General features: G+C 53.0%; 1 protein-coding gene across 1 annotated transcript; it reads right to left on the bottom strand.

Annotated features, from left to right (window-relative positions):
• Window positions 1-3941: 3941 nt before the first annotated feature.
• Window positions 3942-31088, bottom strand: LOC137361331 (suppressor of tumorigenicity 14 protein homolog). The gene is made up of 7 exons (XM_068026231.1): window positions 30926-31088; window positions 24456-24533; window positions 21885-22050; window positions 20871-21025; window positions 10872-10942; window positions 9561-9739; window positions 3942-3985 (listed from the first exon to the last, which is right to left on the bottom strand). The coding sequence occupies exons 3-7, from the start codon at window positions 22045-22047 to the stop codon at window positions 3942-3944; spliced, it is 612 nt and encodes a 203-aa protein (XP_067882332.1). The 5' UTR covers window positions 22048-22050; window positions 24456-24533; window positions 30926-31088.
• Window positions 31089-61820: the final 30732 nt, after the last annotated feature.

Raw genomic sequence — 61820 nt, 5'->3', positions numbered from 1 at the left:
TTAAAGAGATAGAGGGAGAGACTGAAAGACTAAAGAGATAGAGGGGGAGACCGAGAGACTAAAGAGATAGAGGGGGAGACCGAGAGACTAAAGAGATAGAGGGAGAGACCGAGAAAATTAAGTGATAGAGGGAGAGACGGAGAGACTAAAGAGATAGAGGGAGAGACTGAAAGACTAAAGAGATAGAGGGAGAGACAGAGAGACTAAAGAGATAGAGGGAGAGATGGAGAGACTAAAGAGATAGAGGGGGAGACCGAGAAAATTAAGTGATAGAGGGAGAGACGGAGAGACTAAAGAGATAGAGGGGGAGACCGAGAGACTAAAGAGATAGAGGGGGAGACGGAGAGACTAAAGAGATAGAGGGAGAGACTGAAAGACTAAAGAGATAGAGGGGGAGACCGAGAGACTAAAGAGATAGAGGGGGAGACCGAGAGACAGAGAACGATAGAGGGAGAGACCGAGAAAATTAAGTGATAGAGGGAGAGACGGAGAGACTAAAGAGATAGAGGGAGAGACTGAAAGACTAAAGAGATAGAGGGGGAGACCGAGAGACTAAAGAGATAGAGGGAGAGACCGAGAGACTAAAGAGATAGAGGGGGAGACCGAGAGACTAAAGAGATAGAGGGAGAGACCGAGAAAATTAAGTGATAGAGGGAGAGACGGAGAGACTAAAGAGATAGAGGGAGAGATGGAGAGACTAAAGAGATAGAGGGGGAGACCGAGAGACTAAAGAGATAGAGGGGGAGACCGAGAAAATTAAGTGATAGAGGGAGAGACTAAAGAGATAGAGGGAGAGACAGAGAGACTAAAGAGATAGAGGGAGAGACTAAAGAGATAGAGGGAGAGACAGAGAGACTAAAGAGATAGAGGGAGAGACTAAAGAGATAGAGGGAGAGACAGAGAGACTAAAGAGATAGAGGGAGAGACCGAGAGACTAAAGAGATAGAGGGGGAGACTAAAGAGATAGAGGGAGAGACAGAGAGACTAAAGAGATAGAGGGAGAGACTAAAGAGATAGAGGGAGAGACAGAGAGACTAAAGAGATAGAGGGAGAGACTAAAGAGATAGAGGGAGAGACCGAGAGACTAAAGAGATAGAGGGAGAGACAGAGAGACTAAAGAGATAGAGGGAGCGACAGAGAGACTAAAGAGATAGAGGGAGAGACTAAAGAGATAGAGGGAGAGACAGAGAGACTAAAGAGATAGAGGGAGAGACAGAGAGACTAAAGAGATAGAGGGAGAGACAGAGAGACTAAAGAGATAGAGGGAGAGACTAAAGAGATAGAGGGAGAGACCGAGAGACTAAAGAGATAGAGGGAGAGACTAAAGAGATAGAGGGGGAGACAGAGAGACTAAAGAGATAGAGGGAGAGACAGAGAGACTAAAGAGATAGAGGGAGAGACTAAAGAGATAGAGGGAGAGACCGAGAGACTAAAGAGATAGAGGGAGAGACTAAAGAGATAGAGGGGGAGACAGAGAGACTAAAGAGATAGAGGGGGAGACCGAGAGACTAAAGAGATAGAGGGGGAGACCGAGAGACTAAAGAGATAGAGGGAGAGACCGAGAGACAGAGAACGATAGAGGGAGAGACCGAGAAAATTAAGTGATAGAGGGAGAGACGGAGAGACTAAAGAGATAGAGGGGGAGACCGAGAAAATTAAGTGATAGAGGGAGAGACTAAAGAGATAGAGGGAGAGACAGAGAGACTAAAGAGATAGAGGGAGAGACTAAAGAGATAGAGGGAGAGACAGAGAGACTAAAGAGATAGAGGGAGAGACAGAGAGACTAAAGAGATAGAGGGAGAGACAGAGAGACTAAAGAGATAGAGGGAGAGACTAAAGAGATAGAGGGAGAGACCGAGAGACTAAAGAGATAGAGGGGGAGACCGAGAGACTAAAGAGATAGAGGGAGAGACCGAGAGACAGAGAACGATAGAGGGAGAGACCGAGAAAATTAAGTGATAGAGGGAGAGACGGAGAGACTAAAGAGATAGAGGGAGAGACAGAGAGACTAAAGAGATAGAGGGGGAGACCGAGAGACTAAAGAGATAGAGGGAGAGACTAAAGAGATAGAGGGAGAGACAGAGAGACTAAAGAGATAGAGGGAGAGACAGAGAGACTAAAGAGATAGAGGGAGAGACAGAGAGACTAAAGAGATAGAGGGAGAGACTAAAGAGATAGAGGGAGAGACCGAGAGACTAAAGAGATAGAGGGGGAGACCGAGAGACTAAAGAGATAGAGGGAGAGACCGAGAGACAGAGAACGATAGAGGGAGAGACCGAGAAAATTAAGTGATAGAGGGAGAGACGGAGAGACTAAAGAGATAGAGGGAGAGACAGAGAGACTAAAGAGATAGAGGGAGAGACGGAGAGACTAAAGAGATAGAGGGGGAGACCGAGAAAATTAAGTGATAGAGGGAGAGACGGAGAGACTAAAGAGATAGAGGGGGAGACCGAGAGACTAAAGAGATAGAGGGGGAGACCGAGAAAATTAAGTGATAGAGGGAGAGACTAAAGAGATAGAGGGGGAGACCGAGAAAATTAAGTGATAGAGGGAGAGACTAAAGAGATAGAGGGGGAGACCGAGAAAATTAAGTGATAGAGGGAGAGACTAAAGAGATAGAGGGAGAGACAGAGACACTAAAGAGATAGAGGGAGAGACGGAGAGACTAAAGAGATAGAGGGGGAGACCGAGAAAATTAAGTGATACAGGGAGAGACGGAGAGACTAAAGAGATAGAGGGGGAGACCGAGAAAATTAACTGATAGAGGGAGAGACGGAGAGACTAAAGAGATAGAGGGGGAGACCGAGAAAATTAAGTGATAGAGGGAGAGACGGAGAGACTAAAGAGATAGAGGGGGAGACCGAGAAAATTAAGTGATAGAGGGAGAGACGGAGAGACTAAAGAGATAGAGGGGGAGACCGAGAGACTAAAGAGATAGAGGGGGAGACCGAGAGACTAAAGAGATAGAGGGGGAGACCGAGAAAATTAAGTGATAGAGGGAGAGACTAAAGAGATAGAGGGGGAGACCGAGAAAATTAAGTGATAGAGGGAGAGACGGAGAGACTAAAGAGATAGAGGGGGAGACCGAGAAAATTAAGTGATAGAGGGAGAGACTAAAGAGATAGAGGGAGAGACAGAGACACTAAAGAGATAGAGGGAGAGACGGAGAGACTAAAGAGATAGAGGGGGAGACCGAGAAAATTAAGTGATACAGGGAGAGACGGAGAGACTAAAGAGATAAAGGGAGAGACCGAGAGACTAAAGAGATAGAGGGAGAGACAGAGAACGATAGAGAGAGAGACCGAGAGACGAAAGAGATAGAGGGAGAGACCGAGAGACTAAAGAGATAGAGGGAGAGACAGAGAGACTAAAGAGATAGAGGGGGAGACCGAGAAAATTAACTGATAGAGGGAGAGACGGAGAGACTAAAGAGATAAAGGGAGAGACCGAGAGACTAAAGAGATAGAGGGAGAGACAGAGAACGATAGAGAGAGAGACCGAGAGACGAAAGAGATAGAGGGGGAGACCGAGAGACTAAAGAGATAGAGGGAGAGACCGAGAGACTAAAGAGATAGAGGGAGAGACCGAGAGACAGAGAACGATAGAGGGGGAGACCGAGAGACTAAAGAGATAGAGGGAGAGACCGAGAGACTAAAGAGATAGAGGGAGAGACCGAGAGACAGAGAACGATAGAGGGGGAGACCGAGAGACTAAAGAGATAGAGGGAGAGACCGAGAGACTAAAGAGATAGAGGGAGAGACCGAGAGACAGAGAACGATAGAGGGGGAGACCGAGAGACTAAAGAGATAGAGGGGGAGACCGAGAGACGAAAGAGATAGAGGGAGAGACCGAGAGACTAAAGAGATAAAGGGAGAGACCGAGAGACAGAGAACGATAGAGAGAGAGACTGAGAGGCGGAAACTCAGAGGGAGGAACAAATATCACTTACTCTCTTCAGGTGTCATTACGAGGTCAGGGTTAGCAACTGTGGGAGGAATTTGGGAAAGAGTCAGTGAAACTAAACACGGCACAGGGAAAGTTATCAAATAAATAGGACAACATTTCGGGTAATAGAACATAGAACATAGAACATACAGCACAGAACAGGCCCTTCGGCCCACAATGTTGTGCCGATCCTTTGTCCTCTGTCAAGGACAATTTAATCTATACCCCATCATTCTCCTTTATCCATATACCTATCCAAAAGCCTTTTGAAAGTCCCTAAAGTTTCTGACTCAACAACTTCCCCGGGCAAGGCATTCCATGCCTCGACCACTCTCTGGGTAAAGAACCTTCCCCTGACATCCCCCTTATATCTCCCACCCTTCACCTTAAATTTATGACCCCTTGTAACGCTTTGCTCCACCCGGGGAAAAAGTTTCTGACTGTCTACCCTATCTATTCCCCTGATCATCTTATAAACCTCTATCATGTCACCCCTCATCCTTCTCCTTTCTAATGAGAAGAGGCCTAGAATGTTCAGCCTTTCCTCGTAAGACTTATTCTCCATTCCAGGCAACATCCTGGTAAATCTCCTCTGCACCCTCTCCAAGGCTTCCACATCCTTCCTAAAATGAGGCGACCAGAACTGCACACAGTACTCCAAATGAGGCCTTACCAAGGTCCTGTACAGCTGCATCATCACCTCACAGCTCTTAAATTCAATCCCTCTGCTAATGAACGCTAACACCCAATATGCCTTCTTCACAGCCCTATCCACTTGAGTTGCAACTTTCAATGATCTATGCACATAGACCCCAAGGTCTCTCTGCTCCTCCACATGCCCAAGAACCCTACTTGGGAGAAACAACAACAGTGTCACATGGAGGTGCAGGGGAATATACACACCGCAGTGAGAGTCAGTGTGTGTGGGACCCGTACCCCAGTGAGAGTCAGTGTGTGTGGAACCTGTAGCCCAGTGAGAGTCAGTGTGTGTGGGACCCGTACCCCAGTGAGAGTCAGTGTGTGTGGGACCCGTACCCCAGTGAGAGTCAGTGTGTGTGGAACCCGTACCCCAGTGAGAGTCAGTGTGTGTGGGACCCGTATCCCAGTGAGAGTCAGTGTGTGTGGAACCCGTACCCCAGTGAGAGTCAGTGTGTGTGGAACCCGTACCCCAGTGAGAGTCAGTGTGTGTGGAACCCGTACCGCAGTGAGAGTCAGTGTGTGTGGGACCCATACCCCAGTGAGAGTCAGTGTGTGTGGGACCCGTACCCCAGTGAGAGTCAGTGTGTGTGGAAGCCGTACCCCAGTGAGAGTCAGTGTGTGTGGGACCCGTACCCCAGTGAGAGTCAGTGTGTGTGGAAGCCGTACCCCAGTGAGAGTCAGTGTGTGTGGGACCCATACCCCAGTGAGAGTCAGTGTGTGTGGGACCCGTACCCCAGTGAGAGTCAGTGTGTGTGGAACCCGTACCCCAGTGAGAGTCAGTGTGTGTGGGACCCGTACCCCAGTGAGAGTCAGTGTGTGTGGGACCCGTACCCCAGTGAGAGTCAGTGTGTGTGGGACCCGTACCCCAGTGAGAGTCAGTGTGTGTGGAACCCGTACCCCAGTGAGAGTCAGTGTGTGTGGGACCCGTACCCCAGTGAGAGTCAGTGTGTGTGGGACCCGTACCCCAGTGAGAGTCAGTGTGTGTGGAACCCGTACCCCAGTGAGAGTCAGTGTGTGTGGGACCCGTACCCCAGTGAGAGTCAGTGTGTGTGGAACCCGTACCCCAGTGAGAGTCAGTGTGTGTGGGACCCGTACCCCAGTGAGAGACAGTGTGTGTGGGACCCGTACCCCAGTGAGAGTCAGTGTGTGTGGGACCCGTACCCCAGTGAGAGTCAGTGTGTGTGAGACCCGTACCCCAGTGAGAGTCAGTGTGTGTGGGACCCGTACCCCAGTGAGAGTCAGTGTGTGTGGGACCCGTACCCCAGTGAGAGTCAGTGTGTGTGGGACACGTACCCCAGTGAGAGTCAGTGTGTGTGGGACCCGTACCCCAGTGAGAGTCAGTGTGTGTGGAACCCGTACCCCAGTGAGAGACAGTGTGTGTGGAACCCGTACCCCAGTGAGAGTCAGTGTGTGTGGGACCCGTACCCCAGTGAGAGTCAGTGTGTGTGGGACCCGTACCCCAGTGACAGTCAGTGTGTGTGGGACCCGTACCCCAGTGAGAGTCAGTGTGTGTGGGACCCGTACCCCAGTGAGAGTCAGTGTGTGTGGAAGCCGTACCCCAGTGAGAGTCAGTGTGTGTGGGACCCGTACCCCAGTGACAGTCAGTGTGTGTGGAACCAGTACCCCAGTGAGAGACAGTGTTTGTGGAACCCGTACCCCAGTGAGAGTCAGTGTGTGTGGAACCCATACCCCAGTGAGAGTCAGTGTGTGTGGGACCCGTACCCCAGTGAGAGTCAGTGTGTGTGAGACCCGTACCCCAGTGAGAGTCAGTGTGTGTGGGACCCGTACCCCAGTGAGAGTCAGTGTGTGTGGGACCCGTACCCCAGTGAGAGTCAGTGTGTGTGGGACCCGTTACCCAGTGAGAGTCAGTGTGTGTGGGACACGTACCCCAGTGAGAGTCAGTGTGTGTGGGACCCGTACCCCAGTGAGAGTCAGTGTGTGTGGGACCCGTTACCCAGTGAGAGTCAGTGTGTGTGAGACCCGTACCCCAGTGAGAGTCAGTGTGTGTGGGACCCGTACCCCAGTGAGAGTCAGTGTGTGTGGGACCCGTACCCCAGTGAGAGTCAGTGTGTGTGGAACCCGTATCCCAGTGAGAGTCAGTGTGTGTGGAACCCGTATCCCAGTGAGAGTCAGTGTGTGTGGGACCCGTACCCCAGTGAGAGTCAGTATGTGTGGGAACCATATCCCAGTGAGTGTCAGTGTGTGTGGGACCCGTACCCCAGTGAGAGACAGTGTTTGTGGAACCCGTACCCCAGTGAGAGTCAGTGTGTGTGGAACCCGTACCCCAGTGAGAGTCAGTGTGTGTGGAACCCGTACCCCAGTGAGAGACAGTGTGTGTGGGACCCGTACCCCAGTGAGAGTCAGTGTGTGTGGGACCCGTACCCCAGTGAGAGTCAGTGTGTGTGAGACCCGTACCCCAGTGAGAGTCAGTGTGTGTGGGACCCGTACCCCAGTGAGAGTCAGTGTGTGTGGAACCCATACCCCAGTGAGAGTCAGTGTGTGTGGGACCCGTAACCCAGTGAGAGTCAGTGTGTGTGGGACCCGTACCCCAGTGAGAGTCAGTGTGTGTGGGACCCGTTACCCAGTGAGAGTCAGTGTGTGTGGGACACGTACCCCAGTGAGAGTCAGTGTGTGTGGGACCCGTACCCCAGTGAGAGTCAGTGTGTGTGGAACCCATACCCCAGTGAGAGTCAGTGTGTGTGGGACCCGTAACCCAGTGAGAGTCAGTGTGTGTGGGACCCGTACCCCAGTGAGAGTCAGTGTGTGTGGGACCCGTTACCCAGTGAGAGTCAGTGTGTGTGGGACACGTACCCCAGTGAGAGTCAGTGTGTGTGGGACCCGTACCCCAGTGAGAGTCAGTGTGTGTGGAACCCATACCCCAGTGAGAGTCAGTGTGTGTGGGACCCGTAACCCAGTGAGAGTCAGTGTGTGTGGGACCCATACCCCAGTGAGAGTCAGTGTGTGTGGGACCCGTTACCCAGTGAGAGTCAGTGTGTGTGGGACACGTACCCCAGTGAGAGTCAGTGTGTGTGGGACCCGTACCCCAGTGAGAGTCAGTGTGTGTGGAACCCATAACCCAGTGAGAGTCAGTGTGTGTGGGACCCGTAACCCAGTGAGAGTCAGTGTGTGTGGGACCCGTACCCCAGTGAGAGTCAGTGTGTGTGGGACCCGTACCCCAGTGAGAGTCAGTGTGTGTGGGACCCGTACCCCAGTGAGAGTCAGTGTGTGTGGGGCCCGTACCCCAGTGAGAGTCAGTGTGTGTGGAAGCCGTACCCCAGTGAGAGTCAGTGTGTGTGGAAGCCGTACCCCAGTGAGAGTCAGTGTGTGTGGGACCCGTACCCCAGTGAGAGTCAGTGTGTGTGGAACCCGTACCCCAGTGAGAGACAGTGTTTGTGGAACCCGTACCCCAGTGAGAGTCAGTGTGTGTGGAACCCGTACCCCAGTGAGAGTCAGTGTGTGTGGGACCCGTACCCCAGTGAGAGTCAGTGTGTGTGGGACCCGTACCCCAGTGAGAGTCAGTGTGTGTGGGACCCGTACCCCAGTGAGAGTCAGTGTGTGTGGGACCCGTACCCCAGTGAGAGTCAGTGTGTGTGGGACCCGTTACCCAGTGAGAGTCAGTGTGTGTGGGACCCGTACCCCAGTGAGAGTCAGTGTGTGTGGGACCCGTACCCCAGTGAGAGTCAGTGTGTGTGGAACCCGTATCCCAGTGAGAGTCAGTGTGTGTGGAACCCGTATCCCAGTGAGAGTCAGTGTGTGTGGGACCCGTACCCCAGTGAGAGTCAGTATGTGTGGGAACCATATCCCAGTGAGTGTCAGTGTGTGTGGGACCCGTACCCCAGTGAGAGACAGTGTTTGTGGAACCCGTACCCCAGTGAGAGTCAGTGTGTGTGGAACCCGTACCCCAGTGAGAGTCAGTGTGTGTGGAACCCGTACCCCAGTGAGAGACAGTGTGTGTGGGACCCGTACCCCAGTGAGAGTCAGTGTGTGTGGGACCCGTACCCCAGTGAGAGTCAGTGTGTGTGAGACCCGTACCCCAGTGAGAGTCAGTGTGTGTGGGACCCGTACCCCAGTGAGAGTCAGTGTGTGTGGGACCCGTTACCCAGTGAGAGTCAGTGTGTGTGGGACACGTACCCCAGTGAGAGTCAGTGTGTGTGGGACCCGTACCCCAGTGAGAGTCAGTGTGTGTGGAACCCATACCCCAGTGAGAGTCAGTGTGTGTGGTACACGTACCCCAGTGAGAGTCAGTGTGTGTGGGACCCGTACCCCAGTGAGAGTCAGTGTGTGTGAGACCCGTACCCCAGTGAGAGTCAGTGTGTGTGGGACCCGTACCCCAGTGAGAGTCAGTGTGTGTGGGACCCGTACCCCAGTGAGAGTCAGTGTGTGTGGGACCCGTACCCCAGTGAGAGTCAGTGTGTGTGGGACCCGTACCCCAGTGAGAGTCAGTGTGTGTGGGACCCGTACCCCAGTGAGAGTCAGTGTGTGTGGGACCCGTACCCCAGTGAGAGTCAGTGTGTGTGGAACCCGTACCCCAGTGAGAGTCAGTGTGTGTGGGACCCGTACCCCAGTGAGAGTCAGTGTGTGTGGGACCCGTACCCCAGTGAGAGTCAGTGTGTGTGGGACCCGTTACCCAGTGAGAGTCAGTGTGTGTGGGACCCGTACCCCAGTGAGAGTCAGTGTGTGTGGGACCCGTACCCCAGTGAAAGTCAGTGTGTGGAACCCGTACCCCAGTGAGAGTCAGTGTGTGTGGAACCCGTACCCCAGTGAGAGTCAGTGTGTGTGGAACCCGTACCCCAGTGAGAGTCAGTGTGTGTGGGACCCGTACCCCAGTGAAAGTCAGTGTGTGGAACCCGTACCCCAGTGAGAGTCAGTGTGTGTGGGACCCGTTACCCAGTGAGAGTCAGTGTGTGTATACTCACGGGATGATGACACGGAGTTGACAGTGATCCCTTCAAGCCCGAATGATCGTCGCGTATTCCCGATGGATTCGCGTAAGGTGCCAGTCAGAGCGTCATCAGTGAATTTGGAGAGAGCATCCTTATCCTCAGGAGGAATTTCAAACTGAGCAAAGTAATAGGCCATAAAGTTGCGGCCTTCACTGTGGGAGGGACAGACACGGCATGATAAGAACTTGCATTTCTCTAGTGCCTTTCCCCACCTCAGGTCCTCCCAAAGCCCCTCACAGACAGTGAAGGACTTTATTTGAAATGTGTGCTCACTGCTGTAATGTACGAAACGCAGCAGCCAATTTGTGCACAGCAAGATCCCACATACAGCAATGTGATAATGACCCAGATCATCTGTTTTTTTTTAAGTGATGATGGTTGAGGGATAAATATTGTCCCCAGGACACCGGGGAGAACTCTCCCCCGCTGCTCTTCTTCCAAATAGTGGCCGCGGGATCTTTTATACCCACCTGAGAGGGCAGACGGGGGCCTCGGTTTAATGTCTCATCTGAAAGACGGCACCTCCGACAGTGCAGCACTCCCTCAGTACTGACCCTCCGACAGTGCGGCACTCCCTCAGTACTGACCCTCCGACAGTGCAGCACTCCCTCAGTACTGACCCTCCGACAGTGCAGCACTCCCTCAGTACTGACCCTCCGACAGTGTGGCACTCCCTCAGTACTGACCCTCCGACAGTGCAGCACTCCCTCAGTACTGACCCTCCGACAGTGCGGCACTCCCTCAGTACTGACCCTCCGACAGTGCGACACTCCCTCAGTACTGACCCTCTGACAGTGCAGCACTCCCTCAGTACTGACCCTCCGACAGTGCGGTGCTCCCTCAGTACTGACCCTCCGACTGTGCGGCACTCCCTCAGTACTGACCCTCCGACAGTGCAGCACTCCCTCAGTACTGACCCTCCGACAGTGCGGTGCTCCCTCAGTACTGACCCTCCGACAGTGCAGCACTCCCTCAGTACTGACCCTCCAACAGTGCGGCACTCCCTTAGTACTGACCCTCCGACGGTGCGGCACTCCCTCAGTACTGACCCTCCGACAGTGCAGCACTCCCTCAGTACTGACCCTCTGACAGTGCAGCACTCCCTCAGTACTGACCCCCTGACAGTGCAGCTCTCCCTCAGTACTGATCCTCTGACAGTGCAGCACTCCCTCAGTACTGACCCTGGGGATGTCGGCCTGGGTTTTGTGATCAAGTGTCTAGAGTATGGACCAGGAATTTGGGAGAGACCTGTGGACTGACACACTCCCAATAACAATTCCTTACCTGTAGTCAAACACACGTGATCTCTGGAAATACGAAGAGAGGTCAGGCGCTGTCTTACAAGAGGAGTCAATCTACAACAAGGAACAGAGCGGCTGTAAGTGCCATGACAATTATAAACGCAGCATTACAGTCCATTACTCAGCAGGGGCAGCATTACAGTCCATTACTCACTCAGAGGTAGCATTACAGTCCGTTACACACACAGAAGTAGCGTTACAATCCATTACATGCACAGTGGTAGCGTTATAGTCCATTACTCACACAGAAGTAGCGTTACAATCCATTACATGCACAGAGGTAGCGTTATAGTCCATTACACACGCAGAGGTAGCGTTACAGTTCATTACACGCACAGAGGCAGCGTTACAGTCCATTTTTCACACAGAGGCAGTGTTACAGTCCATTACATGCACAGAGGCATCGTTACAGTCCATTACACGCACAGAGGCAGCGTTACAGTCCATTACACGCACAGAGGCAGTGTTCCAGTCCATTACTCACACAGAGGCAGCGTTACATTCCATTACACACACAGAGGCAGCGTTACAGTCGATTACTCATACAGGGGCAGCGTTACAGTCCATTACATGCACAGAGGCATCGTTACAGTCCTTTATTCACACAGAGGCAGCATTACAGTCCGTTACACGCACAGAGGCAGCGTTGCAGTCCGTTACTCACACAGAGGCAGCGTTAGAGTTCATTACATGCACAGAGGCAGCGTTACAGTCCTTTACTCACACAGAGGCAACGTTACAGTCCATTACACACACAGAGGCAGCGTTACAGTCGATTACTCATACAGGGGCAGCGTTACAGTCCATTACATGCACAGAGGCATCGTTACAGTCCTTTATTCACACAGAGGCAGCATTACAGTCCGTTACACGCACAGAGGCAGCGTTGCAGTCCGTTAGTCACACAGAGGCAGCGTTAGAGTCCATTACATGCACAGAGGCAGCGTTACAGTCCTTTACTCACACAGAGGCAACGTTACAGTCCATTACACACACAGAGGCAGCGTTACAGTCCATTACAAACACAGAGGCAGAGTTACAGTCCATTACTCACACAGAGGCAGCATTATAGTCCATTACACCCACAGACGTAACGTTACAGTTCCGTACACACACAGACACAGTGTGACTGTCCATCACACACACACACACACACACACACACACACAGAGGAACAGTATTACAGTTCATTACACACACAGCAATACAGTGTGATAGTCCATTACACACACACCGGCGCAGTATAGCTGTCCATTACACACACACTCATGCAACGTTACAGTCCATTACACACACATTGAGGCAGTGTTACATTCCATCACACACACTGATGAAGCGTTACAGTCCATTACACACACAATGATGCAGTGTTAAAATCTATTACACACACACTGATGCAGCATTACAGTCCATCACACACACACTGATGCAGTGTTACAATCTAATACACACACACTGATGCAATGTTACAGTCCATTACTCACACACTGATGCAGCATTACAGTCCATCAGACACACACTGATGCAGCATTAGAGTCCATTACTCACACACTGATGCAGCATTACAGTCCATCACACACACACTGATGCAACATTAGAGTCCATCACACACACACTGATACAGCGTTACTGTCCATGACACACACACAGATGCAGCGTTACAGTCCATCACACACACATTGATGAAACGTTACAGTCCATTACTCACACACTGATCCAGCGTTACAGTCCATCACACACACACTGATGCAGCGCTACAGTCCATCACACACACTGATGCAACGTTACAGTCCATTACACACACACTGATGCAATGTTACAGTCCATTATACACACACTGATGCAATGTTTCAATCTAATACACACACACTGATGCAATGTTACAGTCCATTACTCACACACGGATGCAGCATTACAGTCCATCACACACACACTGATGCAGCGTTACAGTCCATCACACACACTGATGCAATGTTACAGTCCATTACACACACACTGATGCAGCGTTACAGTCAATCACACACACACTGATGTAGCATTACAGTCCATTACTCACACACTGATGCAGCATTACATTCCATTACACACACACTGATGCAACGTTACAGTCCATTACACACACACTGATGGAGTGTTACATTTTATTACACACACACTGATGCAACGTTCCCGTCCATTACACACACACTGATGCAACGTTACAGTCCATAACACACACACTGATGCAGCATTACAGTCCATTACACACACACTGATGCAACGTTACAGTCCATCACACATACACTGATGCAACGTTACAGGCCATTACACACACACTGATGCAGCGTTACAGTCCATTACTCACACACTGATGCAGCGTCACAGTCCATTACACACACACTGATGCAGCGTTACATTCCATTACACACACAGAGGCAGCATTATAGTCCATTACACACACATTGAGGCAATGTTACTGTCCATTACACACACACACTGATGCAGCGTTACCGTCCATCACGCACACATTGATGCAACATTACAGTCCATTACTGACACAGCGTTACAGTCCTTCACACACACACTGATGCAGCATTACAGTCCATCACACACACACTGATGCAGCATTACAGTCCATCACACACACACTCATGCAACGGTACAGTCCGTTACTCACACACTGATGCAGCGTTACCGTCCTTCACACACTCACTGATGCAACATTACAGTCCATTACACACACACTGATGCAGCATTACATTCCATTACTCACACACTGATGCAGCGTTACAGAACATTACTCACACACAGGCAGGATTATAGTCCATTATACACACAGTGATGCAGCGTTACAATCCATCACACACACACTGATGCAATGTTACAGTCCATCACACACACACTGATGCAATGTTACAGTCCATCACACACACACTGATGCAAAATTACAGTCCATTACACACACACTGATGCAGCATTACAGTCCATCACACACACACTGATGCAGTGTTTTAGTCCATCACACACACTGATGCAGCATTACAGTCCATCACACACACACTGATGCAGCGTTACAGTCCATTATACACTCACTGATGCAGTGTTACACTCTATTACACACAGACTGATGCAACGTTACAGTCCATTACTCACACACTGATGCAGTGTTATAGTCCATCACACACACACTGATGCAGCATTACAGTCCATCACACACACACTGATGCAGCATTACACTCCATTACTCACACACTGATGCAGTCTTATAGTCCATCATACTCACACTGATGCAGCATTACAGTCCATCACACACACACTGATGCAGCGTAATGGTCCATTACAAACACTGATGCAGTGTTACAATCTATGACACACACACTCATGCAAGGGTACATTCCATTACTCACACACTGATGCATCGTTACAGTCCATCACACACACACTGATGCAGCATTATAGTCCATTACACACACACAGATGCAGCGTTACAGTCCATCACACACACACTGATGCAGTGTTTCAATCTATTACACACACACACTGATGCAGCATTACAGTCCATTACACACACATTGATGCAGCGTTACTGTCCATGACACACACACTGATGCAGCATTACAGTCAATACTCACACACTGATGCAGCATTACAGTCCATTACACACAGAGGCAGCATTACTGTCCATTACACACACATTGATGCAACGTTACTGTCCATTACACACACACACTGATGCAGCATTACCGTCCATCACACACACATTGATGCAACATTACAGTCCCTAACTGACACACGGATGCAGCGTGACAGTCATTCACACACACACTGATGCAGCATTACAGTCCATCACACACACACTCATGCAACGGTACAGTCCGTTACTCTCACACTGATGCAGCGTTACAGTCCTTCACACACACACTGATGCAATGTTACAGTCCATGACACACACACTGATGCAGCATTACGGTCCATCACACACACACTGATGCAGCGTTACAATCCATTATACACTCACTGATGCAGTGTTACAATCTATTACACACACACTGATGCAATGTTACAGTCCATTACTCACACACTGATGCAGCGTTACAGTCCTTCACACACACACTGATGCAACATTACAGTCCATTACTCACACACTGATGCAGCATTACATTCCATTACTCAAACACTGATGCAGCGTTACAGAACATTACACACACACAGGCAGCATTATAGTCCATTATACACTCACTGATGCCATGTTACAATCTATTACACACACACTGATGCAATGTTACAGTCCATTACACACACACAGATGCAATGTTACAGTCCATTTCTCACACACTGATGCAGTGTTACAATCTATGACACACACACTCATGCAATGTTACAGTCCATTACTCACACACTGATGCAGCGTTACAGTCCATCACACACACACTGCTGCAACGGTACAGTCCATTACTCACACACTGATGCAACATTACAGTCCATCACACGCACACTGATGCAACGTTACAGTCCACTACTCACACACTGATGCAACGTTACAGTCCATCACACACACACTAATGCAACATTACAGTCCATCACACACACACTGATGCAGCATTACAGTCCATCACACGCACACTGATGCAACATTACAGTCCATCACACACACACTCATGCAACGGTACAGTCCGTTACTCACACACTGATGCAGCGTTACAGTCCTTCACACACACACTGATGCAACATTACAGTCAATTACTCACACACTGATGCAGCATTAGATTCCATTACTCAAACACTGAAGCAACGTTACAGTCCATTATACACTCACTGATGCAGTGTTACAATCTATTACACACACACTGATGCAATGTTACAGTCCATTACTCAAAAACTGATGCAGCATTACAGTCCATTACTCAAAAACAGATGCAGCATTACAGTCCATTGCACACACACTGATGCAGCATTACAGTCCATTACTCAAAAACAGATGCAGCATTACAGTCCATTGCACACACACTGATGCAGCATTACAGTCCATCACACACACACTGATGCAATGTGTCAGTCCATTACACACATACACACACACAGCGTGACAGTCCATTACACACACTCACTCACACACACACAGCATGACAGTCCATTACACACACACACACACACACACACAGCATGACAGTCCATTACACACACTCACACACACACACGACAGTCCATTACATACACACACACACACACAGCGTGACAGTCCATTGCACACACACACACACAGCGTGACAGTCCATTACACGCACACACACACACAGCATGACAGTCCATTACACGCACACACACACACAGCATGACAGTCCATTACACACACACACACACACACACAGCATGACAGTCCATTACACACACACACACACGACAGTCCATTACATACACACACACACATACACAGCGTGACAGTCCATTACACACACACACACACACACAACGTGACAGTCCATTACACACAAGGGAGAAACTCTCTCTGTTCACTGATGTTCCATGTAAATTTCTGCAAAAAGCCTGGTGAAAATGAATCCATGGAATGACTTTATCCTTGGGCTCGGAAATTGGTTGCAGTGGAAGGGATGGAAAGTAGAGATCGCGAGAACATTCTCAGATTGGCAAGTGGTGTTCACCAGTACAGGGGCCTCAACCTTTCACAATGTCTATTAATGATTTTAGTGAAGGAATAGGGAGTTTATATCTAAGTTTGCAGCTGATACTAAGTTGGGAGGAAGGATAAGTAATACAGAGTGGAGCAGGTAGTTGTAAAAGAACAAAGAACAATACAGCACAGGAACAGGCCATTCGGCCCTCCAAGCCTGCGCTGATCTTGATACCAGCCTAAACTAAAACCTTCTGCACTTCCGGGTACCGTATCCCTCTATTCCCTTCCTATTCATGTATTTGTCAAGATGTCTCTTAAACGTCACTATCGTACCTGCTTCCACCACTTCCCCCGGCAGCAAGATCCAGGCACTCACCACCCTCTGTGTAAAGAACTTGCCTCGCACATCCCCTCTAAACTTTGCCCCTCACACCTTAAACCTATGTCCCCTAGTAACTGACTCTTCCACCCTGAGAAAAAGCTTCTGACTATCCACTCTGTCCATGCCACTCATAACTTTGTAAACCTCTATCATGTCGCCCCTCCACCTCCGTCGTTCCAGTGAAAACAATCCAAATTTATCCAACCTCTCCTCATAGCTAATGCCCTCCAGACCAGGCAACATCCTGGTAAACCTCTTCTGTACCCTCTCCAAAGCCTCCACGTCCTTCTGGTAGTGTGGCGACCAGAATTGCACGCAATATTCTAAGTGTGGCCTAACTAAAGTTCTGTACAGCTGCAACATGACTTGCCAATGTTTATACTCTATGCCCCGACCGATGAAGGCAAGCATGCCGTATGCCTTCTTGACTACCTTATCCACCTGCGTTGCCACTTTCAGTGACCTGTGGACCTGTACACCCAGATCTCTCTGCCTGTCAATACTCCTAAGGGTTCTGCCATTTACTGTATACCTTCCACCTGCATTAGACCTTCCAAAATGCATTACCTCACATTTGTCCGGATTAAACACCATCTGCCATTTCTCCGCCCAAGTCTCCAACCAATCTATATCCTGCTGTATCCTCTGACAATCCTCAACTCTATCCGCAACTCCACCAACCTTTGTGTCGTCCGCAAACTTACTAATCAGACCAGCTATATTTTCCTCCAAATCATTTATATATACTACAAACAGCAAAGGTCCCAGCACTGATCCCTGCGGAACACCACTAGTCACATCCCTCCATTCAGAAAAACACCCTTCCACTGATACCCTCTGTCTTCTATGACCGAGCCAGTTCTGTATCCATCTTGCCAGTTCACCTCTGATCCCATGTGACTTCATCTTTTGTACCAGTCTGCCATGAGGGACCTTGTCAAAGGCTTTACTGAAGTCCAAATAGATAACATCTACTGCCCTTCCCTCATCAATCATCTTCGTCACTTCCTCAAAAAACTCAATCAAATTAGTGAGACACGACCTCCCCTTCACAAAACCATGCTGCCTCTCGCTAATAAGCTAAATTGTTTCCAAATGGGAATAAATCCTGTCCCGAAGAATCCTCTCTAATAATTTCCTTACCACTGACGTAAGGCCTGTAATTTCCTGGATTATCCTTGCTACCCTTCTTAAACAAAGGAACAACATTGGCTATTCTCCAGTCCTCTGGGACCTCACCTGTCACCAATGAAAATACAGAGATTTCTGTCAAGGCCCCAGCAATTTCCTCCCTTGCCTCCCTCAGTATTCTGGGGTAGATCCCATCAGGCCCTGGAGACTTATCTAACTTAATGCTTTGCAAGACACCCAACACCTCCTCCTTTTTGATAATGAGATGACTGAGACTATCTGCACTCCCTTCCCGAGGCTCATCATCCACCAAGTCCTTCTCCTTGGTGAATACTGATGCAAAGTACTCATTTAGTACCTCGCCCATTTCCTCTGGCTCCACACATAGATTCCCATCTCTGTCCTTGAGTGGGTCAACCCTTTCCCTGGTTACCCTCTTAATAATCTTAATATACGTATAAAAAGCCTTGGGATTCTCCTTAATCCTGTTTGCCAATGACTTTTCATAACCCCTTTTAGCCCTCCTGACTCCTTGCTTAAGTTCCTTCCTACTGTCTTTAAATTCCTCAAGGGCTTCGTCTGTTCCTAACCTTCCAGCCCTTACAAATGCTTCCTTTTTCTTTTTGACTCGGCTCACAATATCCCGTGTTATCCAAGCTTCCCGAAACTTGCCAAACTTATCCTTCTTCCTCACAGGAACATGCTGGTCCTGGATTCTAATCAACTGACGTTTGAAAGACTCCCACATGTCAGATGTTGATTTACCCTCAAACAGCCGCCCCCAATCTAAATTCTTCAGTTCCTGCCTAATATTGTTATAAATAGCCTTCCCCCAATTTAGCACCTTCACCCGAGGACTACTCTTATCCTTATCCACAAGTACCTTAAAACTTATGGAATTATGGTCTCTGTTCCCGAAATGCTCCCCTACTGAGACTTCGACCACCTGGCTGGGCTCATTCCCCAATACCAGGTCCAGTATGGCCCCATCCCAAGTTGGACTATCTACATATTAGAACAAAGAACAAAGAAAATTACAGCACAGGAACAGGCCTTCGGCCCTCCAAGCCTGCGCCGATCCAGATCTTCTATCTAAACCTGTCGCCTATTTTCTAAGGGTCTGTATCTCTTTACTTCCTGCCCATTCATGTATCTGTCTAGATACATCTTAAAAGACGCCATCGTGCCCGCGTCTACCACCTCCGCAGGCAACGCGTTCCAGGCACCCACCACCCTCTGCGTAAAGAACTTTCCACGCATATCCCCCCTAAACTTTTCCCCTTTCACTTTGAACTCGTGACCCCTAGTAATTGAATCCCCCACTCTGGGAAAAAGCTTCTTGCTATCCACCCTGTCTATACCTCTCATGATTTTGTACACCTCAATCAGGTCCCCCCTCAACCTCCGTCTTTCTAATGAAAATAATCCTAATCTACTCAACCTCTCTTCATAGCTAGTGCCCTCCATACCAGGCAACATCCTGGTGAACCTCCTCTGCACCTTCTCCAAAGCATCCACATCCTTTTGGTAATGTGGCGACCAGAACTGCACGCAGTATTCCAAATGTGGCCGAACCAAAGTCCTATACAGCTGTAACATGACCTGCCAACTCTTGTACTCAATACCCAGTCCGATGAAGGAAAGCATGCCGTATGCCTTCTTGACCACTCTATTTACCTGCGTTGCCACCTTCAGGGAACAGTGGACCTGAACACCCAAATCTCTCTGGACATCAATTTTCCCCAGGACTTTTCCATTTACTGTATACTTCACTCTTGAATTGGATCTTCCAAAATGCATCACCTCGCATTTGCCCTGATTGAACTCCATCTGCCATTTCTCTGCCCAACTCTCCAGTCTATCTATATTCTGCTGTATTCTCTGACAGTCCCCTTCACTATCTGCTACTCCACCAATCTTAGTGTCGTCTTAGTGTTTCAAGAAGCCCTCCTGGATGCTCCTTACAAATTCTGCCCCATCCAAGCCCTTAGCACTAAGTGAGTCCCAGTCAATATATGTGAAGTTAAAATCACCCACCACTACAACCCTGTTACCTTTACATCTTTCCAAAATCTGTCTGCATATCTGCTCCTCTACCTCCCGCTGGCTGTTGGGAGGCCTGTAGTAAACCCCCAACATCGTGACTGCACCCTTCCTATTCCTGAGCTCCACCCATATTGCCTCGCTGCACGACCCCTCCGAGGTGTCCTCCCGCAGTACAGCTGTGATATTCTCCTTAACCAGTAATGCAACTCCCCCACCCCTTTTACATCCCCCTCTATCCCGCCTGAAGCTTCTAAATCCTGGAACATTTAGCTGCCAATCCTGTCCTTCCCTCAACCAAGTCTCTGTAATAGCAACAACATCATAGTTCCAAGTACTAATCCAAGCTCTAAGTTCATCTGCCTTACCTGTTATACTTCTCGCATTGTAACAAATGCACTTCAGACCACCAGTCCCGCTGTGCTCAGCAACATCTCCCTGCCTGCTCTTCCTCTTAGTCTTACTGGCCTTATTTACTAGTTCCCCCTCATTTATTTCACCTGCTGACCTACTGCTCGGGTTCCCACCCCCCTGCCACACTAGTTTAAACCCTCCCGAGTGATGCTAGCAAACCTCGCAGCCAGGATATTTGTGCCCCTCCAGTTTAGATGCAACCCGTCCAGTAAAGGGACATTGATAGATTAAGTGAGTGGGCAAGACAGTGGCAGATGCTGTTTAATGTGGGGAAGTGTAAGGAAATCCACATTGGACATGAGAACAATTGATAAGAGTATTTTCTATGTTGCTCAGGAAGTGAATAATTAACAAGGAAGGAGAAAGGAGAGTAGATAAGTCTGCGGAGGAACATAACTCACAACTTTTTCTAGTTTCTCTGCAAGCTGCTTGAACTCTGCGGACTCGGGATCCTCATACTTGCTGGTGTATGGGATGTTTGAGAGCGAGAAGTGGCCACTGTAAATTCGGACTGTCTTCTCAGACTGGAGCTCTGCACTCTTTGCATTGGACGAGTCTAGGGAAGTGGGAGCAGGAGGAGAGAGTGAGATCACAGGCACATCATTTCACAGAATCTTATAGCACAGGAGGAGTCCATTCGGCCCATCGTCCCTGTGCTAGCTCTTTGAAAGAACTATCCAATTAGTCCCCACTCTCCCCCCTGCTGCTCTTTACCCCATCGTCCTGCAAATTTTTCCCCTTCCAGTATTTCCCCAATTCCCCCCTTTTGAAAGTTCCTATTGAATCTGCTTCCACCGCCCTTTCAGGCAGCGCGTTCCAGATCACAACAACTCACTGCGTCAAAAACATTCTCCTCCTCTCTCCCCCCCCCGCCTCTGGTTCTTTTACCGATTATCCTCAATCTGTGTCCCTCTGGTTACCGACCCTCCCGCCACTGGGAACAGTTTCTCCTCATTTACTCCATCAAAACCCCCTCATGATTTTGAACGCCTCGATTAAATCTCCCCCTTAACCTTCTCTGCTCTAAGGAGAACAATCCCAGCTTCTCCCAGTCTCTCCGCATTCACTGAAGTCCCTCATCCCTGGGACCATTCCGGTAAATCTCCCTCCGCACCCTCTCCGAGGACTCGACACCCGTCCTGAAGTGTGTGGCGAGCAGAATCGGACACAATTCTCCAGCTGGGGACTATCCGGGATTCATAAAGGGTTTACCGCAACTTCCTGGTTTTTCTTCTCAATGTCGCGGTTTATAAATCCCAGGATCCCATATGTCATATGAACAGCATTCTCAACTTGTCCTGTCGCCTTCAGAGATTGATGGGTCTCTGTTTCATTACCCTCATTATATCACTTCCTATTTTTCCCACAAACTGCCTGATCTTTAATCTGTAAATCAGAAAAGAGGAACATTGTACCTGTAAAATACCAGTACAGAATTCCAGCTAAAGCACCCAGTATCGCCAGGCAAACAACCACAGCTGTCACGATCACAGCCACACGTGGACCCTTCCGGAGTCTTTTTGCAGGTCGAGGACCCGGAGCAGGAAGAAAGGATTCTTGAACTCGGCCATCATTCATTGCCTGTAGGGAACAGAGACTGTGAGTGAGGGAGGTTAGGGTCATGTCAGGAGAGATAGCGGGAAGCGAAAGTCTCAAACCCGTACCCCAGTGAGAGTCAGTGTGTGTGGAACCCGTACCCCAGTGAGAGTCAGTGTGTGTGGAACCCGTACCCCAGCGAGAGTCAGTGTTTGTGGGACCAGTACCCCAGTGAGAGTCAGTGTGTGTGGGACCCGTACCCCAGTGAGAGTCAGTGTGTGTGGGACCCGTACCCCAGTGAGAGTCAGTGTGTGTGGAACCCGTACCCCAGCGAGAGTCAGTGTGTGTGGGACCCGTACCCCAGTGAGAGTCAGTGTGTGTGGGACCCGTACCCCAGTGAGAGTCAGTGTGTGTGGGACCCGTACTCCAGTGTGAGGCAGTGTGTGTGGGACCCATACCCCAGTGAGTGTCAGTGTGTGTGGGACCCGTACCCCAGTGAGAGTCAGTGTGTGTGGGACCTGTACCCCAGTGAGAGTCAGTGTGTGTGGGACCCGTACCCCAGTGAGAGTCAGTGTGTGTGGAACCCGTACCCCAGTGAGAGTCAGTGTGTGTGGGACCCGTACCCCAGTGAGAGTCAGTGTGTGTGGAACCCGTACCCCAGTGAGAGTCAGTGTGTGTGGAACCCGTACCCCAGTGAGAGTCAGTGTGTGTGGAACCCGTACCCCAGTGAGAGTCAGTGTGTGTGGAACCCGTACCCCAGTGAGAGTCAGAGTGTGTGGAACCCGTACCCCAGTGAGAGTCAGTGTGTGTGGAACCCGTACCCCAGTGAGAGTCAGTGTGTGTGGGACCCGTACCCCAGTGAGAGTCAGTGTGTGTGGAACCCGTACCCCAGTGAGAGTCAGTGTGTGTGGGACCCGTACCCCAGTGAGAGTCAGTGTGTGTGGAACCCGTACCCCAGTGAGAGTCAGAGTGTGTGGAACCCGTACCCCAGTGAGAGTCAGTGTGTGTGGAACCCGTAACTCAGTGAGAGTCAGTGTGTGTGTGGGACCCGTACCCCAGTGAGTCTCAGTGTGTGTGGGACCCGTACCCCAGTGAGAGTCAGTGTGTGTGAGACCCGTACCCCAGTGAGAGTCAGTGTGTGTGGAACCCGTACCCCAGTGAGAGTCAGTGTGTGTGGGACCCGTACCCCAGTGAGAGTCAGTGTGTGTGGAACCCGTACCCCAGTGAGAGTCAGTGTGTGTGGGACCCGTACCCCAGTGAGAGTCAGTGTGTGTGGAACCCGTACCCCAGTGAGAGTCAGTGTGTGTGGGACCCGTACCCCAGTGAGAGTCAGTGTGTGTGGGACCCGTACCCCAGTGAGAGTCAGTGTGTGTGGAACCCGTACCCCAGTGAGAGTCAGTGTGTGTGGGACCCGTACCCCAGTGAGAGTCAGTGTGTGTGGAACCCGTACCCCAGTGAGAGTCAGTGTGTGTGAGACCCGTACCCCAGTGAGAGTCAGTGTGTGTGGAACCCGTACCCCAGTGAGAGTCAGTGTGTGTGGGACCCGTACCCCAGTGAGAGTCAGTGTGTGTGGAACCCGTACCCCAGTGAGAGTCAGTGTGTGTGGAACCCGTACCCCAGTGAGAGTCAGTGTGTGTGGGACCCGTACCCCAGTGAGAGTCAGTGTGTGTGGAACCCGTACCCCAGTGAGAGTCAGTGTGTGTGGAACCCGTACCCCAGTGAGAGTCAGTGTGTGTGGAACCCGTACCCCAGTGAGAGTCAGTGTGTGTGGAACCCGTACCCCAGTGAGAGTCAGTGTGTGTGAGACCCGTACCCCAGTGAGAGTCAGTGTGTGTGGGACCCGTACCCCAGTGAGAGTCAGTGTGTGTGGGACCCGTACCCCAGTGAGAGTCAGTGTGTGTGGGACCCGTACCCCAGTGAGAGTCAGTGTGTGTGAGACCCGTACCCCAGTGAGAGTCAGTGTGTGTGAGACCCGTACCCCAGTGAGAGTCAGTGTGTGTGGGACCCGTACCCCAGTGAGAGTCAGTGTGTGTGAGACCCGTACCCCAGTGAGAGTCAGTGTGTGTGAGACCCGTACCCCAGTGAGAGTCAGTGTGTGTGGGACCCGTACCCCAGTGAGAGTCAGTGTGTGTGGGACCCGTACCCCAGTGAGAGTCAGTGTGTGTGGGACCCGTACCCCAGTGAGAGTCAGTGCTCTGTGGTGAGGCCTTTACCAACCTCTCAGTCTCAAAGTTCATGAACATTCTCCTGCTTCCACCTCTCAATATCTGTGACTGACAGACAGACAGACAGAGACAGACAGATTGATTGACAGAGACAGACAGACAGATTGACAAAGACAGACTGATAGATAGAGACAGACAGACCCAGACAGACAGACTGGGACAGACAGATCGACACAGACAGATAGACAAAGACAGACAGACAGGGACAGACAGACACAGACATACCCCTTTTTGTTATAAGGCGGGGATGTTTTCCTTTGTGGAGCTGACTGTGGACCTCGGTTCCTGCTTTTCCTTCACATTCTGCTCCACCCACGTTCAGGCAGTGGTGAGGCACCCAGACCGGAAAAACAGGAAGGGCTTGTCAGAGGCAGCAGGAAAGATATACAGCCTGTCAGAACAGGGCGTGGCTCACCTTGGGCACAGGCAGTGCAAATATCTTAGGCCGAGGGTATGCCATTGAGCCCAGGCCCAGGCACAGCCCAGCTCCACGCAACATCCCAGGCCTCACGCTCAGCCACAGAGACCAGGCCGGCGCCCAAGGTCCAGCAGCCAAGGACCTGGGCCCAGCTCCCACCACAGTCCCAGGGTCTGACGCCCAGCTCCCTCCAGCAGCCAAGGACCGAGACCCAGCTCCCACCACAGTCCCAGGGTCTGAGGCACATCTCCCTCCAGCAGCCAAGGACCGGGACCCAGCTCCCACCACAGTCCAGGGTCTGAGGCCCATCTCCCTCCAGCAGCCAAGGACCAGTGCCCAGCTCCCTCAAAATGCTAGAGCCCAGGGTCCAAAGGCCAGCTCACTCCACAGGCCAGGGCCCAGGGTACGAGGCCCAGCTCCCTCCACAGGCCAAGGACTGGGACCCAGCTACATCCACAGGCCAAGGCCCAAGGTCTGAGGCCCACCTCCCTCCAGCAGCCAAGGACCAGGGCCCAGCTCCCGCCACAGCTCAAGGCCCAGGGTACAAGGCTCAGCTCCCTCCAGCAGCCAAGGACCAGGGCCCAGCTCCCTCCACAGACCAAGGCCCAGGGTACGGGGCTCAGCTCCCTCCAGCAGCCAAGGACCAGGACCCAGCTCCCTCCACAGGCCAAGATTCAGGATCCGAGGACCATCACCCTCCACAGTCCAAGGCCCAGGTTCAGAGGCCCAGCTCCCTCCACAAACAAGGCCCAGGTTCTGAGGCCCAGCTTCCTCCACAGTCCAAATCCCAGGGTCCGAGGCCCAGCTCCCTCCATAGTCCAAGGCCCGGGTTCTGATGCCCATCTCCCTCCACAGGCCAGGGTCCAGGGTCCAGTGTCTGAGGCCCAGCTCCCTCCACAGGCCAAGGCCCAGGGTCCGAGGCCCAGCTCCCTCCACAGTCTAAGGCCCAGGTTCTGAGACCCAGCTCCCACCACAGGCCAAGGCCCAGGTTCTGAGGCCCAGCTCCCTCCACAGGCCAAGGCCGAGGTTCTGAGGCCCAGCTACCTCCACAGGCCAAGGCCCAGGTTCTGAGGCCCAGCATCCTCCATAGGCCAAGGCCCAGGTTCTGAAGCCCAGCTCCCTCCACAGGCCAAGGCCCAGGTTCTGAGGACCAGCTCCCTCCACAGGCCAAGGCCCAAGTTCTGAAGACCAGCTCCCTCCACAGCCCAGGGCCTAGGTTCTGAGGACCAGCTCCCTCCACAGGCCAAGGCCCAGGTTCTGAAGACCAGCTCCCTCCACAGCCCAGGGCCTAGGTTCTGAGGACCAGCTCCCTCCACAGGCCAAGGCCCAGGTTCTGAAGCCCAGCTCCCTCCACAGGCCAAGGCCCAGGTTCTGAGGACCAGCTCCCTCCACAGGCCAAGGCCCAGGTTCTGAAGACCAGCTCCCTCCACAGCCCAGGGCCTAGGTTCTGAGGACCAGCTCCCTCCACAGGCCAAGGCCCAGGTTCTGAAGACCAGCTCCCTCCACAGCCCAGGGCCTAGGTTCTGAGGACCAGCTCCCTCCACAGGCCAAGGCCCAGGTTCTGAAGCCCAGCTCCCTCCACAGGCCATGGCCCAGGTTCTGAAGACCAGCTCCCTCCACAGCCCAGGGCCCAGGTTCTGAAGCCCAGCTCCCTCCACAGGCCAAGGCCCAGGTTCTGAAGACCAGCTCCCTTCACAGCCCAGGGCCCAGGGTCTGAGGCCCAGCTCGCACCACATAATTGCTCATAGCCTCATCACAACCCCCAAACTGCATCTCCAGGGGAGGATCTAAATCTGCAACAGGCAAGGCCGAGTCGTTAAGGAAAAGTTGCCAACAGGATAGACGTAAACAAGCTTGTAGTCAGCAAAGAAACACACAGAGGCTCCAAGCAGAGAGGGACAGAAAGGAATTTCATTTTCTAGTGCCTTTCATCAACTTAGGACATCCCAACCAATGGTCCATTTTGTTGAAGTGTGCTCATTGTTGTAATGTAGGAAACACAGCAGCCAAATTACGCAGAGCAAGATCCCACAAACAGCAATGTGATAATGACCCGGATCGGCTGTTTTTTTTAGTGATGTTGGTTGAGGGATAAATATAGTCCCCAGGACACCGGGGAGAACTTCCGCCCTGTTCTTCTTCCAAATAGTGGCCGTGGGATCTTTTACACCCACCTGAGGGGGCAGACGGGGGCCTCGGTTTAATGTCTCATCTGATAGACGGCACCTCCGACAGTGCAGCACTCCCTCAATACTTACCCTCCGACAGTGCAGCACTCCCTCAATACTGACCCTCCGACAGTGCAAGAACTCCCTCAGTACTTACCCTCCGACAGAGCGGCACTCCCTCAATACTTACCCTCCGACAGTGCGGCGCTCCCTCAGTACTTACCCTCCGACAGTGCAGAACTCCCTCAATACTTACCCTCCGACAGTGCGGCGCTCCCTCAGTACTTACCCTCCGACAGTGCGGCACTCCCTCAGTACTGACCCTCTGACAGTGCAGCACTCCCTCAGTACTGACCCTCTGACAGTGCAGCACTCCCTCAGTACTGACCCTCCGACAGTGCAGCACTCCCTCAGTACTGACCCTCCGACAGTGCAGCACTCCCTCAGTACTAACCCTCCGACAGTGCAGCACTCCCTCAGTACTCACCCTCCGACAGTGTAGCACTCCCTCAGTACTCACCCTCCGACAGTGCGGCACTCCCTCAGTACTGACCCTCCGACAGTGCGGCACTCCCTCAGTACTGACCCTCCGACAGTGCAGCACTCCCTCAGTACTGACCCTCCGACAGTGCAGCACTCCCTCAGTACTCACCCTCCGACAGTGCAGCATTCCCTCAGTACTCACCCTCTGACAGTGCGGCACTCCCACAGTACTCACCCTCCGACAGTGCAGCACTCCCTCAGTACTGACCCTCCGACAGTGCAGCACTCCCTCAGTACTGACGCTCCGACAGTGCAGCACTCCCTCAGTACTGACCCTCTAACAGTGCAGCACTCCCTCAGTACTGACCCTCCGACAGTGCGGCACTCCCTCAATACTGACCCTCCGACAGTGCGGCACTCCCTCAGTACTGACCCTCCGACAGTGCAGCATTCCCTCAGTACTGAACCTCCGACAGTGCAGCACTCCCTCAGTATTGACCCTCTGACAGTGCAGCACTCCCTCAGTACTGACCCTCCGACAGAGCGGCACTCCCTCAGTACTGACCCTCCGACAGTGCAGCACTCCCTCAGTACTGACCCTCCGACAGTGCAGCACTCCCTCAGTACTGACCCTCCGACAGTGCGGCACTCCCTCAGTATTGACCCTCCGACAGTGCAGCATTCCCTCAGTACTGAACCTCCGACAGTGCAGCACTCCCTCAGTACTGAGACCCTCCAACAGTGCAGCCCTCCCTCAGTACTGACCCTCCGACAGTGCAGCAATCCCTCAGTATTGACCCTCCGACAGTGCGGCACTCCCTCAGTACTGACCCTCCGACAGTGCAGCATTCCCTCAGTACAGAACCTCTGACAGTGCAGCCCTCCCTCAGTACTGACCCTCCGACAGTTCGGCACTTCCTCAGTACTGACCCTCCGACAGTGCAGCACTCCCTCAGAACTGACCCTCCCACAGTACAGCACTCTCTCAGTGCTGACCCTCCAACAGTTCAGCACTCCTTCAGTACAGACCCTCCGACAGTGCGGCACTCCCTCAGTACTGACCCTCTAACAGTGCAGCACTCCCTCAGTACTGACCCTCCGAAAGTGCGGCACTCCCTCAGTACTGACCCTCCGAAAGTGCAGCACTCCCTCAGTACTGAACCTCCAACAGTTCAGCACTCCTTCAGTACTGACCCTCCGACAGTGTGGCACTCCCTCAGTCCTGACCCTCCGACAGTGCGGCACTCCCTCAGTACTGAGTATCTGACAATTCGGCACTCCCTCAGTCCTGACCCTCAGACAGTGCAGCGCTCCCTCAGTACTGACCCTCCGACAGTGCTGCCCTCCCTCAGTACTGACCCTCCAACAGTGCAGCACTCCCTCAGTACTGACCCTCCGACAGTGCAGCGCTCCCTCAGCATTGACCCTCCGACAGTGCAGTGTACCCTCATTACTGACCCTCCGAAGGTGCGGCACTCCCTCAGTACTGACCCTCAGACAGTGCGGCACTCCCTCAGTACTGACCCACCAGCAGTGCGGCACTCCCTCAGTACTGACCCTCCGACAGTGCTGCACTCCCTCAGAACTGACCCTCCGACAGTGCAGCGCTCCCTCAGCACTGACCCTCCGACAGTGCAGTGTACCCTCATTACTGACCCTACGAAGGTGCGGCACTCCCTCAGTACTGACCCTCAGACAGTGCAGCACTCCCTCAGTACTGACCCTCATACAGTGCAGCACTTCTTCAGCACTGACCCTCCGACTGTTCAGTGTTCCCTCAGTACTGACCCTCCGACAATGCAGCACTCCCTCAGTACTGACCCTCCGAAAGTGCGGCACTCCCTCAGAACTGACCCTCCGACTGTGCGGCACTACCTCAGTACTGACCCTCCAACAGTGCAGCGCTACCTCAGTACTGACCCTCCGACAGTGCAGCGCTCCCTCAGTACTTACCCTCTGACAGTGCAGCACTCCCTCAGTACTGACCCTCCGACAGTGCAGCACTCCCTCAGTACTGAACCTCCGATAGTGCAGCACTCCCTCAGTACTGACCCTCCAACAGTGCAGCGCTACCTCAGTACTGACCCTCCGACAGTGCAGCACTCCCTAAGTACTGACCCTCCGACAGTGCGGCACTCCCTCAGTACTGACCTTCCGACAGTGCGGCACTCCCTCAGTACTGACCCTCCGACAGTGCAGTTTTCCTTGAATACTGACCCTCCAACAGTGCAGCACTCCCTCAGTACTGACCCTCCGACAGTGCAGCACTCCCTCGGTACTGACCCTCTGACAGTGCAGCACTCCCTCAGTACTGACCCTCCGACAGTGCGGCACTCCCTCAGTACTGACCCTCCGACAGTGCAGCACTCCCTCAGTACTGACCCTCCGACAGTGTGGCACTCCCTCAGTACTGACCCTCCGACAGTGCAGCACTCCCGCGGTACTGACCCTCTGACAGTGCAGCACTCCCTCAGTACTGACCCTCCGACAGTGCGGCACTCCCTCAGTACTGACCCTCCGACAGTGCAGCACTCCCTCAGTACTGACCCTCCGACAGTGCGGCACTCCCTCAGTACTGACCCTCCGACAGTGCGGCACTACCTCAGTACTGACCCTCCAAAAGTGCAGCGCTACCTCAGTACTGACCCTCTGACAGTGCAGCACTCCCTCAGTACTGACCCTCCCACAGTGCAGCACTCCCTCAGTACTGACCCTCCCACAGTGCAGCGCTACCTCAGTACTGACCCTCTGACAGTGCAGCACTCCCTCAGTACTGACCCTCCGACAGTGCAGCACTCCCTCAGTACTGACCCTCCGACAGTGCAGCACTCCTGCGGTACTGACCCTCCGACAGTGCAGCACTCCCTCAGTGCTGACCCTCTGACAGTGCAGCACTCCCTCAGTACTGACCCTCTGACAGTGCAGCACTCCCTCAGTACTGACCCTCCGACAGTGCAGCACTCCCTCAGTACTGACCCTCCGACAGTGCAGCACTCCCTCAGTACTGACCCTCCGACAGTGCAGCACTCCCTCAGTACTGACCCTCCGACAGTGCAGCACTCCCTCAGTACTGACCCTCCGACAGTGCAGCACTCCCTCAGTACTGACCCTCCGACAGTGCAGCACTCCCTCAGTACTGACCCTCCGACAGTGCAGCACTCCCTCAGTACTGACCCTCCGACAGTGCGGCACTCCCTCACTACTGATACTGGGAGTGCTGGCCGATATTTTCGGCTGAACTCTGAGTATCTCCCACAAATGCCTTACTCAGGATGGAGTGATTAGAGTGAGTCACAGCTGATAGAGTGAGTGTCAGATACGATGTTGGGGAAGCTGGGAAACAATCAGTTTCCCTTCCCTGTGGAGATATGATGGGCCCCACCTCCACACATCCTGCTGGGTTATTTAAACCCCTAGATCGAAAGGCAATCTCTGAATTCACTAGCGCCTTTCACCACCTCAGCATGCCTCAAAGTTCCTAACCGTCAGCGAATTACTTTTGAAAGTTTAGTCAATTATGTCATGCTGGAAAGACAGACGCACACCTCGCAATCTTGGTTCTTGACCTCTCCAGCTCAGGTGGAAGTTTGACAACTCTCTGTGGACTTAGTCCCAGCTCTGCATACCTTAAACTCCAAACAGGACTCTCCCGAACCCGGTCCAACACAACGATTCTTCAACACAAAGGCACAAAAGGCTGCGATCTATCTCTCTCCCTCTCTCAGGTGTGGCTTCACTGAAACTCCAGTCTTGAATCTCGGTTTTACCTTCATCAGTGCACTTCCTGCTTAGAGTGAATCTCAATTCCCCTCCCCCCCGTCTCACCCTCCCTTCCAACATTTAAAGGCACAGCACTCACTGTCTGACTCTCACTGGGATACGGGTCCCACACACACTGACTCTCACTGGGGTACGGGTTCCACACACAATGACTCTGACTGGGGTACGGGTCCCACACACACTGACTCTCACTGGGGTACGGGTCCCACACACACTGACTCTGACTGGGGTACGGGTCACACACACACTGACTCTCACTGGGGTACGGGTCCCACACACACTGACTCTGACTGGGGTACGGGTCACACACACACTGACTCTCACTGGGGTACGGGTCCCACACACACTGACTCTCACTGGGGTACGGGTCACACACACACTGACTCTCACTGGGGTACGGGTCCCACACACACTGACTCTCACTGGGGTACGGGTCCCACACACACTGACTCTCACTGGGGTACGGGTCCCACACACACTGACTCTCACTGGGGTACGGGTTCCACACACACTGACTCTCACTGGGGTACGGGTCCCACACACACTGACTCTCACTGGGGTACGGGTTCCACACACACTGACTCTCACTGGGGTACGGGTCCCACACACACTGACTCTCACTGGGTACGGGTCCCACACACACTGTCTCTCACTGGGGTATGGGTCCCACACACACTGTCTCTCACTGGGGTACGGGTCCCACACACACTGACTCTCACTGGGGTACGGGTCCCACACACACTGACTCTCACTGGGGTACGGGTTCCACACACAATGACTCTGACTGGGGTACGGGTCCCACACACACTGACTCTCACTGGGGTACGGGTCCCGCACACACTGACTCTCACTGGGGTACGGGTCCCACACACACTGACTCTCACTGGGGTACTGGTCACACACACACTGACTCTCACTGGGGTACGGGTCCCACACACACTGACTCTCACTGGGGTACGGGTTCCACACACACTGACTCTGACTGGGGTACGGGTCCCACACACACTGACTCTCACTGGGGTACGGGTCCCACACACACTGACTCTCACTGGGTTACGGGCCCCACACACACTGACTCTCACTGGGGTACGGGTCCCACACACACTGACTCTCACTGGGGTACGGGTCCCACACACACTGACTCTCACTGGGGTACGGGTCCCACACATACTGACTCTCACTGGGGTACGAGTCCCACACGCACTGACTCTCACTGGGGTACGGGTCCCACACACACTGACTCTCACTGGGTACGGGTCTCACACACACTGACTCTCACTGGGGTACGGGTCCCACACACACTGACTCTCACTGGGGTACTGGTCCCACACACACTGACTCTCACTGGGGTACGGGTCCCACACACACTGACTCTCACTGGGGTACGGGTCCCACACACACTGACTCTCACTGGGGTACGGGTCCCACACACATTGACTCTCACTGGGGTACGGGTTCCACCCACACTGACTCTCACTGGGGTACGGGTCCCACACACATTGACTCTCACTGGGGTACGGGTTCCACCCACACTGACTCTCACTGGGGTACGGGTCCCGCACACACTGACTCTCACTAGGGTACGGGTCTCACACACACTGACTCTCACTGGGGTACGGGTCCCACACACACTGACTCTCACTGGGGTACGGGTTCCACACACACTGACTCTCACTGGGGTACGGGTCCCAGACACACTGACTCTCACTGGGGTACGGGTCTCACACACACTGACTCTCACTGGGTTACGGGCCCCACACACACTGACTCTCACTGGGGTACGGGTTCCACACACACTGACTCTCACCGAGGTACGGTTCCCACAGAGTCACTGTTTATTCAGGGTGAGGGTCACTCACTGTGTAACTGTACAGAGTCACTGTTTATTCAGGGTGAGGATCACTCACTGTGTAACTGTACAGAGTCACTGTTTATTCAGGGTGAGGGTCACTCACTACGTAACTGTACAGAGTCACTGTTTATTCAGGGTGAGGGTCACTCACTGTGTAACTGTACAGAGTCACTGTTTATTCAGGGTGAGGGTCACTCACTGTGTAACTGTACAGAGTCACTGTTTATTCAGAGTGAGGGTCACTCACTGTGTAATTGTACAGAGTCACTGTTTATTCAGGGTGAGGGTCACTCACTACGTAACTGTACAGAGTCACTGTTTATTCAGGGTGAGGGTCACTCACTGTGTAACTGTACAGAGTCACTGTTTATTCAGGGTGAGGATCACTCACTGAGGAACTGTACAGAGTCACTGTTTCTTCAGGGTGAGGGTCACTCACTGTGTAACTGTACAGAGTCACTGTTTATTCAGAGTGAGGGTCACTCACTGTGTAATTGTACAGAGTCACTGTTTATTCAGGGTGAGGGTCACTCACTGTGTAACTGTACAGAGTCACTGTATATTCAGGGTGAGGGTCACTCACTGTGTAACTGTACAGAGTCACTGTTTATTCAGGGTGAGGGTCATTCACTGTGTAACTGTACAGAGTCACTGTTTATTCAGGGTGAGGGTCACTCGCTGTGTAACTGTACAGAGTCACTGTTTATTCAGGGTGAGGATCACTCACTGTGTAACTGTACAGAGTCACTGTATATTCAGGGTGAGGGTCACTCACTGAGTAACTGTACAGAGTCACTGTTTATTCAGGGTGAGGATCACTCACTGTGTAACTGTACAGAGTCACTGTTTATTCAGGGTGAGGGTCACTCACTGTGTAACTGTACAGAGTCACTGTTTATTCAGGGTGAGGGTCACTCGCTGTGTGACTGTACAGAGTCACTGTTTATTCAGGGTGAGGGTCACTCACTGTGTAACTGTACTGAGTCACTGTTTATTCAGGGTGAGGGTCACTCGCTGTGTGACTGTACAGAGTCACTGTTTATTCAGGGTGAGGGTCACTCACTGTGTAACTGTACTGAGTCACTGTTTATTCAGGGTGAGGGTCACTCACTGTGTAACTGTACAGTCTCACTGTTTATTCAGGGTGAGGGTCACTCACTGTGTAACTGTACGGAGTCACTGTTTATTCAGGGTGAGGATCACTCACTGTGTAACTGTACAGAGTCACTGTTTATTCAGGGTGAGGGTCACTCACTGTGTAACTGTACAGAGTCACTGTTTATTCAGGGTGAGGATCACTCACTGTGTAACTGTACAGAGTCACTGTTTATTCAGGGTGAGGGTCACTCACTGTGTAACTGTACAGAGTCACTGTTTATTCAGGGTGAGGATCACTCACTGTGTAACTGTACAGTCTCACTGTTTATTCAGGGCGAGGGTCACTCACTGTGTAACTGTACAGAGTCACTGTTTATTCAGGGTGATGATCACTCACTGTGTAACTGTACAGAGTCACTGTTTATTCAGGGTGAGGGTCACTCACTGTGTAACTGTACAGAGTCACTGTTTATTCAGGGTGAGGATCACTCACTGTGTAACTGTACAGAGTCACTGTTTATTCAGGGTGAGGGTGCTCACTCCGACCCCTGACCATTTTTTACCAATTCCCGTTTCTCCAGGGACTCCGAACATCCACCTCCCAGAGGCCCAGCCTTCAAGTGTGAGAGCTCAGGTAGTGAGAACCATCTCGCTGTTGCACCTTGAGGGGCATTACGGTTAACGGTCTGTCATGGAGGGAGCGCAGTGTAGGCCATTCAGCCCCTCTCGAGTCTGTTACACAGGAACAGGAGGAGGCCTATTCAGCCCCTCTCGAGTCTGTTACACAGGAACAGGAGGAGGCCATTCAGCCCCTCGATCCTGTCCCACCATTCAATGAGATCATGACTGATCTGTATCTTAACTCCATCTCCCCACCTTGGTTCTGTAACCCTTAATCCCCTCACCCAGTAAAAATCCATCAATCTCAGGTTTGAAATTCCCAATTGACCCCCGGCCTCGACAGCTTTTTTGGGGGAGAGAGTTCCAGATTCCCACTCCCCTTTGTGTGAAGAAGTGCTTCCTGACATCACCCCTGAACGGCCTGGCTCTGATTTTAAGGTTCTGCCCCCTTGTTCTGGACTCCCCCTCCCCCCACCAGAGGAAATAGTTTCTCTCTATCACCCCGATCGAATCCTTTAATCATCTTAAACCCCCCTCGATTCGATCACCCCCCTTAATCTTCTACACTCGAGGGGAGACAAGCCCAGTCTGTGCAACCCGTCCTCGTAATTTAACCCTTTCAGCCCCGGGATCATTCTGGTGAATATGCACTGCACCCCGCCCCCGAGGACAGTATATCCTTCCTGAGGGGCAGGGGACCCAGAACCGAACACAGTGACTGCAGATGGAGATCACTAAAAGGATATTCAGAGTTTAGGTGGCTGTAACAGTTACCCGTGCATTGAGATCAGTCCTTTAACAGATTGTGATCCTTCTATGTCTTTCAGTGAAGGATGAGCAGACATGCAGGGTCTGTACAACGGACGTCTGTCGCAATAACATCCTCGATGATATCAAATCCAGGAAGGTCCTCACCACTGGTTACTTCAGTATCTTTCCATTTGGCAAGCCAAGCGGTGAATGTGTGAAAGGAGAGAGTGCGGAGGCCGTTAGATAAATGGGGGCCTAAAACATCTAATGTTTCAGAACTCCCACCAACAACCAGCTCAGGGACAGTAGACTCGGGATTACTTCCTGTGCCACATGCTAGTGAGTATAGGAACAGGAGAACAGACCAGATGAAAGTGTGGCTGGAGAAATGGTGCAGGAGGGTGGGATTTAGATTCCTGGGTCATTGGGACCGGTTCTGGGGAGGGTGGGACCTGAACAAGCGGGACGGGTTACACCCAGGCAGGACTGGAACCGATGTCCTCGCAGGGGCGTTTGCTCGTGCTGTTGGGGAGGATTTAAACTAGAATGGCAGGGGGATGGGAACCTGAGCGGGGAGACTGAGGAGGAGGAAACAAGGATAGAAACAAAAGACAGGGAACAAAAAGGCAAAAGTGGAAGGCATAGAAATCAAGGGCAAGAAGCAAATAGGGCCATAGTGCGAAATAATGCTAAGATGACTAAGAATGTTAAAAAGACAAGCCTAAAGGCATTGTGACTCAATGCACGGAGTATTCACAATAAGGTAGGTGAATTAAACGCACAAATAGATGTAAATGGATATGATATAGTTGCGAAATTAGGGAAATTATTAGAGAGGATTCTTCGGGACAGGATTTACTCCCATTTGGAAACAAATGGACTTATTAGCGAGAGGCAGCATGGTTTTGTGAAGGGGAGGTCGTGTCTCACTAATTAGAATGAGTTTTTTGAGGAAGTGACGAAGATGATTGATGAGGGAAGGGCAGTGGATGTTATCTATATGGACTTCAGTAAAGCCTTTGACAAGGTCCCGCATGGCAGACTGGTACAAAAGGTGAAGTCACACGGGATCAGGGGTGAGCTGGCAAGATGGATACAGAACTGGGTCGGTCATAGAAGACAGAGGGTAGCAGTGGATGGGTGTTTTTCTGAATGGAGGGATGTGACTAGTGGTGTTCCGCAGGGATCAGTGCTGGGTCCTTTGCTCTTTGTAGTATTTATAAATGATTTGGAGGAAAATGTAGCTGGTCTGATTAGTAAGTTTGCGGACGACACAAAGGTTGGTGGAGTTGCAGATAGTGATGACGATTGTCAGAGGGTACAGCAGGATATAGATCGGTTGGAGACTTGGGCGGAGAAATGGCAGATGGTGTTTAATCCGGACAAATGTGAGGTAATGCATTTTGGAAGGTCTAATGCAGGTGGGAAGTATACAGTAAATGGCAGAACCCTTAGGAGTATTGACAGGCAGAGAGATCTGGGCGTACAGGTCCACAGGTCACTGAAAGTGGCAACGCAGGTGGATAAGGTAGTCAAGAAGGCATACGGCATGCTTGCCTTCATCGGTCGGGGCATAGAGTATAAAAATTGGCAAGTCATGTTGCAGCTGTACAGAACCTTAGTTAGGCCTCACTTAGAATATTGTGTACAATTCTGGTCGCCACACTACCAGAAGGAGGTGGAGGCTTTGGAGAGGGTACAGAAGAGGTTTACCAGGATGTTGCCTGGTCTGGAGGGCATTAGCTATGAGGAGAGGTTGGATAAACTCGGATTGTTTTCACTGGAACGACGGAGGTGGGGGGGCGACATGATAGAGGTTTACAAAGTTATGAGCGGCATGGACAGAGTGGATAGTCAGAAGCTTTTTCCCAGGGTGGAAGAGTCAGTTACTAGGGGACATAGGTTTAAGGTGCGAGGGGCAAAGTTTAGAGGGGATGTGCGAGGCACGTTTTTTTACACAGAGGGTGGTGAGTGCCTGGAACTTGCCACCGGGGGAGGTGGTGGAAGCAGGTACGATAGTGACGTTTAAGAGGCATCTTGACAAATACATGAATAGGATGGGAATAGAGGGGTACGGACCCCGGAAGTGCAGAAGGTTTTAGTTTAGGCAGGCATCAAGATCGGTGCAGGCTTGGAGGGCCGAATGGCCTGTTCCTGTGCTGTACTGTTCTTTGTTCTTTGATTACGGAGACACGGCTGCAGGGTGACCAAGGATGGGAACTGAACATCCAAGGGTATTCAATATTTAGGAAGGACAGGCCAAAAGGGAAAGGTGGTGGAGTAGCGTTGTTAGTAAAAGAGGAAATCAATACAATAGTGAGGAAGGATATTAGCTCCGAGAATCCTGATGTGGAATCTGTATGGGTGGAGCTAAGAAACACCAAGAGGCAGAAAATGTTGGTGGGGGTTGTATTATAGACCTCCAAACAGCAGTGGTGATGTAGAGGATGGCATTAAACGGGAAATTAGAGACACATGCAATAAGAGTGCAACTGTAATTATGGATGATTTTAATCTACATATAGATTGGGCAAACCAAATTAGCAATAATACTGTAGAGGAGGAATTCCTGGAGTGCGTACGTGATGATTTTTTTGGACCAATACGTTGAGGAACCAACTAGAGATCAAGCCATCTTAGACGGGGTATTGTGTAACGAGAAAGGATTAGTTAACAATCTTGTTGTGTGGAGTTCCTTGGGGAAGAGTGACCATAACGTGATAGAATTCTTCATTAAGATGGAGAGTGAGAGAGTTGATTCCGCGACTAGGGTCCTGAATCTAAATAAAGGAAACTATGAAGGTATGAGGCGCGAGATGGCTATGATAGATTGGGGAATGTTACTTAAAGGGTTGACAGTGGACAGGCAATGGCTAGCATTTAAAGAGTGCATGGATGAATTACAACAATTGTTCATTCCTGTCTGGCACAAAAATAAAACAGGAAGGGTGGCTCAACCATGGCTTATAAAAGAAATTAGGGATAGTATTAGATCCAAGGAGGAGAAATATAAATTGGTCAGAACAAACAGCAAATCTGAGGATTGGGAGCAGTTTAGAATTCAGCAAAAGAGGACAAAGGGATTGATTAAGAAGGGGAAAATAGAGTACGAGAGCAAGCTTGCAGAGAACATAAAAACTGACAGTAAAAGCTTCTACAGATATGTAAAGAGAAAAAGATTAGTGAAGGCAAATGTGGGTCGCTTACAGTCAGAAACGGGGGAATCTAGAATGGGGAACAAAGAAATGGCAGAACAATTAAATACAGACTTTGGTTCTGTCTTCACAAAGGAGGACACAAATTACCTCCCAGAAATGTTGGGGAATATAGGGTCTAGTGAGAAGGAGGAACTGTATGAAATCAGTATTAGTAGGGAAATGGTGTTAGGGAAATTGATGGGATTAAAGCCCGATAAATCCCCAGGGCCTGATAATCTACATCCCAGAGTACTTAAGGAAGTGGCCCGAGAAATAGTAGATACATTGCTGGTCATTTTTCAAAATTCTATAGACTCTGGAACAGTTCCAATGGATTGGAGGGTAGTTAATGTAACCCCACTATTTAAAAAAGGTCGAGAGAAAACAGGGAATTATAGACCGGTTAGCCTGACATCAGTAGTGGGGGAAACGCTAAAGTCCATGATAAAAGATGTAATAGCAGAGCACTTGGAAAACAATAACATGATTGGACAAAGTCAACATGGATTTACGAAAGGGAAATCATGCTTGACAAATCGACTGGAAATGTTCTGAGGATGTAACTAGTAGAATAGCTAAGGGAGAACCAGTGGATGTGGTGTATTTGGACTTTCAGAAGGCTTTCGATAAGGTCCCACATGGAGATTAGTGTGCAAAATTAAAACACATGGGATTGGGGGTAAGGTACTGACATGGATAGGGAATTGGTTGGCAGACAGGAAACAAAGAGTAGGAATAAACGGGTCTTGGATCCCAGCTATTCACAATATATTTTAATGATGTAGATGAGGGAATTAAATGTAATATATCCAAGTTTGCAGACGACACAAAGCTGGGTGGGAGTGTGAGCTGTGAGGAGGATGCAGAGATGCTCCAGTGTGATTTGGACAGGTTGAGTGAGTGGACAAATACATGGCAGATGCAGTATAATGTAGATAAATGTGAGGTTATCCACTTTGGTTGTAAAAACAGAAAGGCAGATTATTATCTGAATGGCGATAGATTGGGAAAGGGGGAGGTGCAGCGAGACCTGGGTGTCCTTGTGCACCAGTCGCTGAAAGTAAGCATGCAGGTGCAGCAGGCAGTTAAGAAGGCAAATGGTATGTTGGTCTTCATAGTGAGAGGATTCGAGTACAGGAGCAGGGATGTCTTGCTGCAGTTATACAGGGCCTTGGTGAGACCACATCTGGAATATTGTGTGCAGTTTTGGTCTCCTTATCTGAGGAAGGATGTTCTTGCTATGGAGGGAGTGCAGCGAAGGTTTACCAGACTGATTCCTGGGATGGCGGGATTGATGTATGAAGAGAGATTGGGTTGATTAGGTTTGTATTCACTACAGTTTGGAAGAATGAGAGGGGATCTCATAGAAACCTACAAAATTCTGACAGGACTGGACAGACTAGATGCAGGAAGGATGTTCCCGATGGTGGGGAGTCCAGGACCAGGGATCACAGTCTAAGGATAAGGGGTAAGCCATTTAGGACTGAGATGAGGAGAGATTTCTTCACCCAGAGAGTGGTGAACCTGTGGAATTCTCCACCACAGAAAGCAGTTGAGGCCAAATCATTAAATATATTCAAGAAAGAGTTAGATATAGTTCTTAGGGCTAAAGGGATCAAGGGATACGGGGAGAAAGCGGGAACAGGGTACTGAGTTTGGATGATCAGCCATGATCGTATTGAATGGCGGAGCAGGCTCGAAGGGCCGAATGGCCTACTCCTGTTCCTACAATGTTTCTATGTTTCTATACTCAGGATGCGGGCATCACTGGCTAGACCAGCATTTATTGCCCATCCCTAATTGCCCTTGAGAAGGTGGTGGTGAGCTGCCTTCTTGAACCGCTGCAGTCCATGTAGGGTAGGTACACCCACAGTGCTGTTAGGAAGGGAGTTCCAGGATTTTGACCCAGCGACAGTGTAGGAACGGCGATATAGTTTGGTGTGTGACTTGGAGGGGAAATTGCAGGTGGTGGTGTTCCCATGCATCTGCTGCCCTTCTCCTTCGAGGTGGCAGAGGTCGTGGGTTTGGAAGGTGCTGTCTAAGGAGCCTTGGCGAGTTGCTGCAGTGCATTGATGTAGTTTATATGGATTTCCAGAAGGCATTCGATAATGTTCCACATGAGAGACTGTTAGCTAAAATTAAAGCTCATGGAGTTGAAATCAAAAGAGTGACCTGGTAAGGTGATTGGTTTGACAGTAGAAGACAGAGAGTAGGAATAATAGGTGTATACTCCAATTGGAAGGAAGTTACTACTGGAGTCTCCCAGGGCCTCAACACTTGACTATATTTATGAATGACTCAGAGAGTTTGAGATCCAGGTTTGCCGATGAAATAACGATTAGTGACATTGTAAGCAGTGTCGAAGGAGCATCATATTACAAAACGACATTGTTAAATTAAGTTAGAGCGCAAAACTGTGAGAGGTGGATTTCAATGCAGATAAATGTGACATCACCCATTTTTGAGCAGAGGAGGGAAGATCCCAGGATTTTTTAAACATTGAGAAGCGAGGAACACGAGATGTCCAAAGAGATTTCAGAATCTATGTGGACAGATCATTCAAATGTACAAAAATAATCAAAAAGCTGAATGGAATTCTGCCCTTTATATCTGGAGGACGAGAATACAAGGTGGGGGGAGAAGCCAGGTTTCAGCTTTACAAAGCCCTGGTTCGACACACCTGGAGTTACTGGGAGTAGTTCTGGGAACCACACCTTCAGAAGGAGATTTTAGCCTCAGAGAGAGTGCAGTGTAGATTTACCAGAATGATACCTGAACTCCATGAGTTAAATTACAAGGAGAGATTCCACACACCAGGGCTGCATTCCCGGGAATTTAGAAGGTTAAAGACTGATTTGATTGAAGTTTACAAGATATTAAGATGAACTGATAGGGTTGATAGATAGAAACTATTCCCGCTGGTTGGGTAGTCTAGCGAACAAGGGGACATGACCTAAACATTCGAGCCGGAGTTTTCAGGAGTGAGATTCGGAAACACTTGCACACACAAAGGGTGGGAGAAGTTTGGAATTCTCTTCCCCAAATGGCAATCGATGCTGGATCAATTGTTCATTTTAAATCTGGGATTAATAGATTGTTGTTAATCAAAGATATTAAGGGATATGGGACAATATGGAGTTGGGTCACAGATCAGTCATGATGTCGTTGAATGGCAGAATAGGCTAGAGGGGCTGAATGGCCTCCTTCTGTTCCTGTGTAACAAGCTCGAGAGGGGCTGAATGGCCTCCTCCTGTTCCTGTGTAACAGGCTCGAGAGGGGCTGAATGGCCTCCTTCTGTTCCTGTGTAACAAGCTCGAGAGGGGCTGAATGGGCCTCCTCCTGTTCCTGTGTAACAGACTCGAGAGGGGGCTGAATGGGCCTCCTCCTGTTCCTGTGTAACAGACTCGAGAGGGGGCTGAATGGGCCTCCTCCTGTTCCTGTGAAACTGTCTCGAGAGGGGCTGAATGGGCCTCCTCCTGTTCCTGTGTAACAGGCTCGAGAGGGGCTGAATGGCCTCCTTCTGTTCCTGTGTAACAAGCTCGAGAGGGGCTGAATGGGCCTCCTCCTGTTCCTGTGCTGCTCTGAAATAAGAGGAAATAGAAAATAATCAAAAAAACAATTCAAAAGGATTTTGAAAATTTAAAAAAATCAAAAAATTCAAAAAACCCCAGTGAGAGTCAGTGTGTGTGGGACCCGTATCCCAGTGAGAGTCAGTGTGTGTGGGACCCGTACCCCAGTGAGAGTCAGTGTGTGGGACCCGTACCCCAGTGAGAGTCAGTGTGTGTGGGTCCCATACCCCAGTGAGAGTCAGTGTGTGTGGGACCCGTACCCCAGTGAGAGTCAGTGTGTGTGACCCGTACCCCAGTGAGAGTCAGTGTATGTGGGACCCGTACCCCAGTGAGAGTCGCTGTGTGTGGGACCCGTACCCCAGTGAGAGTCACTGTGTGTGGGTCCCATACCCCAGTGAGAGTCAGTGTGTGTGGGACCCGTACCCCAGTGAGAGTCACTGTGTGTGGGACCCGTACCCCAGTGAGAGTCAGTGTGTGTGGGACCCGTACCCCAGTGAGAGTCAGTGTGTGTGGGTCCCATACCCCAGTGAGAGTCAGTGTGTGTGGGACCCGTACCCCAGTGAGAGTCAGTGTGTGTGGGTCCCATACCCCAGTGAGAGTCAGTGTGTGTGGGACCCGTATCCCAGTGAGAGTCAGTGTGTGTGGGACCCGTACCCCAGTGAGAGTCACTGTGTGTGTGACCCGTACCCCAATGAGAGTCAGTGTGTGTGGGACCCGTACCCCAGTGAGAGTCACTGTGTGTGGGACCCATACCCCAGTGAGAGTCAGTGTTTGTGGAACCCGTACCCCAGTGAGAGTCAGTGTGTGTGGGTCCCATACCCCAGTGAGAGTCAGTGTGTGTGGGACCCGTACCCCAGTGAGAGTCGCTGTGTGTGGGACCCGTACCCCAGTGAGAGTCACTGTGTGTGGGTCCCATACCACAGTGAGAGTCAGTGTGTGTGGGACCCGTACCCCAGTGAGAGTCACTGTGTGTGGGACCGGTACCCCAGTGAGAGTCAGTGTGTGTGGGACCCGTACCCCAGTGAGAGTCAGTGTGTGTGGGACCCGTACCCCAGTGAGAGTCAGTGTGTGTGGGTCCCATACCCCAGTGAGAGTCAGTGTGTGTGGGACCCGTACCCCAGTGAGAGTCACTGTGTGTGGGTCCCGTACCCCAGTGAGAGTCAGTGTGTGTGGGACCCGTACCCCAGTGAGAGTCAGTGTGTGTGGGACCCGTACCCCAGTGAGAGTCAGTGTGTGTGGGTCCCATACCCCAGTGAGAGTCAGTGTGTGTGTGAACCATTACCCCAGTGAGTGTCAGTGTGTGTGGAACCCGTACCCCAGTGAGAGTCAGTGTGTGTGGGACCCGTACCCCAGTGATAGTCACTGTGTGTGGGACCCTTACCCCAGTGAGAGTAAGTGTGTGTGGAACCCGTACCCCAGTGAGAGTCAGTGTGTGTGGGTCCCATACCCCAGTGAGAGTCAGTGTGTGTGGGACCCGTACCCCAGTGAGAGTCAGTGTGTGTGGAACCCTTACCCCAGTGAGAGTAAGTGTGTGTGGAACCCGTACCCCAGTGAGAGTCAGTGTGTGTGGGACCCGTACCCCAGTGAGAGTCAGTGTGTGTGGAACCCTTACCCCAGTGAGAGTCAGTGTGTGTGTGACCCGTACCCCAGTGAGAGTCAGAGGTTGTGTGACCCGTACCCCAGTGAGAGTCAGTGTGTGTGTGAACCCTTACCCCAGTGAGTGTCAGTGTGTGTGTGACCCGTACCCCAGTGAGTGTCAGTGTGTGTGTGACCCGTACCCCAGTGAGAGTAAGTGTGTGTGGAACCCGTCTCCCAGTGAGAGTCAGTGTGTGTGGGACCCGTACCCCAGTGAGAGTCAGTGTGTGTGGGACCCGTACCCCAGTGAGAGTCAGTGTGTGTGGAACCCGTACCCCAGTGAGAGACAGTGAGTGTGGAACCCGTATCCCAGTGAGAGTCAGTGTGTGTGGAACCCGTACCCCAGTGAGAGTCAGTGTGTGTGGGACCCGTACCCCAGTGAGAGTCAGTATGTGTGTGACCCGTACCCCAGTGAGAGTCAGTGTGTGTGGAACCCGTACCCCAGTGAGAGTCAGTGTGTGTGGGACCCGTATCCCAGTGTGAGTCAGTATGTGTGGGACACGTACCCCAGTGAGAGTCAGTGTGTGTAGGACCCGTACCCCAGTGAGAGTCAGTGTGTGTGGGACACGTACCCCAGTGAGAGTCAGTGTGTGTAGGACCCGTACCCCAGTGAGAGTCAGTGTGTGTGGAACCCGTACCCCAGTGAGAGTCAGTGTGTGTGGAACCCGTACCCCAGTGAGAGTCGGTGTGTGTGGAACCGTATCCCAGTGAGAGTCAGTGTGTGTGGAACCCGTATCCCAGTGAGAGTCAGTGTGTGTGGAACCCGTACCCCAGTGAGAGTCAGTATGTGTGGAACCCGTACCCCAGTGAGAGTCAGTGTGTGTGGAACCCGTACCCCAGTGAGAGTCGGTGTGTGTGGAACCGTATCCCAGTGAGAGTCAGTGTGTGTGGAACCCTTACCCCAGTGAGAGTCAGTGTGTGTGTGACCCGTACCCCAGTGAGAGTCAGTGTTTGTGTGACCCGTACCCCAGTGAGAGTAGGTGTGTGTGGAACCCGTACCCCAGTGAGAGTAAGTGTGTGTGGAACCCTTACCCCAGCGAGAGTCAGTGTGTGTGTGACCCGTACCCCAGTGAGAGTAAGTGTGTGTGGAACCCGTATCCCAGTGAGAGTCAGTGTGTGTAGGACCCGTACCCCAGTGAGAGTCAGTGTGTGTGGGACCCGTATCCCAGTGAGAGTCAGTGTGTGTGGAACCCGTACCGCAGCGAGAGTCAGTGTGTGTGGAAACCCATACCCCAGTGAGAGTCAGTGTGTGTGGAACCCGTACCCCAGTGAGAGTCAGTGTGTGTGGAACCCAGACCCCAATGAGAGTCAGTGTGTGTGGGACCCGTACCCCAGTGAGAGTCAGTGTGTGTGGAACCCGTACCGCAGCGAGAGTCAGTGTGTGTGGAAACCCATACCCCAGTGAGAGTCAGTGTGTGTGGAACCCGTACCCCAGTGAGAGTAAGCGTGTGTGGGACCCGTACCCCAGTGAGAGTCAGTGTGTGTGGAACCCTTACCCCAGTGAGAGTAATTGTGTGTGGGACCCGTATCCCAGTGAGAGTCAGTGTGTGTGGGACCCGTACCCCAGTGAGAGTCAGTGTGTGTGGAACCCGTACCCCAGTGAGAGTCAGTGTGTGTAGACCTGTACCCCAATGAGAGTCAGTGTGAGTGGGATCCGTACCCCAGTGAGAGTCAGTGTGTGTGGAACCCGTACCCCAGCGACAGTCAGTGTGTGTGGAAACCCATACCCCAGTGAGAGTCAGTGTGTGTGGAACCCGTACCCCAGTGAGAGTAAGTGTGTGTGGAACCCTTACCTCAGTGAGAGTAAGTGTGCGTGGAACCCGTATCCCAGTGAGAGTCAGTGTGTGTGGGACCCGTATCCCAGTGAGAGTCAGTGTGTGTGGAACCCAGACCCCAATGAGAGTCAGTGTGTGTGGGACCCATACCCCAGTGAGAGTCAGTGTGTGTGGAACCCGTACCCCAGTGAGAGTCAGTGTGAGTGGAACCCGTACCCCAGCGAGAGTCAGTGTGTGTGGAAACCCGTACCCCAGTGAGAGTCAGTGTGTGTGGAACCCGTATCCCAGTGAGAGTCAGTGTGAGTGGAACCCGTACCCCAGTGAGAGTCAGTGTGTGTGGAACCCGTACCCCAGTGAGAGTCAGTGTGTGTGGAACCCGTACCCCAGTGATAGTCAGTGTGTGTGGGACCCGTACTCCAGTGAGAGTCAGTGTGAGTGGAACCCGTACCCCAGTGAGGGTCAGTGTGTGTGGGACCCGTACTCCAGTGAGAGTCAGTGTGAGTGGAACCCGTACCCCAGTGAGAGTCAGTGTGTGTGGGACCCGTACCCCAGTGAGAGTCAGTGTGTGTGGAACCCGTACCCCAGTGAGAGTCAGTGTGTGTGGGACCCGTACCCCAGTGAGAGTCAGTGTGTGTGGGACCCGTACCCCAGTGAGAGTCAGTGTGTGTGGGACCCGTTACCCAGTGAGAGTCAGTGTGTGTGGGACCCGTACCCCAGTGAGAGTCAGTGTGTGTGGGACCCGTACCCCAGTGAGAGTCAGTGTGTGTGGAACCCGTACCCCAGTGAGAGTCAGTGTGTGTGGAACCCGTACCCCAGTGAGAGTCAGTGTGTGCGGGACCCGTACTCCAGTGAGAGTCAGTGTGAGTGGAACCCGTACCCCAGTGAGGGTCAGTGTGTGTGGGACCCGTATCCCAGTGAGAGTCAGTGTGAGTGGAACCCGTACCCCAGTGAGAGTCAGTGTGTGTGGGACCCGTATCCCAGTGAGAGTCAGTGTGAGTGGAACCCGCATCCCAGTGAGAGTCACTGTGTGTGTGACCCGTACCCCAGTGAGAGTCACTGTGTGTGGGACCCGTACCCCAGTGAGAGTCACTGTGTGTGTGACCCGTACCCCAATGAGAGTCAGTGTGTGTGGGACCCGTACCCCAGTGAGAGTCACTGTGTGTGGGACCCTTACCCCAGTGAGAGTAAGTGTGTGTGGAACCCGTACCCCAGTGAGAGTCCGTGTGTGTGGGTCCCATACCCCAGTGAGAGTCAGTGTGTGTGGGACCCGTACCCCAGTGAGAGTCAGTGTGTGTGGGACCCGTACCCCAGTGAGAGTCGCTGTGTGTGGGACCCGTACCCCAGTGAGAGTCACTGTGTGTGGGTCCCATACCCCAGTGAGAGTCAGTGTGTGTGGGACCCGTACCCCAGTGAGAGTCACTGTGTGTGGGACCGGTACCCCAGTGAGAGTCAGTGTGTGTGGGACCCGTACCCCAGTGAGAGTCAGTGTGTGTGGGACCCGTACCCCAGTGAGAGTCAGTGTGTGTGGGTCCCATACCCCAGTGAGAGTCAGTGTGTGTGGGACCCGTACCCCAGTGAGAGTCACTGTGTGTGGGACCCATACCCCAGTGAGAGTCAGTGTGTGTGGGACCCGTACCCCAGTGAGAGTCAGTGTGTGTGGGACCCGTACCCCAGTGAGAGTCATTGTGTGTGGGTCCCATACCCCAGTGAGAGTCAGTGTGTGTGTGAACCCTTACCCCAGTGAGTGTCAGTGTGTGTGGAACCCGTACCCCAGTGAGAGTCAGTGTGTGTGGGACCCGTAACCCAGTGATAGTCACTGTGTGTGGGACCCTTACCCCAGTGAGAGTAAGTGTGTGTGGAACCCGTACCCCAGTGAGAGTCAGTGTGTGTGGGACCCGTACCCCAGTGATAGTCACTGTGTGTGGGACCCTTACCCCAGTGAGAGTAAGTGTGTGTGGAACCCGTACCCCAGTGAGAGTCAGTGTGTGTGGGTCCCATACCCCAGTGAGAGTCAGTGTGTGTGGGACCCGTACCCCAGTGAGAGTCAGTGTGTGTGGAACCCGTACCCCAGTGAGAGTCAGTGTGTGTGACCCGTACCCCAGTGAGAGTCAGTGTGTGTGAGACCCGTACCCCAGTGAGAGTCAGTGTGTGTGGGTCCCATACCCCAGTGAGAGTCAGTGTGTGTGGGACCCGTACCCCAGTGAGAGTCAGTGTGTGTGACCCGTACCCCAGTGAGAGTCAGTGTGTGTGGGACCCATACCCCAGTGAGAGTCAGTGTTTGTGGAACCCGTACCCCAGTGAGAGTCAGTGTTTGTGGAACCCGTACCCCAGTGAGAGTCAGTGTGTGTGGGTCCCATACCACAGTGACAGTCAGTGTGTGTGGGACCCGTACCCCAGTGAGAGTCGCTGTGTGTGGGACCCGTACCCCAGTGAGAGTCAGTGTGTGTGGGTCCCATACCCCAGTGAGAGTCAGTGTGTGTGGGACCCGTACCCCAGTGAGAGTCACTGTGTGTGGGACCCGTACCCCAGTGAGAGTCAGTGTGTGTGGGACCCGTACCCCAGTGAGAGTCAGTGTGTGTGGGTCCCATACCCCAGTGAGAGTCAGTGTGTGTGGGACCCGTACCCCAGTGAGAGTCAGTGTGTGTGGGTCCCATACCCCAGTGAGAGTCAGTGTGTGTGGGACCCGTATCCCAGTGAGAGTCAGTGTGTGTGGGACCCGTACCCCAGTGAGAGTCACTGTGTGTGTGACCCGTACCCCAATGAGAGTCAGTGTGTGTGGGACCCGTACCCCAGTGAGAGTCACTGTGTGTGGGACCCATACCCCAGTGAGAGTCAGTGTGTGTGGAACACATACCCCAGTGAGAGTCAGTGTGTGTGGGTCCCATACCCCAGTGAGAGTCAGTGTGTGTGGGACCCGTACCCCAGTGAGAGTCGCTGTGTGTAGGACGCGTACCCCAGTGAGAGTCACTGTGTGTGGGTCCCATACCCCAGTGAGAGTCAGTGTGTGTGGGACCCGTACCCCAGTGAGAGTCACTGTGTGTGGGACCGGTACCCCAGTGAGAGTCAGTGTGTGTGGGACCCGTACCCCAGTGAGAGTCAGTGTGTGTGGGACCCGTACCCCAGTGAGAGTCAGTGTGTGTGGGTCCCATACCCCAGTGAGAGTCAGTGTGTGTGGGACCCGTACCCCAGTGAGAGTCACTGTGTGTGGGACCCGTACCCCAGTGAGAGTCAGTGTGTGTGGGACCCGTACCCCAGTGAGAGTCAGTGTGTGTGGGACCCGTACCCCAGTGAGAGTCAGTGTGTGTGGGTCCCATACCCCAGTGAGAGTCAGTGTGTGTGTGAACCCTTACCCCAGTGAGTGTCAGTGTGTGTGGAACCCGTACCCCAGTGAGAGTCAGAGTGTGTGGAACCCGTACCCCAGTGATAGTCACTGTGTGTGGGACCCTTACCCCAGTGAGAGTCAGTGTGTGTGGAACCCGTACCCCAGTGAGAGTCAGTGTGTGTGGGACCCGTACCCCAGTGATAGTCACTGTGTGTGGGACCCTTACCCCAGTGAGAGTAAGTGTGTGTGGAACCCGTACCCCAGTGAGAGTCAGTGTGTGTGGGTCCCATACCCCAGTGAGAGTCAGTGTGTGTGGAACCCGTACCCCAGTGAGAGTCAGTGTGTGTGGAACCCTTACCCCAGTGAGAGTAAGTGTGTGTGGAACCCGTACCCCAGTGAGAGTCAGTGTGTGTGGAACCCTTACCCCAGTGAGAGTCAGTGTGTGTGTGACCCGTACCCCAGTGAGAGTCAGTGGTTGTGTGACCCGTACCCCAGTGAGAGTCAGTGTGTGTGTGAACCCTTACCCCAGTGAGTGTCAGTGTGTGTGTGACCCGTACCCCAGTGAGTGTCAGTGTGTGTGTGACCCGTACCCCAGTGAGAATAAGTGTGTGTGGAACCCGTCTCCCAGTGAGAGTCAGTGTGTGTGGAACCCGTACCCCAGTGAGAGTCAGTGTGTGTGGGACCCGTACCCCAGTGAGAGTCAGTGTGTGTGGAACCCGTACCCCAGTGAGAGTCAGTGAGTGTGGAACCCGTATCCCAGTGAGAGTCAGTGTGTGTGGAACCCGTACCCCAGTGAGAGTCAGTGTGTGTGGGACCCGTACCCCAGTGAGAGTCAGTATGTGTGTGACCCGTACCCCAGTGAGAGTCAGTGTGTGTGGAACCCGTACCCCAGTGAGAGTCAGTGTGTGTAGGACCCGTACCCCAGTGAGAGTCAGTGTGTGTGGAACCCTTACCCCAGTGAGTGTCAGTGTGTGTGTGACCCGTACCCCAGTGAGAGTCAGTATGTGTGGAACCCGTACCCCAGTGAGAGTCAGTGTGTGTGGAACCCGTACCCCAGTGAGAGTCGGTGTGTGTGGAACCGTATCCCAGTGAGAGTCAGTGTGTGTGGAACCCTTACCCCAGTGAGAGTCAGTGTGTGTGTGACCCGTACCCCAGTGAGAGTCAGTGTTTGTGTGACCAGTACCCCAGTGAGAGTAGGTGTGTGTGGAACCCGTACCCCAGTGAGAGTAAGTGTGTGTGGAACCCTTACCCCAGTGAGAGTCAGTGTGTGTGGAACCCGTACCCCAGTGAGAGTCAGTGTGTGTGGAACCCAGACCCCAATGAGAGTCAGTGTGTGTGGAAACCCATACCCCAGTGAGAGTCAGTGTGTGTGGGACCCGTACCCCAGTGAGAGTCAGTGTGTGTGGAACCCGTACCCCAGTGAGAGTAAGTGTGTGTGGGACCCGTACCCCAGTGAGAGTCAGTGTGTGTGGATCCCGTACCGCAGCGAGAGTCAGTGTGTGAGGAAACCCATACCCCAGTGAGAGTCAGTGTGTGTGGAACCCGTACCCCAGTGAGAGTAAGTGTGTGTGGGACCCGTACCCCAGTGAGAGTCAGTGTGTGTGGGACCCGTACCCCAGTGAGAGTCAGTGTGAGTGGAACCCGTACCCCAGTGAGAGTCAGTGTGTGTGGGACCCGTACCCCAGTGAGAGTCAGTGTGTGTGGGACCTGTACCCCAGTGAGAGTCAGTGTGTGTGGAACCTGTACCCCAGTGAGAGTCAGTGTGTGTGGGACCCGTATCCCAGTGAGAGTCAGTGTGTGTGGGACCCTTACCCCAGTGAGAGTAAGTGTGTGTGGGACCCGTACCCCAGCGAGAGTCAGTGTGTGTGGAACCTGTACCCCAGTGAGAGTCAGTGTGTGTGGGACCCGTATCCCAGTGAGAGTCAGTGTGTGTGGGACCCTTACCCCAATGAGAGTAAGTGTGTGTGGGACCCGTACCCCAGCGAGAGTCAGTGTGTGTGGAACCTGTACCCCAGTGAGAGTCAGTGTGTGTAGGACCCGTACCCCAGTGAGAGTCAGTGTGTGTGGGACCCGTACCGCAGCGAGAGTCAGTGTGTGTGGAAACCCATACCCCAGTGAGAGTCAGTGTGTGTGGAACCCGTACCCCAGTGAGAGTCAGTGTGTGTGGAACCCTTACCCCAGTGAGAGTAAGTGTGTGTGGGACCCGTATCCCAGTGAGAGTCAGTGTGTGTGGAACCCGTACCCCAGTGAGAGTCAGTGTGTGTAGACCTGTACCCCAATGAGAGTCAGTGTGAGTGGGACCTGTACCCCAGCGAGAGTCAGTGTGTGTGGAAACCCGTACCCCAGTGAGAGTAAGTGTGTGTGGAACCTGTACCCCAGCGACATTCAGTGTGTGTGGAACCCGTACCCCAGTGAGAGTCAGTGTGTGTGGGACCCGTACCCCAGTGAGAGTCAGTGTGTGTGGGACCCGTACCCCAGTGAGAGTCAGTGTGTGTGGGACCCGTACCCCAGTGAGAGTCAGTGTGTGTGGGACCCGTACCCCAGTGAGAGTCAGTGTGTGTGGGACCCGTACCCCAGTGAGAGTCAGTGTGTGTGGAAGCCGTACCCCAGTGAGAGTCAGTGTGTGTGGAACCCGTATCCCAGTGAGAGTCAGTGTGTGTGGGACCCGTACCCCAGTGAGAGTCAGTGTGTGTGGGACCCGTACCCCAGTGAGAGTCAGTGTGTGTGGAACCTGTACCCCAGTGAGAGTCAGTGTGTGAGGAAACCCATACCCCAGTGAGAGTCAGTGTGTGTGGAACCCGTACCCCAGTGAGAGTAAGTGTGTGTGGGACCCGTACCCCAGTGAGAGTCAGTGTGTGTGGAACCCTTACCCCAGTGAGAGTCAGTGTGTGTGGAACCCGTACCCCAGTGAGAGTAAGTGTGTGTGGAACCCTTACCTCTGTGAGAGTAAGTGTGCGTGGAACCCGTATCCCAGTGAGAGTCAGTGTGTGTAGGACCCGTACCCCAGTGAGAGTCAGTGTGTGTGGGACCCGTATCCCATTGAGAGTCAGTGTGTGTGGAACCCAGACCCCAATGAGAGTCAGTGTGTGTGGGACCCATACCCCAGTGAGAGTCATTGTGTGTGGAACCCGTACCCCAGTGAGAGTCAGTGTGAGTGGAACCCGTACCCCAGCGAGAGTCAGTGTGTGTGGAAACCCGTACCCCAGTGAGAGTCAGTGTGTGTGGAACCCGTATCCCAGTGAGAGTCAGTGTGAGTGGAACCCGTACCCCAGTGAGAGTCAGTGTGTGTGGAACCCGTACCCCAGTGAGAGTCAGTGTGTGTGGAACCCGTACCCCAGTGATAGTCAGTGTGTGTGGGACCCGTACTCCAGTAAGAGTCAGTGTGAGTGGAACCCGTACCCCAGTGAGGGTCAGTGTGTGTGGGACCCGTACTCCAGTGAGAGTCAGTGTGAGTGGAACCCGTACCCCAGTGAGAGTCAGTGTGTGTGGGACCCGTACCCCAGTGAGAGTCAGTGTGTGTGGGACCCGTACCCCAGTGAGAGTCAGTGTGTGTGGGACCCGTACCCCAGTGAGAGTCAGTGTGTGTGGAACCCGTACCCCAGTGTGAGTCAGTGTGTGTGGGACCCGTACCCCAGTGAGAGTCAGTGTGTGTGGGACCCGTACCCCAGTGAGAGTCAGTGTGTGTGGGACCCGTTACCCAGTGAGAGTCAGTGTGTGTGGGACCCGTACCCCAGTGAGAGTCAGTGTGTGTGGGACCCGTACCCCAGTGAGAGTCAGTGTGTGTGGAACCCGTACCCCAGTGAGAGTCAGTGTGTGTGGAACCCGTACCCCAGTGAGAGTCAGTGTGTGTGGGACCCGTACTCCAGTGAGAGTCAGTGTGAGTGGAACCCGTACCCCAGTGAGGGTCAGTGAGTGTGGGACCCGTATCCCAGTGAGAGTCAGTGTGAGTGGAACCCGTACCCCAGTGAGAGTCAGTGTGTGTGGGACCCGTATCCCAGTGAGAGTCAGTGTGAGTGGAACCCGTACCCCAGTGAGAGTCAGTGTGTGTGGGACCCGTACCCCAGTGAGAGTCACTGTGTGTGGGACCCGTACCCCAGTGAGAGTCACTGTGTGTGTGACCCGTACCCCAGTGAGAGTCACTGTGTGTGGGACCCGTACCCCAGTGAGAGTCACTGTGTGTGTGACCCGTACCCCAATGAGAGTCAGTGTGTGTGGGACCCGTACCCCAGTGAGAGTCACTGTGTGTGGGACCCTTACCCCAGTGAGAGTAAGTGTGTGTGGAACCCGTACCCCAGTGAGAGTCAGTGTGTGTGGGTCCCATACCCCAGTGAGTGTCAGTGTGTGTGGGACCCGTACCCCAGTGAGAGTCAGTGTGTGTGGGACCCGTACCCCAGTGAGAGTCGCTGTGTGTGGGACCCGTACCCCAGTGAGAGTCACTGTGTGTGGGTCCCATACCCCAGTGAGAGTCAGTGTGTGTGGGACCCGTACCCCAGTGAGAGTCACTGTGTGTGGGACCGGTACCCCAGTGAGAGTCAGTGTGTGTGGGACCCGTACCCCAGTGAGAGTCAGTGTGTGTGGGTCCCATACCCCAGTGAGAGTCAGTGTGTGTGGGACCCGTACCCCAGTGAGAGTCACTGTGTGTGGGACCCGTACCCCAGTGAGAGTCAGTGTGTGTGGGACCCGTACCCCAGTGAGAGTCAGTGTGTGTGGGACCCGTACCCCAGTGAGAGTCAGTGTGTGTGGGTCCCATACCCCAGTGAGAGTCAGTGTGTGTGGGACCCGTACCCCAGTGAGTGTCATTGTGTGTGTGACCCGTACCCCAGTGAGAGTAAGTGTGTGTGGAACCCGTCTCCCAGTGAGAGTCAGTGTGTGTGGGACCCGTACCCCAGTGAGAGTCAGTGTGTGTGGAACCCGTACCCCAGTGAGAGTCAGTGTGTGTAGGACCCGTACCCCAGTGAGAGTCAGTGTGTGAGGAACCCGTACCCCAGTGAGAGTCAGTGTGTGTAGGACCCGTACCCCAGTGAGAGTCAGTGTGTGTGGAACCCTTACCCCAGTGAGTGTCAGTGTGTGTGGAACCCTTACCCCAGTGAGTGTCAGTGTGTGTGTGACCCGTACCCCAGTGAGAGTCAGTATGTGTGGAACCCGTACCCCAGTGAGAGTCAGTGTGTGTGGAAACCGTACCCCAGTGAGAGTCGGTGTGTGTGGAACCGTATCCCTGTGAGAGTCAGTGTGTGTGGAACCCTTACCCCAGTGAGAGTCAGTGTGTGTGTGACCCGTACCCCAGTGAGAGTAAGTGTGTGTGTGACCCGTACCCCAGTGAGAGTAGGTGTGTGTGGAACCCGTACCCCAGTGAGAGTAAGTGTGTGTGGAACCCTTACCCCAGCGAGAGTCAGTGTGTGTGTGACCCGTACCCCAGTGAGAGTAAGTGTGTGTGGAACCCTTACCCCAGCGAGAGTCAGTGTGTGTGTGACCCGTACCCCAGTGAGAGTAAGTGTGTGTGGAACCCGTATCCCAGTGAGAGTCAGTGTGTGTAGGACCCGTACCCCAGTGAGAGTCAGTGTGTGTGGAACCCGTACCCCAGTGAGAGTCAGTGTGTGTGGAACCCAGACCCCAATGAGAGTCAGTGTGTGTGGAAACCCATACCCCAGTGAGAGTCAGTGTGTGTGGGACCCGTACCCCAGTGAGAGTCAGTGTGTGTGGATCCCGTACCGCAGCGAGAGTCAGTGTGTGAGGAAACCCATACCCCAGTGAGAGTCAGTGTGTGTGGAACCCGTACCCCAGTGAGAGTAAGTGTGTGTGGGACCCGTACCCCAGTGAGAGTCAGTGTGTGTGGAACCCTTACCCCAGTGAGAGTAAGTGTGTGTGGGACCCGTATCCCAGTGAGAGTCAGTGTGTGTGGAACCCGTACCCCAGTGAGAGTCAGTGTGTGTAGACCTGTACCCCAATGAGAGTCAGTGTGAGTGGGACCCGTACCCCAGTGAGAGTCAGTGTGTGTGGAACCCGTACCCCAGCGACAGTCAGTGTGTGTGGAAACCCATACCCCAGTGAGAGTCAGTGTGTGTGGAACCCGTACCCCAGTGAGAGTAAGTGTGTGTGGAACCCTTACCTCAGTGAGAGTAAGTGTGCGTGGAACCCGTATCCCAGTGAGAGTCAGTGTGTGTAGGACCCGTACCCCAGTGAGAGTCAGTGTGTGTGGGACCCGTATCCCATTGAGAGTCAGTGTGTGTGGAACCCAGACCCCAATGAGAGTCAGTGTGTGTGGGACCCATACCCCAGTGAGATTCAGTGTGTGTGGAACCCGTACCCCAGTGAGAGTCAGTGTGAGTGGAACCCGTACCCCAGCGAGAGTCAGTGTGTGTGGAAACCCGTACCCCAATGAGAGTCAGTGTGTGTGGAACCCGTATCCCAGTGAGAGTCAGTGTGAGTGGAACCCGTACCCCAGTGAGAGTCAGTGTGTGTGGAACCCGTACCCCAGTGAGAGTCAGTGTGTGTGGAACCCGTACCCCAGTGATAGTCAGTGTGTGTGGGACCCGTACTCCAGTGAGAGTCAGTGTGAGTGGAACCCGTACCCCAGTGAGGGTCAGTGTGTGTGGGACCCGTACTCCAGTGAGAGTCAGTGTGAGTGGAACCCGTACCCCAGTGAGAGTCAGTGTGTGTGGGACCCGTACCCCAGTGAGAGTCAGTGTGTGTGGAACCCGTACCCCAGTGAGAGTCAGTGTGTGTGGGACCCGTACCCCAGTGAGAGTCAGTGTGTGTGGGACCCGTACCCCAGTGAGAGTCAGTGTGTGTGGGACCCGTTACCCAGTGAGAGTCAGTGTGTGTGGGACCCGTACCCCAGTGAGAGTCAGTGTGTGTGGGACCCGTACCCCAGTGAGAGTCAGTGTGTGTGGAACCCGTACCCCAGTGAGAGTCAGTGTGTGTGGAACCCGTACCCCAGTGAGAGTCAGTGTGTGTGGGACCCGTACTCCAGTGAGAGTCAGTGTGAGTGGAACCCGTACCCCAGTGAGGGTCAGTGTGTGTGGGACCCGTATCCCAGTGAGAGTCAGTGTGAGTGGAACCCGCATCCCAGTGAGAGTCAGTGTGTGTGGGACCCGTACCCCAGTGAGAGTCAGTGTGTGTGGGACCCGTACCCCAGTGAGAGTCACTGTGTGTGGGACCCGTACCCCAGTGAGAGTCACTGTGTGTGTGACCCGTACCCCAGTGAGAGTCACTGTGTGTGGGACCCGTACCCCAGTGAGAGTCACTGTGTGTGTGACCCGTACCCCAATGAGAGTCAGTGTGTGTGGGACCCGTACCCCAGTGAGAGTCACTGTGTGTGGGACCCTTACCCCAGTGAGAGTAAGTGTGTGTGGAACCCGTACCCCAGTGAGAGTCAGTGTGTGTGGGTCCCATACCCCAGTGAGAGTCAGTGTGTGTGGGACCCGTACCCCAGTGAGAGTCAGTGTGTGTGGGACCCGTACCCCAGTGAGAGTCGCTGTGTGTGGGACCCGTACCCCAGTGAGAGTCACTGTGTGTGGGTCCCATACCCCAGTGAGAGTCAGTGTGTGTGGGACCCGTACCCCAGTGAGAGTCACTGTGTGTGGGACCGGTACCCCAGTGAGAGTCAGTGTGTGTGGGACCCGTACCCCAGTGAGAGTCAGTGTGTGTGGGACCCGTACCCCAGTGAGAGTCAGTGTGTGTGGGTCCCATACCCCAGTGAGAGTCAGTGTGTGTGGGACCCGTACCCCAGTGAGAGTCACTGTGTGTGGGACCCGTACCCCAGTGAGAGTCAGTGTGTGTGGGACCCGTACCCCAGTGAGAGTCAGTGTGTGTGGGACCCGTACCCCAGTGAGAGTCATTGTGTGTGGGTCCCATACCCCAGTGAGAGTCAGTGTGTGTGTGAACCCTTACCCCAGTGAGTGTCAGTGTGTGTGGAACCCGTACCCCAGTGAGAGTCAGTGTGTGTGGGACCCGTAACCCAGTGATAGTCACTGTGTGTGGGACCCTTACCCCAGTGAGAGTAAGTGTGTGTGGAACCCGTATCCCAGTGAGAGTAAGTGTGTGTGGAAACCGTACCCCAGTGAGAGTCAGTGTGTGTGGGTCCCATACCCCAGTGAGAGTCAGTGTGTGTGGGACCCGTATCCCAGTGAGAGTAAGTGTGTGTGGAAACCGTACCCCAGTGAGAGTCAGTGTGTGTGGGTCCCATACCCCAGTGAGAGTCAGTGTGTGTGGGACCCGTACCCCAGTGAGAGTCAGTGTGTGTGGAACCCGTATCCCAGTGAGAGTCAGTGTGTGTGGAACCCGTACCCCAGTGAGAGTCAGTGTGTGTGGGACCCGTATCCCAGTGAGAGTCAGTGTGTGTGGGACCCGTACCCCAGTGAGAGTCAGTGTGTGTGGGACCCGTACCCCAGTGAGAGTCAGTGTGTGTGAGACCCGTATCCCAGTGAGAGTCAGTGTGTGGAACCCGTACCCCAGTGAGAGTCAGTGTGTGTGGGACCCGTATCCCAGTGAGAGTCAGTGTGAGTGGAACCCGTATCCCAGTGAGAGTCAGTGTGTGTGGGACCCGTATCCCAGTGAGAGTCAGTGTGAGTGGAACCCGTATCCCAGTGAGAGTCAGTGTGTGTGGAACCCGTACCCCAGTGAGAGTCAGTGTGTGTGGAACCCGTATCCCAGTGAGAGTCAGTGTCTGTGGAACCCGTATCCCAGTGAGAGTCAGTGTGTGTGGAACCCGTATCCCAGTGAGAGTCAGTGTTTGTGGAACCCGTATCCCAGTGAGAGTCAGTGTCTGTGGAACCCGTATCCCAGTGAGAGTCAGTGTTTGTGGGACCCGTACCCCAGTGAGAGTCAGTGTGTGGAACCCGTACCCCAGTGAGAGTCAGTGAGTGTGGGACCCGTATCCCAGTGAGAGTCAGTGTGTGTGGAACCCGTATCCCAGTGAGAGTCAGTGAGTGTGGAACCCGTATCCCAGTGAGAGTCAGTGTCTGTGGAACCCGTATCCCAGTGAGAGTCAGTGTCTGTGGAACCCGTATCCCAGTGAGAGTCAGTGTTTGTGGGACCCGTACCCCAGTGAGAGTCAGTGTGAGTGGAACCCGTATCCCAGTGAGAGTCAGTGTGTGTGGAACCCGTACCCCAGTGAGAGTCAGTGTGTGTGGGACCCGTATCCCAGTGAGAGTCAGTGTGAGTGGAACCCATATCCCAGTGAGAGTCAGTTTGTGTGGAACCCGTACCCCAGTGAGAGTCAGTGTGTGTGGAACCCGTATCCCAGTGAGAGTCAGTGTGAGTGGAACCCGTATCCCAGTGAGAGTCAGTGTGTGTGGAACCCGTATCCCAGTGAGAGTCAGTGTGTGTGGGACCCGTATCCCAGTGAGAGTCAGTGTGTGTGGGACCCGTACCCCAGTGAGAGTCAGTGTGTGTGGGACCCGTATCCCAGTGAGAGTCAGTGTGTGTGGGACCCGTACCCCAGTGAGAGTCAGTGTGTGTGGGACCCGTACCCCAGTGAGAGTCAGTGTGAGTGGAACCCGTATCCCAGTGAGAGTCAGTGTGTGTGGAACCCAGACCCCAATGAGAGTCAGTGTGTGTGGAAACCCATACCCCAGTGAGAGTCAGTGTGTGTGGGACCCGTACCCCAGTGAGAGTCAGTGTGTGTGGATCCCGTACCGCAGCGAGAGTCAGTGTGTGAGGAAACCCATACCCCAGTGAGAGTCAGTGTGTGTGGAACCCGTACCCCAGTGAGAGTAAGTGTGTGTGGGACCCGTACCCCAGTGAGAGTCAGTGTGTGTGGAACCCTTACCCCAGTGAGAGTAAGTGTGTGTGGGACCCGTATCCCAGTGAGAGTCAGTGTGTGTGGAACCCGTACCCCAGTGAGAGTCAGTGTGTGTAGACCTGTACCCCAATGAGAGTCAGTGTGAGTGGGACCCGTACCCCAGTGAGAGTCAGTGTGTGTGGAACCCGTACCCCAGCGACAGTCAGTGTGTGTGGAAACCCATACCCCAGTGAGAGTCAGTGTGTGTGGAACCCGTACCCCAGTGAGAGTAAGTGTGTGTGGAACCCTTACCTCAGTGAGAGTAAGTGTGCGTGGAACCCGTATCCCAGTGAGAGTCAGTGTGTGTAGGACCCGTACCCCAGTGAGAGTCAGTGTGTGTGGGACCCGTATCCCATTGAGAGTCAGTGTGTGTGGAACCCAGACCCCAATGAGAGTCAGTGTGTGTGGGACCCATACCCCAGTGAGATTCAGTGTGTGTGGAACCCGTACCCCAGTGAGAGTCAGTGTGAGTGGAACCCGTACCCCAGCGAGAGTCAGTGTGTGTGGAAACCCGTACCCCAATGAGAGTCAGTGTGTGTGGAACCCGTATCCCAGTGAGAGTCAGTGTGAGTGGAACCCGTACCCCAGTGAGAGTCAGTGTGTGTGGAACCCGTACCCCAGTGAGAGTCAGTGTGTGTGGAACCCGTACCCCAGTGATAGTCAGTGTGTGTGGGACCCGTACTCCAGTGAGAGTCAGTGTGAGTGGAACCCGTACCCCAGTGAGGGTCAGTGTGTGTGGGACCCGTACTCCAGTGAGAGTCAGTGTGAGTGGAACCCGTACCCCAGTGAGAGTCAGTGTGTGTGGGACCCGTACCCCAGTGAGAGTCAGTGTGTGTGGAACCCGTACCCCAGTGAGAGTCAGTGTGTGTGGGACCCGTACCCCAGTGAGAGTCAGTGTGTGTGGGACCCGTACCCCAGTGAGAGTCAGTGTGTGTGGGACCCGTTACCCAGTGAGAGTCAGTGTGTGTGGGACCCGTACCCCAGTGAGAGTCAGTGTGTGTGGGACCCGTACCCCAGTGAGAGTCAGTGTGTGTGGAACCCGTACCCCAGTGAGAGTCAGTGTGTGTGGAACCCGTACCCCAGTGAGAGTCAGTGTGTGTGGGACCCGTACTCCAGTGAGAGTCAGTGTGAGTGGAACCCGTACCCCAGTGAGGGTCAGTGTGTGTGGGACCCGTATCCCAGTGAGAGTCAGTGTGAGTGGAACCCGCATCCCAGTGAGAGTCAGTGTGTGTGGGACCCGTACCCCAGTGAGAGTCAGTGTGTGTGGGACCCGTACCCCAGTGAGAGTCACTGTGTGTGGGACCCGTACCCCAGTGAGAGTCACTGTGTGTGTGACCCGTACCCCAGTGAGAGTCACTGTGTGTGGGACCCGTACCCCAGTGAGAGTCACTGTGTGTGTGACCCGTACCCCAATGAGAGTCAGTGTGTGTGGGACCCGTACCCCAGTGAGAGTCACTGTGTGTGGGACCCTTACCCCAGTGAGAGTAAGTGTGTGTGGAACCCGTACCCCAGTGAGAGTCAGTGTGTGTGGGTCCCATACCCCAGTGAGAGTCAGTGTGTGTGGGACCCGTACCCCAGTGAGAGTCAGTGTGTGTGGGACCCGTACCCCAGTGAGAGTCGCTGTGTGTGGGACCCGTACCCCAGTGAGAGTCACTGTGTGTGGGTCCCATACCCCAGTGAGAGTCAGTGTGTGTGGGACCCGTACCCCAGTGAGAGTCACTGTGTGTGGGACCGGTACCCCAGTGAGAGTCAGTGTGTGTGGGACCCGTACCCCAGTGAGAGTCAGTGTGTGTGGGACCCGTACCCCAGTGAGAGTCAGTGTGTGTGGGTCCCATACCCCAGTGAGAGTCAGTGTGTGTGGGACCCGTACCCCAGTGAGAGTCACTGTGTGTGGGACCCGTACCCCAGTGAGAGTCAGTGTGTGTGGGACCCGTACCCCAGTGAGAGTCAGTGTGTGTGGGACCCGTACCCCAGTGAGAGTCATTGTGTGTGGGTCCCGTACCCCAGTGAGAGTCATTGTGTGTGGGACCCGTACCCCAGTGAGAGTCAGTGTGTGTGTGAACCCTTACCCCAGTGAGTGTCAGTGTGTGTGGAACCCGTACCCCAGTGAGAGTCAGTGTGTGTGGGACCCGTAACCCAGTGATAGTCACTGTGTGTGGGACCCTTACCCCAGTGAGAGTAAGTGTGTGTGGAACCCGTATCCCAGTGAGAGTAAGTGTGTGTGGAAACCGTACCCCAGTGAGAGTCAGTGTGTGTGGGTCCCATACCCCAGTGAGAGTCAGTGTGTGTGGGACCCGTATCCCAGTGAGAGTAAGTGTGTGTGGAAACCGTACCCCAGTGAGAGTCAGTGTGTGTGGGTCCCATACCCCAGTGAGAGTCAGTGTGTGTGGGACCCGTACCCCAGTGAGAGTCAGTGTGTGTGGAACCCGTATCCCAGTGAGAGTCAGTGTGTGTGGAACCCGTACCCCAGTGAGAGTCAGTGTGTGTGGGACCCGTATCCCAGTGAGAGTCAGTGTGTGTGGGACCCGTACCCCAGTGAGAGTCAGTGTGTGTGGGACCCGTACCCCAGTGAGAGTCAGTGTGTGTGAGACCCGTATCCCAGTGAGAGTCAGTGTGTGGAACCCGTACCCCAGTGAGAGTCAGTGTGTGTGGGACCCGTATCCCAGTGAGAGTCAGTGTGAGTGGAACCCGTATCCCAGTGAGAGTCAGTGTGTGTGGGACCCGTATCCCAGTGAGAGTCAGTGTGAGTGGAACCCGTATCCCAGTGAGAGTCAGTGTGTGTGGAACCCGTACCCCAGTGAGAGTCAGTGTGTGTGGAACCCGTATCCCAGTGAGAGTCAGTGTCTGTGGAACCCGTATCCCAGTGAGAGTCAGTGTGTGTGGAACCCGTATCCCAGTGAGAGTCAGTGTTTGTGGAACCCGTATCCCAGTGAGAGTCAGTGTCTGTGGAACCCGTATCCCAGTGAGAGTCAGTGTTTGTGGGACCCGTACCCCAGTGAGAGTCAGTGTGTGGAACCCGTACCCCAGTGAGAGTCAGTGAGTGTGGGACCCGTATCCCAGTGAGAGTCAGTGTGTGTGGAACCCGTATCCCAGTGAGAGTCAGTGAGTGTGGAACCCGTATCCCAGTGAGAGTCAGTGTCT

This window comes from Heterodontus francisci, unplaced genomic scaffold (assembly GCF_036365525.1).
Source record: "Heterodontus francisci isolate sHetFra1 unplaced genomic scaffold, sHetFra1.hap1 HAP1_SCAFFOLD_1295, whole genome shotgun sequence".
Classification (NCBI taxonomy): Eukaryota; Metazoa; Chordata; class Chondrichthyes; order Heterodontiformes; family Heterodontidae; genus Heterodontus; species Heterodontus francisci.
This window is presented reverse-complemented; position numbering and strand designations above follow the sequence as displayed.

Coding starts and splice junctions, on each gene's coding strand:
- LOC137361331 (XM_068026231.1), bottom strand. CDS start 22,047: ATGAATGATGGCCGAGTTCAAGAATCCTTTCTTCCTGCTCCGGGTCCT. Junction 21,026..21,884: donor TCTGTACTGGTATTTTACAG/GTACAATGTTCC, acceptor CCACTTCCCTAG/ACTCGTCCAATGCAAAGAGT. Junction 9,740..10,871: donor TCACGTGTGTTTGACTACAG/GTAAGGAATTGT, acceptor TCCCTCCCACAG/TGAAGGCCGCAACTTTATGG.